This window comes from Cervus canadensis, chromosome 6, assembly GCF_019320065.1.
Source record: "Cervus canadensis isolate Bull #8, Minnesota chromosome 6, ASM1932006v1, whole genome shotgun sequence".
In the NCBI taxonomy this organism is placed as follows: domain Eukaryota; kingdom Metazoa; phylum Chordata; class Mammalia; order Artiodactyla; family Cervidae; genus Cervus; species Cervus canadensis.
The window spans coordinates 10866050-10938138 of NC_057391.1; the positions used below are offsets into that span (position 1 = coordinate 10866050).

The 72089-nt window shown below is 40.6% G+C and overlaps 1 protein-coding gene across 1 annotated transcript; it reads right to left on the reverse strand.

Annotated features, from left to right (window-relative positions):
* Window positions 1-36254: 36254 nt before the first annotated feature.
* On the reverse strand, window positions 36255-49196 carry PTGER2 (prostaglandin E receptor 2). Its single transcript, XM_043470783.1, has 2 exons — window positions 48370-49196; window positions 36255-38909 (listed from the first exon to the last, which is right to left on the reverse strand). Exons 1-2 carry the CDS (start codon window positions 49192-49194, stop codon window positions 38676-38678), a joined length of 1059 nt encoding a protein of 352 aa, XP_043326718.1. The 5' UTR covers window positions 49195-49196; the 3' UTR covers window positions 36255-38675.
* Between the last annotated feature and the right edge of the window lie 22893 nt (window positions 49197-72089).

The window sequence follows — 72089 nt, forward strand, 5'->3', positions numbered from 1 at the left end:
CATTCATGGGCAAGTATCTCTGCAGAATCAATTCCTAAAAGGGAAATTTCTGGGCCAAAGTATATGCAGAGTTTTGCCAAATTGCCTTCCAAGAATCATGCCATTTATCACTCCAACAAAGGTTACGTGAGAATGAGTTTTCTCCCATGCTTGCCAGTACTGTACAGAATCAACATTTATCATCTGATGCTTTAATACATTGGCACCAGCTCACCTGGGCGAGATTCTCTGGTGCCCACTGAGCCTTCTGTGAAATGACTGAGCAGAAGCTACCAGGACTGCCCTGCCTAGGAGTATGTTTGATGGTATTGCATGGATTTGCTTGGCACCTGGGGAACCCTGGGAGATGATGGAGAATACGCCTCAGAGTTATACCAGCCAGGAGCGAAGAAGTTTTTTTATCTTTCAATTTCCCATCTACCAAATGGATTGAGTGCTACTCTCAGGGTCACTAACTCTAACACTTCTGGCTCAGCCTGCAGCCATGCTCCCTGCCCAGGTGGAGAAACACAGGCATTCCCAGTCATCAGCGAGGTGAATGCTGAGAGGATAGGTTGGGGCGCCAACAGTGTTGGCTGGAGATCTCTGTCAAGAAACCACACTTTATGCCTGAAGAAGAAAAATAAAATAATTTGTATATTGCCACAGAGGGTAGAACACAGCACAAAAAGAGATATAAGATATAGAGTTCTTGGAACAGATACAAATAAAATGTTACAGGATTGTGCAAATGAGGGAGGGGAGGAGATGCGAATGACAGATAGAAACTATTCACTGAGGTAGAAGAAAAAGGTGGGGGAGGACTTCCCGGTGGTCCAGTGGTTAAGACTTTGCCTTCCAATGCCAGGGCATGGGTTTGATCCCTGGTAGGAGCTAAGATCCCGTATACTTTGCCGCCAAAAAAACCAAGACATAAAACAGAAGCAATATTGTAACAAATTCAATAAAGACTTTAAAAATTGTCCACATCAAAAAATTCTTTAAAAAAAAGTCTGCAGCAGGCACTGTGCAAACCTCATTAATCTATTGATAATGATGTTGAGCTTAAAGTAAACTTTGAACAATTCCTGATCACCTTGGGGCAAGGACACCGTGAGATAAATAGACTGGGAGAGTGAACAATGAGGAGAACATTTCCACTGGTCCAGATAAAAGGTGATTCTCTTAACCTTACCTGGTGAAAGGTTTTCATTAACCCCTTAGAGAGGAGAAAGTTTATGTATGAACCTCATTGTATTTTTTATGTAGTTTATGTGGTATTTTAAACTAACCCAGTCATTCTCAACTAACCCTTCTATGATTTTCACATAAAGCCCTGCATTAAGTTGTAGGCAGTGTTGTGGTTATCACTTAATTGTATGTTTGCTTAGTAATTTAAATTTTTTTTAAGTCTTTCATTTCAAGAGGCAAACTACTTCCCAAAAGATGGTACAGTCTCAGGAATCAAACTGCTTGCACTTGAACCTAATCTCTATTGGAGTCTCTACTGGAGAGACTAGGTTCAAAGGCTCAGCTGGATGATCTTGAGCAACTTTCTGAACTTCTCTGATCTCTTGTTTCCTCATCTGTAAGATTAGGAACCTACTCCTTAGGAATGTGGTGAAGATGAAATGAGCCAAGTCTACATAAATGCCTGGCATATAATGAGTAGACCATAAATATAAGGTATTTTGTTAGAATATCAGTTCTGGGAAGTCTTAATGATGAAAGTCAAGGTTCAGGTGCTCCAAAAAATACAACTGGTAAAACAGCTCTCCTGGCAGAAGGCTGCTTCATCAAGCCCATCTGTGCCTGAGCTTGTCCGCACTGAGGCAGGGATAGACTGGTGGGTCTGGGTGTCAGTATTTCACGTTGTTCTTCTAGGCCTACGGACACACTCAAAGTCATGTGTGTGGTGGAGAAAGACTCCAAGGCTGTGAGTCTTTATTGACCTAATAAGAGTGGAGGCTTGTCCTGAGGAAAGGGCGCCCAAAGCAGCCCAAAGGCAGTAGACATTTTGAAAACTGACTGAAGAGGTACTTCATTCCTGCAGTAAATAACCAGGCTGCCTTGTCACCTGGGGAGGGGCACTGTCCCATGCGTGCAAAAATTCCCCTGGTGATAATAAAAGGACTGTATCATGAGCATCAAAGCACAGTGCTTCCTGGCAATTTAACAAACTTTCAAAAAGGAATCAAAGCAAAAATAAACAAACAAACCCCAGAGAATTCCCTGGATGATTACCCCCAAGAATTTAATTTTTTGCCATTAATTAGTATCTGGCTTATGATAGAGATCAGAAGAAATGAGAGTTGTTTTCTTTAAGGAATTGTGCAAGCTAAGGAACAGGCCAAACGAGAATGAGAGATAAAAGCCAGGCTGGAGCCCAAGGGTTTCATGCCTCTCCTTTCTTGATAAATAAGCTTAATTAAAGCTTTTGCACTTGAATTCAATTCCTCTTGTGCTAACTTTTGTTCAGAGCATGCTTCTCTCTCTCATTTCATCACTAAGGAGAATAATTCTTAGAGCCAAGAGAAGTTATGGAAGCATCATAATTTAGTTTAAATGTGTTGAAGGTTCATTCTGAGATGACAAATATCAACTTCAGGCTCCATTCCACTGCTGGTAAGAGACGCTTGAATAAGGAATTGGGTAGGAAATTTCCTCAAGGAAGATCATTTAAGACATTAATCTGACAAGTCATTGGGAAAAAGAAAAGTCTCATTCAGAAATGCCATTATTAAACACTGAAAGTCTTGCTTTTGTTTTTCTTTTTGGTTATGTCCCCTTCAGTGGAAATATGGACTCGTCTGCCAGGATGTGTGTGTGTGTGTTCAGTTGCTCAGTTGTGTGACTTTTCCACCCCATGGACCGTAGCCCACCAGGCTCCTCTGTTCATGGGATTTTCCTGGCAAGAATACTGGAGTGAGTTGCCATTTCCTCCTCCAGCGGATCTTCCTGACTCTGGGATTGAACCCGTGTCTCTGGTGCTTCCTGCATTGCAGGCAGATTCTTTATCTCTGAGTCACCAAGGAAGCCCAGGGAAATCTTGGAAGCTGTGGTACATATACACCATGGAATATTACTCAGCCATTAAAAAGAATTCATTTGAATCAGTTCTAATGAGATGGATGAAACTGGAGCCCATTATACAGAGTGAAGTAAGCCAGAAAGATAAAGAACATTACAGCATACTAACACATATATATGGAATTTAGAAAGATGGTAATGATAACCCTATATGCAAATCAGAAAAAGAGACACAGAAGTACAGAACAGACTTTTGGACTCTGTGGGAGAAGGTGAGGGTGGGATGTTTTGAAAGAACAGCATGTATATTATCTATGGTGAAACAGATCACCAGCCCAGGTGGGATGCATGAGACAAGTGCCGGGCCTGGTGCACTGGGAAGACCCGGAGGAATCGGGTGGAGAGGGAGGTGGGAGGGGGGATCGGGATGGGGAATACATGTAAATCCATGGCTGATTCATGTCAGTGTATGACAAAACCCACTGAAATGTTGTGAAATGATTGGCCTTCAACTAATTAAAAAAAAAAATCTTCCTTTTTATCCATATATACTTTATGGAAGATAATTCTGAAGGTCAGATAATGTAAATACCTAGGATGGAGCTGCCCATCAGGATTTAAGGGCAGTGGGTTGGGATGCTTATGGCTGAGTTCTTGTGAAAGGGATTTTATTTGTGGCAAGTCTGTAAAGATCAGGACACCGATTTGTGAAAAAAGACCAGCCTCTTTAAGACGTCTTTACTCTCAATACAAATTTTTTCTTAGGAAGAGCAATGAACTTTTATATGACAGCAATGAGAAGAAAAGGGAGTAAAGAACCCATCTGAAAAAAATGGAAAGTCACCAATTTTCATTTTTGCTATGCTCACTGGGATACTGATTTAATCTGTTTGTAAGACACTATTACTCTTGAACTGTAGTTGTTCTACAGAAAGTGGAAACACAGAACCTATTCTAATTACTGAGAATTTGTTGCTATTTTGTTGTTGCTATTGAATTTTTTTTTCTTTTTCTCTTTCATTTATTTATATTAGTTGGAGGCTAATTACCTTACAATATTGTAGTGGTTTTTGCCATACATTGATATGAATCAGCCATGGATTTACATGTGTTCCCCATCCTGAACCCCGCTACCACCTCCCTCCCCATCCCATCCCTCTGGGTCTTCCCAGTGCACCAGCCCTGAGCACTTGTCTCAGGCATCAAACCTGGACTGGCGATCTGTTTCACAATTGATAGTATACATGTTTCAATGCTATTCTCTCAGATCATCCCACCCTCGCCTTCTCCCACAGAGTCTAAAAGTCTGTTCTATACATCTGTGTCTCTTTTTCTGTCTTGCATATAGGGTCATCATTACCATCTTTCCAAATTCCATATATATGCATTAGTATACTGTATTGGTGTTTTTCTTTCTGGCTTACTTCACTCTGTATAATGGGCTCCAGCTTCATCCACCTCATTAGAACTGATTCAAATGTATTGTTTTTAATGGCTGAGTAATATTCCTTTGTGTATATGTACCATAGCTTCCTTATCCATTCGTCTGCTGATGGGCATCTAGGTTGCTTCCATGTCCTGGCTATTATAAACAGTGCTGCGATGGACATTGGGGTGCACGTGTCTCTTTCAGTTCTGATTTTCTCAGTGTGTATGCCCAGGAGTGGGATTGCCGGGTCATATGGCAGATCTATTTCCAGTTTTTTAAGGACTCTCCACACTGTTCTCCATAATGGCTGTACTAGAATTCTTTTCCCTAGTTTATGTTTCAGATATGAATAAAATTCCATGAATGGAATTTGGTAAACTTCCACACTGAATCATAGACAACATGTAGTCAAATCCCAGTTCTCAATGGGCTTTTAATCTAAAGACATATTTCCTAATGACTCCCCACCACCACCCTCTTTGCTGCTCAAATGTTTAGTCCTACAGCTTCTTTAATCTCAAGTGTTTCATTTGGTGGGGGGCTTTGTCCTCCACATAATCAGGATAGTTCTGTGGAGACCTGGGCAACTTGAGTCACTAAATTCCATGCCTTCCAAGGCCAGTATGTGAAGCAAGCCACACTACTGTGTGCATGCAACGACTGTTGTCCAGTTGGGAGATAACACACAGCTGGGTTTATATTTGGTGAGTTATCTATAAAAGTGGGAGAATCAGTAACCCAGGCTAGAAGGGAGTAGCCAATTTGTTATTCTAATCACTGTGTCTCTATAAATTATTTGCGTCCCTCAGATGGGAAACTAGGCTTAAGTGGAGAACCTGGAGGTGATGAAAATTTAAGGAAAGGAAATACAAGGAAAAGGTCAAAAATCAGTGTTTAAGATCAGTCACTTTAGATTGGTTCTTATGGATGTAATTTCCATGATTTTTTGGCAGACTTGAGAAAAGTGGGGAACTGGAGGAGATGCAAGCCGGGCAAAGTGTCCACAAAGTTCTACCTGTCCATTAGGGCCAGAGGGAGGTTATTTTAGGAGCAGAAATATATACTTTTAAAATGTGCCTATTTTAGGGTTTTGGATTTTCCTTATTTCCTACATTCTCTTTTATTTAGTCAAGTTTTTTTTAATGTCAATGATAAGCCACAATAGCAAAATCAAAAGCAATATGAGTATATGCATTCATAAGTATAAAAGATAATACTATATCTATTTCAACTGGGTCAAGGGGAGTTAAAGATTGAGAATGGGAGCCGGTGTGTCTCTTCTTGAGTCAAAGCTTCAGTGGGAATTAACATACAGGAAACCTAAATGACTTCCTTGGGACTTTTATTTTCTGCTAAAATCTTGGAAGATGTGTGTTTACTCATAAGGGAGGCTGTTTCCATTCACAATTCATATAATACCAAAATTATATCTATAAGCTGCTTACTAGAACTGCTTAATAGAAACAATAGAATATGTAAATAAACTTTCCTTCATGTTATCCAAGAAGAAATACTTTCTAGATTATTGTCTGTATAAATCCAAGTTTTGATGTATTGAGTTTGCTAAAGAAAGGTGATTTTTCATCTGAAAAATCTTAGTCATAGATTTCAACTTGTTTCTATTTTGCTTTTTCCTTTGCCTGGAATAAACTTGACTTGCTTGATTGATTAAAAGAAATTCCGTGTTTGTATAACTACTTGTCAGACAATACAATGGACAGAACCATGTCGCATCATACCATTTTATTTGTAGTATTGCAGGTGAAAGATATCAGTAATAGTATTACTAAGGTACTAAAAATGTTTTCTAGCATGTTTGACTTTTAAAACTAATTTATAACCTAAAATCTGCAGGTTTTATTTAAAGTGAACTACACTATCCCAATCATACCAAATAGCCTAGTTTAATTGTTCCCTTGGGAGAGACCTCCTTCTTTCCTCTTTGTCCTCCACCTCCCAGCCCTAAGCATCCCAAGTCATAACCTACTGTATATTGTTTTGAGTTAAGTGAAAAGTGAAAGTGTTAATCATTCAGTCATGTTATGAGTTAAAGGAGTGATTTATCATGTACATTATGTGTGTGTGCACGCTAAGTCGCTTCAGTAGTCCAACTCGTTGCAACTGTTACTCCTCCAGGCTCCTCTGTCCGTGGGATTCTCGGGCCAGAACACTGGAGCGGGTTGCCATTTCCTCCTTCAGTGGATCTTCCCCACCCAGGCACCTTGCCAATGTCTCCTGAATTGGCAAGAGGGTTCTTCAGCATTCGTACTGCCTGGGAAGCCCATCATGTACATTACTCCTTTTCAAAAAGGATCTGGGGTGATTGCTCTAGAAGCTTCTGACAAAAGCTGAATAATGAATAAAAAGAAATGCTGATGTTTTTAGCAAGGGTAGCAGTGAGTGGAGAAGAGAGAGAAGAATCTGGCCATTAGAGGGTGAGGACAGCGCTTTGGGCTGGGGATACCATATCCAGCATTTGTCTCAGCTCTGGAAGGACAGGAATGGTGTTTGGTTTCCCCTCGCAACGCTTTGAAGTGCCTCCCCCTTGGAACCCACAGTCAGAGGAAAAGTGAGATAAGTACACAAATGACTGTGATTCTAAACAAATCAGTGATCCAGTGGGCTTTAAAAGTTTGAGGCTATTTTAAAAAGAAATACAGTGGTAGTATTGTCAAGTATATAAACTGAATTAAATGCCAAGAAATATCTAATTTTAGTTGCTGGTGATGACTCAAGTTTTTGTGGAAATGTTAGACAGTTTTTGACCTTTAAATCATGATAATATGTTCTAACCAGTTTAAAAGAACTAATTTTAATTGTGAGTGTATGTAAATTTTAGTTTTCTGATGTTTTGGGCTTACGCATAGGAAAACAAAGAACAAAGAGGTTTTGCTTGGAATCAAACCATTGTGGTTGTTTTACTCCCAGGGTGACAGTCTTTAAGGACATATAAAAGCATTGAGGAAAAAAATTTTAAAAGCACCAGTGTTCACATAAGCAGTGGTTAAGTCACTTCATTGAATGTAAAGCTGAGAAATTTCCTGATAATTGATCATCTGTCCAAGTGTTGACAATCTTTCCTGCTTACTGACGCTTATATAAAGCCCAGACAACTGAAGAAAATCAAATCTGATTTTAAAGCAGTAAAAAGAATGACATAGTAAAAGATAAATGTCTGTCTTAAAAACTGGTCATTTCTAGAGGGCAAAAAATATCAGGTTGTTGAGAGTTGAAATGTCTCAGGTCGCTCACTGAACCTCTGTGGGCCTGTATGTTCCTGGAGTGGCAGAGATGTGATTCCATGGCTCAGAGCATCACTGTCTCTCTCACAGACGTTCCAAGACCCAGAGGATGAGAATTCCCAGAGCCGACTGCATGACGGGAGAAAACTCACCGTGGGGGAAGATAAATGTTTTGCAATAAGAGTGAGCAATTGGCTGAAGGGAACAATTACTTTTATCTTTGCTACTGAGCCTTTGGTTTCTGCCAAGTATATTTATGCTTCTTGGCGAAGACTCCATTTTAATTTCTTGGCAAAACAGATGCTCAGACATCTCTTTTTACAATATCTAGTAAAAGATATTGTAAACACTCATTCTGCAGGGCTTAAAAGCTACAGTTGGGGATTGAATAACATCTGCCTCCTTGAATCTTCAGAGAGGAAAGAATTCTTCAGGAAAAGAGAACTTTTCGTAGGGTGTTAATAGAAAAGAGTCTGTTTAGTGAAGATACTTAGTCAGTTTCCTCTTCTGAGTGTTCTCACTGACTCTGAGAGACAGTTTCAATTCTTGATGTCATAAAAAAATAGAACAATACCCACCCCCCAGTCCACCTTTCTATTCCTCATAAATTCTGGGGCAAGACAGGCTCATATTCTCTTACTTCCTGTCTGGTGTGAATGTGACAGTGTAATTTCAGCTCTGGGAAGTCACTGAGAACATTGGAGCAAGTGATTAGTGAAGTTATTATGTGTCACTCAGGGAAAATTTCCTATACAAGTCAGGCCAAAGATCCAAGCGTAAGTGAGCTCCTGGCACATGGTACTAAACAAAACTGACAGAAACAAAACTTGGAGTTCTTGAAACCAATGCATTTCTCCTACGAGAAAGTGCTCTGACAACGACAAGTGTTTTGTGTAGTGATCCAAATTGCCTCCTGGCTGTGACCATGCTTCTTAGGAGAACAGGATGGATGTTTGACGCGGGTTTGTGACCCATCTCTAAAAATTTACTGTTTTGTTCAAAGAGAAAGTATTGGGTAGAAAAAACACCACTGATTTTTTTTTAAAAAAACTTCTAAATGCTAGGTATCTTGTCTATGATAAAATGCAGCCTACCCACAGCCCCCAAGTTACATGTCATATGTTACAAGCAGACATGAAAGGGATATCCCTTAATTCAGGTTGTGATACCATTAGCAAGGATTTAAATGTTCATAGTTTAAGCTCTATTTTGATAAGAAAAAAAATTCTTTACACTCAGTCATACCACTGTGTGTGTATATATATATATATACACACACACATCATCCTTGTCCTATATTAAAAATTATAGAATTGGCAAGGCTGAATGTAAAGAATTTTTTATATGTAAAAAACTGTTTATATATATGGCATATATATATATATATGTATGACCTCCCTGGTAGCTCAGACAGTAAAGAATCTGCCTGCAATGCAAGATACCCAAGTTTGATTCCTGGGTTTTGAAGATACCCTGGAGAAGGGAATGGCAACCCATTCCAGTATCCTTCCCTGGAGAATTACAGTATTCTTGCCTGAAGAATTCCATGGACAGAAAAACCTGGAGGGCTACAGCCCATGGGGTCACAAAGAGCCAGCCACAAATGAGTGACTAACATTTTCACTTTTCACTTTCACACACACACAAACACACATGTATCTCAAATAAACAAATACAACTCTCTTGTGTGATAACCATGTTAGATATTATTAATTATGCATTTCAGTAAACTTTCAGGATTCCTCTCAACAGAGCTTCCAGGCAGCTATCACCCAAAAGACTTCTTATAAGGATGTAAGAATGTGTCACAAAATGGGAGGCAGGAATACTGAAACAACTTGACTTGGTCCAGAGGCAGAAGGCTATTGGAATCTTTTATTTATCTTTCATCTTTGTTACTCCATGAGTATTTGTGATAGGCAGAATAATAATCCCTAAAGATGTCCTAATTCCTGGAACTTATGAAAACGCCACTTTATGTGACAAAAGGAACTTTGCCGATATGATTAAGTTAAAGATCTTGAGACAGAGAGATCGTTCTGGATTCTCCAGGTGAACACAGTTTAATCACAAGGGTCCTTAGAAGAGGGAAGCTGGGGGTCAGAGTCAGAGACGAAGATGTGACATCGAAAGCATAGGTTATAGTGATGCAAACATACGTCAAGGAATGCAGGCAGTCTCCAGAAGATGGAAAAGGCAAGCAAATGAGCTTCCAGGAGGAATGCAGTCCTGCCAACTGGTTTCTGATCTCCAAAATACTAACATAATAAATATGCTTGTTTAAGCCACTAAGCTTATGGTAATTTGTTACAGCATCAACAGGACATTAATACAGTTTTTACTTCATTGAATTCATTGTCTCCTGGCTGAGAGAATGGCTGCTTTTTTTTTTTTTTCTGCTCCTAGTTCATGTGGCAAAACACATGAGCCTCCCCAGAATGCCCAAGCTTACAAGTCCCATACAGATTCTGACTCAACCCTCTTGGCTTCGTGTTCAAATTCCACAAAGAGAATGTAATCAGGGGGCTGGGCAGTTCTCAGAGATGAGGAGCAGGGCAGATGTCTCAAACAGGCACCTACTGCATTGTTCATGCCTTTGTTTAATGACTTCTTAAATTTTAAATTTTATTTTACAAATTCCACGTATCTGGGGTGTTGTAGATGGTGTTTCACGCCTCTCTCTAGCACTTTTCACAGTGCCCCTCTAACCACATCTGACCTTGGCCATGTGCTTTGCTTTGGCCGATGGAACAATAGCAAACAACTGGTCTTGTAAAAGCATTTGCATATTTCTGCTTCTTCTCTTGGAGCCTTATCCCTGTCCTAAGAGCAGCCCCTGGCCAGGCTGCTGGAAGATGAGACACCATGTAACCCAGAACCAAGTCGTCCCAGCTGAGGCCGTCCTAGCCAGCCAGTCTCCAGCCTACCTAGGTGCTGATCACAGGTGCATAAGCGCACCCCCTAGCCCAGCTCAGATTCGCACAATCGCTCAGCCAACCCAGTATAAGTTAGCAACTCACCACCAACAACCACAAACCAGACTCATGAGCAAGAATAGGTGTTACTGACGAATGCCACTGAGGTTTCATGGTTTTTCGTTACACGCCATTATTTCAGTTCAGTTCCGTTTAGTCTCTCAGTCGTGTCCAACTCTTTGCGATCCCATGGACGGCAACACGCCAGGCTTCCCTGTCCATCACCAACTCCCAGAGCTTGAATATTCATTGGAAGGACTGATACTGAAGCTTAAACTCCAATACTTTGGCCACCTGATATGAAGAACAGACTCACTTGAAAAGACCCTGATGCTGGGAAAGATTGAAGGCAGGAGGAGAAGAGGATGACAGAGGATGAGATGGTTGGATGGCATCACTGATTCAATGGACATGAGTTTGGGTAAACTCTGGGAGTTGGTGAAGGATAGGGAGGCCTGGCGTGCTGCGATTCATGGGGTCACAAAGAGTCGGACACGTCTGAGCAACTGAACTGAACTGAACTGAATAGTTTGGCCTCAGGTCAAGCAACAGGAAGGGAACACAGCCCTACCCATCAATAGAAAATTGGATTAAAGATTTACTGAGCATGGCCCCACCCATCAGAACAAGCCCCATTTTCCTCCTCAGTCTCTCCCATCAGGAAGCTTCCATAACCCTCTTATCCTTATCCATCAGAGGGCAGAAAGAATGAAAACCATAATCACAGAAAACTAACCAAACTGACCACATGGACCACAGCCTTGCCTAACTCAATGAAACTCATAAGCCATGCCATGTAGGGCCACCCAAGATGGACAGGTCATGGTGGAGAGTTCTGACAAAACGTGGTCCACTGGAGAAGAGAACGGCAAACCTCTTCAGTATTCTTGTCTTTAAAACCCCATGAACAGTATGAAAAGGCAAAAAGATAGGACACTGAAAGATGAACTCTCTAGGTTGGTAGGTGCCCAATACAGTACTGGAGATCAGTGGAGAAATAACTCCAGAAAGAATGAAGAGATGGAGCCAAAGCAGAAACAACACCCAGTTGTGGATGTGACTGGTGATGGAAGTAAAGTCTGATGCTGTAAAGAACAATATTGCATAGGAACCTGGAATATTAGGTCCATGAATCAAGGCAAACTGGAAGTGGTCAAACAGGAGATGGGAAAAGCAAATAAGGACATTTTAGGAATCAATGAACTAAAATGGACTAGAATGGGTGAATTTAACTCCCATGACCATTATACCTACTACTGTGGGCAAGAATCCCTTAAAAGAAATGGAATAGCCATCATAGTCAACAAAAGAGTCTGAAATGCGGTACTTGGATGCAATCTCAAAAACGACAGAATGATCTCTGTTTGTTTCCAAGACAAATCTTTCAATATCACAAGAATCCAAGTCTATGCCCCGACCAGTAATGCTGAAGAAGCTGAAGTTAAATGGTACTATGAAGACCTACAAGACCTTCTAGAACTAACACCTAAAAAGGTGTCCTTTTCATTATAGGGGACTGGAATGCAAAAGTAGAAAGTCAAGAGATACCTGTAGTAACAGGCAAATTGGGCTGTGGAGTACAAAATAAAGTAGGGCAAAGGCTAACAGAATTTTGCCAAGAGAACGCACTGGTCATAGCAAACACCCTCTTCCAAGAACACAAGAGAAGACTCTATACATGGACATCACCAGATGGTCAATACCGAAATCAGATTATATTCTTTGCAGCCAAAGATGGAGAAGCTCTATATAGTCAGCAAAAACAAGACTGGGAGCTGACTGTGGCTCAGATCATGAACTCCTTTATTGCCAAATTCAGACTTAAATTAAAAAAAGTAGAGAAAACCACTAGACCACCATTATTTGGCATTAGATAATTGATATTTCCTTAATTCACTTGCCTTCAAGGCTGAGTCTAATTATCTTAGACAAAAACTGGCTTTTAACATCCTCAGCCAGAGATCAGAGCTGACGTACCAGAAGAGTAAGAAGGCAGATTAATGATTTCTTTTTTTTGCAGATCACCTATTTATCCAGCCTTCTGGCACTATGCTAAGTGCGCTCACAAAACCTACCTTATTAGAGCCTCATAAACACTCTGAGAGGTGGGTTACCTCAGTGAGAGTTAAGTTAACTTGTTCAAAGTTGCTTCCACACTATTGATACAGCCAAGAATGAAGATTTTTTTTTTCTTCCTATGCATAAGAAAGGCAGATCAGAGCAAATTAATAATAGCTCATATGGTGCTTATTTTGTACCAGCAATTTTCCTAAACATTTAAAATATATTAACTCATTTAATTCTCACAAAAAGCTTATGAGGCAAATGCTACTGTTATCCTTTTATGTTAAAGGTGAGGAAACAAAGAGATGAAGTATGTAACCTAAGGTCACACAGCCAGTAAATGGTAGTTCTACAGTTCAAAGCCAAGCTATCCAATGCCAGAGTTCAGATATTTAACACCTGTGCTGTACTACTCTCAGCAAGTGTCTGCTGAATTTTCACTATGTGCCAGGCATTGTTCAAGGTCATGGGATAGAGTAGTGAATACAGTGTCTGCCTTTGTAAACCATGTAATCTGGCAAAGACAGGCAGAAGACAGAGATTAAAAAAAATGAGTTCCAATTGTGATCAGTGCTAGAAGGTAACAAAGTAGGGTCGAGATTTTCTAGCAGAAGAATGGCTTCGTTAGAATGGGGAACCATTTTTTTTTGCAGAAGTGACATTTGAGATGAGGTCTTACATGAAAAAGGAGCTAGTCATGCAAAGATCTGGAGGAAGAGCACGCTAGGAAAAGGGGATGCTCTTGTGGTAAAGGCATTTGAGAAATAAACATAATGCTAGTGCTGCTGAGATGGAACCAAAATGGGAGAGGGGTAAGATGTGACCTGAGGGGCGGGGTCAGATCATGGGATGCTCTGAGGGCCAAGGTGAAGGAGAACTGTATTCTCAGTGGAAGAGACAAATATTGGAGAGCTTTAAATATGGGAGGGACATGATCTCATTTTTAGTTCTAAGGGTCACTGTGGATGTTACATGAGGAGAGCATGAGTCAGTGCAGGGTGAGTGCTGTTGACAAAAGCAGAAGTAAGGGGATAAGTTAGAAGGGCACTGCATTAGTTATTGAAAGAGATAGGGGGTTGGGACAAGGGTGCCAGAGTGGATGGATTTGGGGTGTGTTAGTGGGGTAGACCTGGCAGGACTTGCTGATGGATTATAGGTAGGCAGTAAGAGAAAATGAGGAATTAAAGCACATTTTGTCTTGAGAAACTCAGTAATGTGGTGCCACTTAATAACATGAGGAAGCCTGGGAAAGCAGCAGAGCTTGTGGAGGGTAGGGTGAGGTGGGGTGGCATAGAGTTCTCTTTTGACCATGTTAAGTCTAAGATGCTGAAGAGACACCCAAGAGGGACTATCGGAGTCAACTGAACTATCATCCTTTCCTTCCTTTGTCTGCCTCTCTTTCTTTTGCTCCATGTAAACCCAGAAACAACTCAGCACATCTCTTAGATCCTTAGATATCATTCAGTCATACAGAAATGCATTCGGGAGCAATGTAAACTCAAGACTTCACTCAGGAGATAGGGGAGGCATTTCATGTCATAAATCCCAAAGCAAACAGCATATACACTAACGACACAATTGTTTCCCAAAGGCATTTCCCAATCCTTAGCCATATCCTCACAGGAATTTTCTCTCTTTGATCTTTATTCTATGCCACACACAAAGTATCTTGGGCTCTTTTTCAAAAGTATTTCTACTATGCACTGACTGTCTTCAGATTGCAAATTCCTCTCTCTGCTATTACACAGAACTGTCTGGCCATCTTGTTTATACCAAAATTTACATATTCAACCCATCACAGTGCTTAGCAAAGGAAGTCTCCCTTAAGTACCGACGTCCAGTTCAGTTCAGTCACTCAGTCATGTCCAATTCTTTGCGACCCCTTGCACGCCAGGCCTCCTTGTCCATCACCAACTCCCAGAGTTTACCCAAACTCATGTCCATTGAGTCGGTGATGCCATCCAACCATCTCACCTCTGTCGACCCCTTATCCTCCTGCCCCCAATCTTTCCCAGCATCAGGGTCTTTTCAAATGAGTCAGCTCTTCACATCAGGTGGCCAAAGTATTGGAGTTTTAGCTTTAACATCAGTCTTTCCAATGAACACCCAGGACTGATCTTCTTTAGGATGGACTGGTTGGATCTCCTTGCAGTCCAAGGAGCTCTCAAGAGTCTTCTCCAACTCCACAGTTCAAAAGCATTAATTCTTAAGAAATCTCCACACTGTTCTCCATAGTGGCTGTACTAGTTTGCATTCCCACCAACAGTATAAGAGGGTTCCCTTTTCTCCACACCCTCTCCAGCATTTATTGCTTGTAGATTAAAAAACTGGAAATAGAACTGCCATATGACCCAGCAATCCCACTCCTGGGCATACACACTGAGGAAACCAGATCTGAAAGAGACACGTGCACCCCAATGTTCATCGCAGCACTGTTTATAATAGCCAGGACATGGAACAACCTAGATGCCCATCAGCAGATGAATGGATAAGGAAGCTGTGGTACATATACACCATGGAATATTACTCAGCCGTTAAAAAGAATTCATTTGAATCAGTTCTAGTGAGATGGATGAAACTGGAGCCCCTTATACAGAGTGAAGTAAGCCAGAAAGATAAAGAACATTACAGCATACTAATGCATATATATGGAATTTAGAAAGATGGTAACGATAACCCTATATGCAAAACAGAAAAAGAGACACAGAAATACAGAACAGACTTTTGAACTCTGTGGGAGAAGGTGAGGGTGGGATGTTTCAAAAGAACAGCATGTATATTATCTATGGTGAAACAGATCACCAGCCCAGGTGGGATGCATGAGACAAGTGCTCGGGCCTGGTGCACTGGGAAGACCCAGAGGAATCGGGTGGAGACGGAGTTGGGAGGGGGGATCGGGATGGGGAATACGTGTAAATCTATGGCTGATTCATATCAATGTATGACAAAACCCAATAAAAAAAAAAACAAACAAAACAAAAGCATTAATTCTTCTGTGCTCAGCTTTATGGTCCAACTCTCACATCCATACATGACCACTGGAAAAACCATAGCCTTGACTAGACAAACCTTTGTTGACAAAGTAATGTCTCTGCTTTTTAATATGCTGTCTAAATTGTTCATAACTTTCCTTCCAAGGAGGAAGCATCTTTTAGTTTCATGGCCACAATCACCATCTGCAGTGATTTTGGAGCCCCCCAAAATAAAGTCAGCCACTGTTTCCACTGTTTCCCCATCTATTTGCCATGAAGTGATGAGACTGGATGCCATGATCTTAGTTTTCTACCCTAAAGATTAGAAGTTTTAGGGTTTAAATGAAAGTAAGAGTTTCCTATTTGTAAGTATGTGTAGGTATACACATAAAAATGAATATCCTGGTCCTTGTTCTTCAATATAAAGAATTGTCCTTTAGACATAGATGAATTACTTAGGAGTAATTTATCACAACAGGTTTTAGTGTGAAATGTTTTTTTTTTTTCCTTCTAGAACCACAATTGTATTTGTGACTCCTCATATGTTCTCTTGATTGAAAATTATTTGAATCCTAGTATTTTTAGTTCTTTTTTGTTATTGTTTTCTTATTCCATCTTTTAAGACCAGAGGGTAGAATATGCTTCTTGTGTCCTGGTTACATAAAGCAAGCACGATCCATGTGGTCATCTGATATCTACACTATTCTCTGCAGATATCAGCTAGGTGCCAGGCACTGGGCTAAATAGGTAGCACCAAGTCCCTGTCACCAAGAAGTTTACATTCTCACAGTGAAGGTTAGAAAAATTTGGATGGTGAGAATGAAGGAAAAAGATTATAAATTTTATCTTGTCCCCTCCTTCAGGGGTAAGTGCACTCCCCTTATTTCAGAAAGGCTGCTGTGCAAATGACAGTCACCAATACAATCAAATAGAAATTCTATTTTAATGTCACATTTACTGACACACAATATTTATAAATTTGCAGTGATTCTTTGGAGCAGAGTTCACTACTTTATCTCCTGTGGTAAGGTTCAAAAAGCCCAAGAACACTAAGTCAGGGCTTCTGCCAACTAGTTTTGCCTTAGGAAGAAGTGTTTATTAGTTCCAAAAAGTAGCATGTAAATCAAGCATTCCTGCGTGCTGAGCAGGCCAGCAATCTGGACACAACGCAGCAATAAACTGATCTCAGCTGTGGGGCCACTGAACTTCTAAGCCCTTTTGTCAAGAAGTTGTTGTTTCTGTATAGCTATCTGAATGGCAACTCAGAATATAAAGCCCGGAAAATCAACAGCTGATCCTCTGTTAAATAAGTGGTGGTAACATTTTCCAGTTGTTATCCTTCAGAAAACCTGAGCTGGTGTCAGGAAATAGCCTCAAAAGTAAATGGGTTGGAGATCACTCTTAATTCCAGTTGTAATCATGATGGCTAAAGTAATCTAAAAAACTACATCTGGTCAAACCGATGGCATTACATCCCATATCAGATTTAAGTCAATAAGCAAATAGATGAAATTGGTGTCTATGAAAAATACTGAGAGAGCCAGGAATGGGTGACAGTCTTGTTCTGGATTTGTTGCTTGGCTGCCTTCTCTGGGAGAACAATAGGAAGTGCCCTGAGTCAATAGCAGCACACATTGTCCTGGGCAAATGGACAAGTGTCCATCCAGGGGTGTGGCACTGTCCAGGGAGCTCTGATCTCTGACCAGGAAGTGTCATTGAAGTTGTCATTATGAGGTCTCTCCTGCAAAGAAACACAACCTGGCTATTTGCACTGCTTAGAGCATCTCTCTGTCTCTCTCTCACACACACAAACACACAGACAAACTTATTTGGTCAATTTTCTCACCAAAGGAAAATTTACACATCTGTGTACTTAGTCTTTGCAAAGCAGCTTCTTACTCTATTTCTCCACATTAAAAGTTATTAGTTATTTTATTCTGAAAAGTTTCAGGCTCACAGAAAGCATAGAAAGCAATATAACAAAGACATTGGTGCCCACTATTCAGAAATAACACATATTAACCATGTATTTTATTTGCTTCAGATTTTTTAAGACATTAAAAATTAGAGACAATGTCCCTTTGTATCATCCTACTTCCCTGCTTCCACCTCCAGAGATAAACACCATCAGAAAGTCCCTGAAAGTTGTCTTTTTTCACTCAACATTGTTTTTGAGAACTATTCATAGGGAAGCATTTAGATCCAGTTTATCTGTTCATTATAATAGAGGAGGAGCTATTCTACAATTTATCCACTTATTTAAACCTTTTTCCTTCCCACCTCCTTTTGGCAATAACAAGACTGCTACTGTGAGCATATATGTACACATCTGCTTGTACCAAAACAATGTTCTCAATGGTGTATTTCTATAAGTGGAATTGCTGGTTGGTACATACCATGTATAGATTTTTACCTTTATCAGCTATTGCCAAATTGGCCTCCAAAGTTGCTCCAATGTACACTACTAGTCATGTGTTAGAGATTCCATTTCTTTACATCATCACTAATACCAAGTATTGTCAGACTTCTAAAGCATTAAAGTATTACTTGATAGGGTGCAAAATATGTTTTCATTTGCATTTTTCTGACTACTGACGAAAGTGAAAGTCTAACTCTTTGCAATCGCATCGATTATACAGTCTATGTAATTCTCCAGGCCAGAATACTGGAGTGGGTAGCTGTTCCCTTCTCCAGGGGGTTTTCCCAACCCAGGGATCAAACCCGGGTCTCTCACATTGCAGGCAGATTCTTTACCAGCTGAGTCATCAGGGAAGCCCAAGAATACTGGAGTGGGTAGTCTACGACTTCTCCAATGAATCTTCCCAACTCAGGAATTGAACCAGGGTCTCCTGCATTGCAGGTGGATTCTTTACCAGCTGAGCTACCAGGGAAGCCAATTACTGATGAGCCAACATTTTTTCATATTTTTTTTGGCCATTCTGTCTTCTATAAATTGCTGGACTGTGTCCTTGCTCATTTTTCCATTGTGTTACTTGTATTTTCTTGTAGAGCTAAACAAGTTCTCTTTAATATTCTTGATATTATGATTTGGGCTACATGAGTGGTAAAGGTAAAGGTCTTTTAGATTTTGTGGTTTGTCTTTTGACATTATTTATGGAGCCTTTAACTGTGTAGGAATGACTCATTCATAAAACTAAGATTATAACATTTGGTCCCATCACTTCATGGCAAATAGAAGGTGAAAAAATGGAAGCAGTGGCAGATTTTATTTTTTTGGACTCAAAAATCACTGCAGATAGTGACTGCAGCCATCAAATTAAAAGACACTTGCTTCTTGGAAAGAAAGCTATGACAAACCTAGACAGCATATTAAAAAGCAGAGACATCACTTTGCTGACAAAAGTACATATAGTCAAAGCTACAGTTTTTCCAGTAGTCATGTATGGGTGTGAGAATTGGGCCACAAAGAAGGCTGAGTGCCAAAGAATTGTTGCTTTTAAATTGTGGTGCTGGAGAAGACATTTGAGAGTCCCTTGGACTGCAAGGAGATCAAACCAGTCAGTCCTAAAGGAAGTCAACCCTGAGTATTCACTGGAAGAACTGATGTTGAAGCTGAAACTCCAATGCTTTGGCCACCTGATGTGAAGAGCTGACTCATTGGAAAAGACTCTGATGCTGGGAAAGACTGAAGGCAAAAGAAGAAGAGCGTGAGCTGTTTAGATAGCATCACTGACTCAACAGACATGAATTTGAGCAAACTATGGGAGAGAGTGGAGGACAGAGGAGCCTGGTGCACTACAGTCCATGGGGTCACAAAGAGACAGACACGACTTAGCAACTGAACGACAACAGTTACATTTTAATGACTTCAGTTCAGTTCAGCTCAGTTCAGTAGCTCAGTCATGTCCGACTCTTTGCGACCCCATAAACCACAGCAGGCCAGGACTCCCTGTCCATCACCAACTCCTGGAGTTTACCCAAACCCATGTCCATTGAGTCGGTGATGCCATCCAACCATCTCACCCTCTGTCGTCCCCTTCTCCTCCTGCCCTCAATCTTTCCCAGCATCAGGGTTTTTTCAAATGAGTCAGCTCTTCACATCAGGTGGCCGAAGTATCGGAGTTTCAGCTTCAACATCAGTCCTTCCAATGAACACCCAGGACTGATCTTCTTTAGGATGGACTGGTTGGATCTCCTTGCAGTCCAAGGGACTCTCAAGAGTCTTCTCCAACACCACAATTCAAAAGCATCAATTCTTCTGCACTCAGATTTCTTTATAGTCCAACTCTCACATCCATACATGACTACTGGAAAAACCATAGCCTTGACTAGACAGACCTTTGTTGACAAAGTAATGTCTCTGCTTTTTAATATGCTGTCTAGGTTGGTCATAACTTTCCTTCCAAGGAGTAAGCATCTTTTAATTTCATGGCTGCAATCATCATCTGCAGTGATTTTGGAGCCCCCTAAAATAAAGTCAGCCACTGTTTCGACTGTTTCCACTGTTTCCCCATCTATTTGCTATGAAGTGATGGGACCAGATGCCATGATCTTAGTTTTCTGAAATTTGAGCTTTAAGCCAACTTTTTCACTCTCCTCTTTCACTTTCATCAAGAGGCTCTTCAGTTCTTCTTCACTTTCTGCCATAAGGGTGGTGTCATCTGCATATCTGAGGTTATTGGTATTTCTCCCAGCAATCTTGATTCCAGCTTGTGCTTCATCCAGCCCAGTGTTTCTCATGATGTACTCTGCATATAAGTTAAATAAGCAGGGTGACAATATACAGCCTTGATATACTCCTTTTCCTATTTGGAACCAGTCTGTTGTTCCATGTTCAGTTCTAACTGTTGCTTCCTGACCTGCATACAGGTATCTCAATAGGCAGGTCAGGTGGTCTGGTGTTCCCATCTCTTTCAGAATTTTCCACAGTTTATTGTGATCCACATAGTCAAAGGCTTTGGCATAGTCAATAAAGCAGAAATAGATGTTTTTCTGGAACTCTCTTGCTTTTTCCATGATCCAGTGGATGTTGGCAATTTGATCTCTGGTTCCTCTGCATTTTCTAAATCAGCTTGAACATCTGGAAGTTCATGATTCACTTACTGTTGAAGCCAGGCTTGGAGAATTTTGAGCATTACTTTGCAAGCGTGTGAGATGAGTGCAATTGTGTGACAGTTTGAACATTCTTTGAAATTGCCTTTCTTTGGGATTGAAATGAAAACTGACCTTTTCCAGTCCTGTGGCCACTGCTGAGTTTTCCAAATTTGCTGGCATATTGAGTGCAGCACTTTCACAGCATCATCTTTAGGATTTGAAATAGTTCAACTGGAATTCCATCACCTCCACTAGCTTTGTTCATTATGATGCTTCCTAAGGGAGGCCTGGCGTGCTGCGATTCATGGGGTCGCAAAGAGTCAGACACGACTGAGCAACTGAACTGAAGGCCCACTTGACTTCATGTTCCAGAATGTCTGGTTCTAGGTGAATGATCATACCATCATGATTATCTGGGTTGTGAAGATCTTTTGTGTATAGTTCTTCTGTGTATTCTTGGCACCTCTTCTTAATATCTTCTGCTTCTGTTAGGTCCATACAATTTCTGTCCTTTATTGAGCCCATCTTTGCATGAAATGTTCCCTTGGTATCTCTAAAATTCTTGAAGAGATCTCTAGTCTTTCCCATTCTGTTGTTTTCCTCTATTTCTTTGCATTGAGGAAGGCTTTCTTATCTCTCCTTGCTATTCTTTGGAACTCTGCATTCAAATGGGTATATCTTTCCTTTTCTCCTTTGCTTTTCATTTCTCTTCTTCTCACAGCTATGTGTAAGGCCTCCTCAGACAGCCATTTTACTTTTTTGCATTTCTTTTTCTTGGGGATGGTCTTGATCCCTGTCTCCTGTACAATGTCACGAACCTCCATCCATCGTTCATCAGGCACTCTGTCTATCAGATCTAGTCCCTTAAATCTATTTCTCACTTCCACTGTGTAATCACAAGGGATTTGATTTAGGTCATATCCGAATGGTCTAGTGGTTTTCCCCACTTCCTTCACTTTAAGTCTGAATTTGGCAATGAGGAGTTCATGATCTGAGCCACAGTCAGCTCCCGGTCTTGTTTTTGCTGACTGTATAGAGTTTCTCTATTTTGGCTGCAAAGAATATAATCAATCTGATTTTGGTGTTGACTATCTGGTGATGTTCATGTGTACAATTTATCATTTGTGGGTTTTTTATTGTGGTAAAATACACATAGCATAACATTCACCATTAGTGACATTTAGTACATTAACAAGTATGAACAATCGTCATCATTATCTAGTTCCAGTATATTTTTTATGATTATAAAAGAGACCCCATACTCATTAAGCAGTGACTCCCTATTCTCCTCTGATCCAGGCCCTGGGAACCACTAATCTGCTTTCTGTATTTATGAATTTGCCCATTCTGTATATTCCATGTGACTGGAACTATATACTATGTGCCCTTTTGTGACTGGCATCTTTCACTTAGCAAGTTTTCAAGGTTTATCCATGTTACGACAAGTATTAGTACTCCACTCCTTTTTATGGCTGAATAATATTTATTTGTATGGGTATACCACGTTATGCTTATTCATTCATCAGATTAACATTTGAACTGTTTCTACATTTTGGCTATTGTGAACACTGCCCTACAATTACCTGTTTGAGTGACTGTTTTCAAATTTTGGGGTTTATTCCTAGGAGTGGAATTGCTGGGTCATATGGAAATTCTTTGTGTATCTTTTTGTGGGACTCCTGAAATGTCTTCCTCAACAGCTACACCAATTTACAATCCTACCAGCAATGTATGAGGGATCTAATTTCTCCATATCCTCACCAACACTTGCTATTTTCCTTTTTTTTTCTATTTTCCATTTTAAAAAATTATTTTGATTGCCATTCTAGGGAGTGTCAGTGGTATCTCATTATGGTTTTGACTTGTATTTCCTTAATGGCTAATCATGTTGAGCATCTTATTCTTGTTGGCCATTTTAAAGCTGCTTTGGAGAAATGTCTATCTGAGTCCTTTGCATATTTAAAGATGAGTTGTCATAGTTCTTTATATATGCTGGAAGATCAGATTTCTACTTTGTTGCATTTTAAATCTTAAGTAGTGTAACAGTGTTGCAAAGATTAAAATAATAAGAGGAGTCTCCCCTCAAGGGTCCATATCCCAATCCTTAGAACACTTTCATGGCAAAAGGGACATTGCAGAGCTGATTCAGTTAACAATCTTGCAATGAAAAGATAATCATATATTATCTAGGTGGACCCAATGTAATCACAAGGGTGCTTTAAGAGGAAGGTAGGAGGGTCAGAGGCAGAGAAGAAGATATGACGGGGGAAGGGTGGATCAGAGCAGAGTGACATGGCCAGGAGCCAAGGAATACTGGCAGCTTCTAGAAACTGGAAAAGGCAAGAGGTGGACTCTTGCCTAGAGCCTCCAGAGGGAACACAGCCCCACTGACATCTAGATCTTAACCTTTTAAGTCTCATGAACTTCTGATCTCCAGAACAGTAAGCAACAAATGTGTAATGTTTTGAGACTACGTTTGTGGTAATTTGTTACAGCAATGATAGAAAACAAATACGCTTGGCTATTCTGGCTCTCTACTCTTCGACATGAATATTAGAATGATTTTATTGTTCTACACACCCACAAATACCACAAAAAAGTACTGATTGGATTTGCATGAAATTTATAGATAAATTTGGTGGGACTTGATATCTGTACTTTATTGAGTCTTCCCACTCATAATATATCTTTACATTTAGTCAGTCTTTTATGTCTTTCAATTAAGTATGATAATTATCTCCATAAAAGTCTTTCACATCTTTTAATAGGTTTATTCTGAGTTTTGTTGTTCATTTTAAAAAATTATATATAATTTAATTTAATATTATATATTTAATTTTTTAAACTATTTTCTCTTTGTCATTGTTTGTATATAGGAACACTATAGGCTTTTCCAGACTAATCATTTTTCCCCCCAGGAAAATTGCTGAACTTTAAAATAATTATTCAAATAATTTGCCTAAAATGCCTGTTGGATTTCCCATATAGGCAATCGTTACCTACAAACAATGTGTCTTCCTTTTTAATTCTCATATTTCTTGTTTCTGTTTCTAGTCTAACTACATTTGTCAGGCTTCCAAGCCAATAGAATAGGGTAGTGATAGTACTTCATTCTTGTTCTAGTCAACTAGCTTTGTAATTATATATATTTTTTCCTCTATTTTGAATAATGAAACAGCATGTACTGTTCTGGTGATAGCCTGTCCAAACCATGGAGATTAGCAACCTCTCTTACACTATCAGTTCTACAAAGATCTCTCTGGAACAAGCCTCCATCTGTGTACCACTTGTTTTCCTCTGTTCAAAAGACAGCCCTCTTGGGAAAGTTGATTGGCTCACCCTTACATACTCTGATTATGGTATGAAGTTAAAAATATTCCCAAAGGAAGTTAGAAGCCAAATAAATCCTAATCATAGTATTATTATTATTTTAAAGGATCTCTTTTATCAGTGTATGAAATCTAGAGTAGATATCCAGAATACCTTTTGTGAGGGGTTTCCCCAGTGGCTCCAAGGTGAAGAATCCACCTGCTATGCAGGAGACATGGCAGGAGTCGCCAGTTTGATGCCTGGGTTGGGAAAATCTCCTGGAGAAGGAAATGGCAAGCAATTCCAGTATCCTTGCCTGGAAAATCCTGTGGACAGAGGAGCCTGGCAGGCAACAGTCCATGAGGTCATAAAAGAGTCAAACATGACTTAGGGACTAAACAACAATACCTTTTATGGGGCTCCTACCATCTTCTCAGTGATGTGAATGACCTGCAGAAGACCTGCGTGCTCTGGAGCAGCACCTGAGCTTGGCCCAGGGTTTGAACAAACTGAAAAAGGAAGTCCAGCCCCTTGTTGGAGGCACAGTGGGTCCAGCCACTGCTTTTCCATGCCAGCAAAGTGAACCAGCAAATCCTCAGCCACTGTGTGACCTGTAATGGTCTCTGACCTAACAGCAACATTCCGAGCTTAAACATGGCTGCTACATCACTTCCGCCTTTCATATTTGGCAAAAATTTTTCTTGTGACCAGCCTGAAAACAGAGTCGTGAGGAGAAGGGAACTGTGGGAAACAGTTCTAGCTTAACTACATTGATAATAAAAAGTCACCACAATATGGTCTTGCTAAGCTAAGCTAAGTCACTAGATAATCGAAAAGTATCTTAGATATACCACATCATCTGGGCCAAATTTTAAAATTTTTAATGAAAGTCTATTAAGGTTTCATTTGAAAAATATTTCTTGTGTTCCAACGTTGAACATTATCCGTTATATTTTCCAGAATCTTAAAATCCTTTTTGGAAATACAACGGATAAAAAAAAATAAACAGTATTCCTATGAGTATGTTTGATTTCCACAGAACTTTCCAAAGAAAAGTCTAAAAAAGAATCCTCCTAACCAACATTTGCATTTCCAGAGAAGAAACCTCTCAGTGAACACTTTTTATTTACTGATGTTTGGAAACAAGATATACAGTCATAATGATCTCTTCATGAAGAAAATGGAAGTTACTTTCTTATGTATGCAGTTCCTAATTTCTCTCTCTCTCTTTTTTTTTAGCCAAAGTTAAATGTCCATGTTGGTCCTGATTCTTAGTTAAGAATTCTTCTCTCAAAACAGTGAGTACAAAACAAAACTCTTAGATAAAGATTTAAAGTGGAAGCCTACTAAAAACTTTTTGTATATGATATCTGGCTTAGTTCATTATTTATGTCACTATGCTGAGATTGAATTCATAAGAAATTCAAACTGTAGCTTCTAGTTTTAACCCCTGGGGTATTATTGTTCTTTGGCATAAGGAATGCAAATGTCTATCAGATATCAGTTTTGTTTTATGTTTTGCCTTGAGAAAACTTCATATAAAATAATTTGGCAATGCAGGAGACCCCAGTTCAATTCGTGGGTCGGGAAGATCCACTGGAAAATGGATAGGCTGCCCACTCCAGTATTCTTGCCTGGGAAATCCCATGGACTGAGGAGCCTGGCAGGCTATAGTCCAATGGAGTTGCAAAAGAGTCAGACATGACTTAGCAACTAAACAACAACAACAAAACTACAACAAATGGATAAGAAAACTGTGGTACATATACACAAAGGAATATTACTCAGCCATTTAAAATAATACACTTGAATCCGTTCTAATGAGGTGGATGAAACTGGAGCCTATTATACAGAGTGAAGTAAGCCAGAAAGAAAAACACCAATACAGTATACTAATGCATATATATGGAATTTAGAAAGATGGTAATGATGACCCTGTATGCGAGACAGCAAAAGAGACACAGATGTATAGAACACTCTTTTGGACTCTGGGAAAGGGTGAGGTGGGATGATTTAGGAGAATGGCATTGAAACATGTAAATTATCATATGGGAAACGTATTGCCAGTCCAGGTTGGATGCATGAGGCAGGGTGCTTGGGGCTGGTGCACTGGGGTGACCCAGAGGGATGGGATGGGGAGGGAGGTGTGAGAGGGGTTCAAGATGGGGAACACATGTACACCCACGGCTGATTCATGTCAATGTGTGGCAAAACCACTACAATATTGCAAAGTAATTAGCCTCCAATTAAAATAAATAAATTTATATTTAAAAAACACTACAGTTGATATGGAATGGGATGGGTTCCTTTTAGTAAATTAAAAGAAAATATTACAGGCATGCCTTCAGAGGTATATTATAGTTTTAGAGAAAAAGCATAGGATGGGTTAGTTTTAGTTATTACTGGGTTAGTTTAATTATTACTGGCTGGGTTAGTTATTGACCATTATATTGAATTAGTTTGATTTTCATTAGTGTCATGATAGAAAGAAGAGGTCAAGAATCCCTTCCTCAGAGACTTCAGGACAGGAAGACAGAAGCATTGCTGATGGAGGGGAAAGGTCAGCCAAGGCAGGGAGAAGAGAAGCTGGAAGTACCTCAGCCCTGAGACAGGAGTCAGAGTTTGTATGAGATAAGAGGAGGTAAGCAGTAGACCCTGTCCATCCTCATTCATCCATTAAGGAGCTTAGATCTCACCTTCAGGATGACAGGAAGCCAATAATGTAAGGGAACTGGTGACTTCGGAATGAATTGGTTCTGGACTGTAGTCACAGATTGGACTCCTAGGTCCTACAAGTACGTTGTAGAGTAGGGTTCTGTACATGGAAATGTATTTCATGAGAAGAGAAATACCAATCATGAAAATAAACAGAAAAGAAATAATACAAAAGATACGCTTTTACAAATGTGTAGAAGAACTATGTGGTGAAGGTTACTTTTAGGGGTTTTGGGCTTTGTTTGGTCTCTTTGCATGAATTGTGCTAAAGTTGTCTTCTTTTCTTTGAAGATCTCTTTGTAGCAAACATGGGAATATTTTATTTTTCCAAAGACCTTTGGCCTCAATTAAAAATTAGGGCCTTTGTGCCTAAACTGCTAGCTGACAGATTCATTCATTCACTGAAGAAGTATTTATTGAACCCCCTGCTATGTGAGATATTGTTTTAATGGTAAAAAAGACAAAAATTTTTCCATAATGGAGTTTTTTCCCTACTTGAATAGAAAGAAAATAAACACACACACACACATAAACACACACAGTAATGCTAGTTAATGAGAAGGGTGAAAAGACTTGTAAAGAAAAATGAATAGACTGTGGGGAGGAGGAAGAGTGAGAGAAATACATTGGAAAGTTATTTTATATAAGTCAAGAAAGACTGTGCTGTGAAAGTGACATTCAAACAGAAACCTGAATGAAACGAGACTGTCTGGGGAAAAACCTGCACCAATGCCTCCAAATCTGAGTCTTATGGAAACAGGTGGGGCCAGTGCCCAAGCCTCTACTTCTTTGGTGATTCTCTGCTGTGAACACAGATGTAGTTCCAATCAGCTACATCACCTCTGACTTCACTGGACTCTTCAGGATCCCCAGTGAACCTCAACCTTGTTGGTAACATCTGTCAAAATCTTGAGTGGGGACAAATAGGATGACACTGGGTTGGTGTTGGTATTGGTGGCGCTGGTGGTCTGCGCATGTGCACGCCTCTTAAGATCAGAAAGCTTTGAACAGCAGAGGGTTGGAACTCAATATGCTATAAATACGGGATCTTAATAAAATGATCATTTAAAAAGTCAATAATGATAATAATCACCACCATTTTTTAAAGCATGTACCATGTGTTAGATGTTATCTTAAGCATTTTATTTGATTCTTTCAGAACTTTTGTGAGATAGCAAGTACCTCATGATAGAGTGAGAAAAGAGACTTAGAAAGTCTCTTAGTAATGTGCTCAAGGTTACACTGTAAGAGGCAAAGGCGGGGTTTGAAATGTGGTCTGTCTAAAGTCAAAGCCCAAACTTTATACCAACCATTGTGTAATTCAGTCTCCACGGGCAACATGCCGGCAGCAGTGTGGGGGGTGGGCAGGCAAGGATGTGAGTGCTACGCAGAAGGAGACAGCACTTCTGACTAATTTTCTGACAACCTCTTCCTTCACCTGGGTATCCTGCTACATAGTCCAAGAGTAAACACAGTCCTTCTATACTTTTGAATGGAGATTTGCTATTGACAGGACAAGTGAGCAGACAGATTTCCCATGAGGAGAAGGTCTTGTGGAAATTCATCCTTAAGAATAATTAATTTCCATTTGTGCAATTCCAAACCTTGTTGCATTTGTGCAGGTTGAATCGAGAAATAAGAAGTATGGAGGGCTATCCTATATATAAGCATAAACTTGTGATCCTAAGGAAGCTGGGAAAACCCACAAAGTCAGATAATCACAGTATGAGGCTGGACTTCTGATGGATGAACCATGTCTTCTTTGGGGCAGAATCATTTTCTCTTATGACACTTAAATTGTCATTAGGTGATGCTGAAATAACTGCATTTTCCTTCCAAATAACTCATATAAATTTAAATAACAGTTCATAACTGCAGATGCATTTGGTTTCTTTTTTCCTAATGGGAACAGGATGATAGGTATATGCATTCTTTACACCAAACCATTAGCATCATATTAGTGTTTAGTCTGACTTGTTGGTGCGCAGGTTGAAAAGGTTAAGATAACAGCTCTTGGAAAGAGCAGCTTTATGGACCATGTCATTCTTCAGCCTGTAAGATAGCTGTCATTAACATTCAGTATCATTAGTCTTAGTTTTGGTTTTCATTTCATTGATAATTACTCACAGCTCAACAATAGAATATGTGAGGAAAAATGAATCAGAGTGATAGAAATTAGATCCGGATTTTAGTTTGCTTTGTTAGTGTCTCTCTGTATACAACACATATGACATTTTTTTTTCTTTTCTTCCTCTTGCAGGGAATGCGGCTGCTGTTTTAATTTTTTAAATGTTGAAACAATTGTAAGCTCACAGAAACACTGAAAGTATAGTACACATGACCTTTTTCCTCTGAGTTATCTGAGATTGGGTTTTGGAGCTGATGCAGAGTAAATTTTTAAAATAGAAGAAGGCCCTGAAATCTGTAAGATGCAATTACAAATATATGGGACTTTTGGCTTCTATAAGATACTGTAACATTAGGCCTCAAAACAAAATAGACAACAATCTCTGCCTCCTGGAACTCACATTTTAGTGCAAAAACACAGCCCATGAACGTTATAAATATGTTAACTTTAGGTATGTTTGAGGTCACTTACACGGAAAAGTGATCGAGGAGGGTAAAGGGAATGGGGAGTATAAAGCGGGGTGGGAGAGATTTTCGGAAGGGGGTCAGTAAAGGCCTCCCTGGGTTAGCATTTTGAAGGTGAGGAGGAGAAGCGAGCCACGGCTCTCTGGGGGAAGAGCGTCTATTCCAGAAGGAGACAACAGCCAGGGCAATGAGCCTGAAATGGGAGCCTCCGGCATGCGCAAGGCACAGTACATGAGCTGCTTGCCTGGAGTTAGGACAGGGCAGAGAGGTGGGAGAGGGGCCTCGGGAGGAGGGGGGTGTATCCTACAGAGAGAAGAGCTCATTGATCAGATATCTGCATCCCAATCCCAGCATCACCGCTCTTAATTAACCTTTCAGGCTGTTGGGTTAAAAAACAGTTATCAGGTTTTTTCCTCATGTTATTTGTGTCTTAATCCAAAATTCCTATTACAAAGTGTTTTTTTAAGTGTCTTCTTTTTTTGTGGATCATTTTTAAAGTCTCTATTGACTTTGTTACAATACTGCTTCTGTTTTATGTTTTGGTTTTTTGGCCATGGAGCGTGTGGCATCATAGCCCCCAGAGAGGGGACTGAACCTGCATCCCCTACATTGGAAGGCCAAGTCTGAACCACTGGACAACCAGGGAGGTCTCCTATAAAGCATTTTAAACAGTAATATTTTAACAGGCTCAAGTAGATAAACTAAAGGCAAGATATTATTTTTAAAAGGCTTTAATACTGATAACACAAGATAATTGTTTCCTCACTTTCTTAGCAGCCACTGTGGTTCCCTATAACTTAATCGAGAACACAGAAGAAATTTGTAGAAGGAAGACAGAAATCTGATTCTCCCCACCTTCCTTAGTTTTCCAAACTGGTGTTTCACAGGAAGATGTGCACATCTGCGTGTTTCCTGTCAGAAATGGGCCTCTGACTCCCCAGTCACCATAATAGGTAGTAAATAGAATGAGGTTCTCTAGTTTACAGTTAAGCTCTCCTCTTATCATCACGCCTACTCACACCAAGAGGATTCATTTTTACAGGTCAAAGAGTAGTACACCACAGTACTCAGCCCGGCGTGTTTTGGTTATTGTGTCTTTCATTTTACAAGTAACATGAGGACATTTATTTTTAAAAGCATAAAAATTTAATGTTGGGTTTTCAAAATCTAGGGCTTTTTGGCTTGTTCCTCGGAGCCCTTTACAATGTGGACATGTTGAGGTTTTTAAGAGCTGAAAGATAATCTCAACTATGTCTTTAAAGGTTTAATTGTGCAGCTTTTGAATTTTTAAATGTTTAATTCATCATGACATATCAGGCACTGAGATGAAGGTGAGGACTGAATCTTAGAACTGAGATGAGTATTGACCAGTTAATTCTACCAAAGATAGCTTTTGAGAACTAAAAGTATGAATTCCATTTTCAAGGGAAAAAGTATTCTTTGGGCAGCACTGGCAGTTTTAGTTCTACATCAAGGGCCACATTGTTAACACAAAAGACCAAGCTCAACTGGTAAGTTCAAAGCTCTCCATCCCTAGTCTACAGAGCCAACCCAAGAACCATAGGCCAGTGACCAATGAGAAACCAAGGATTCTGTGGTTTCAGGCAGCAAGATCGGTGCCATAATCACAATCATAGGGGTATCTAACAAGGATGTCCTTAGTAAGCAGCTCACTTCCCTCCTGCATACCCACTTTTCCTCTCTGGAAAGTAGAAAACCAGTCCTTCTTTCGTTTGTTGAAGGATATAAAGGTATGACCCAGTTGCTCACAAAGCTTTGTAATCTAGTTTGCATTAATGGAAAGATGATGTCCAGATCGAGCCAGCAGCTGACGTATCAGCGCTCCATGCTGGTAAGGCTGGTTTAGAATTATTTCTTGGTGTTTGGTTCTGACCCAACACATTAAGAGGGACATTGGTAACTTGGATGTTAGGAGAAGGGCACCAAAATGGTGAGTTATCATGTAAGGGAGAGTTGAAGAAAGCAGGAATGTTTGGCCTAGAGAAGACTTGGGCGCCGGTTTCAGGAACGTGAAAGGTCAGCTGTGGTCCAGGGCTGGATTTGGGGATCTTGAGAACGTGATGTGTAAGTGAAATCTGCTCAGTTTCAGTTTTGGGACTGAGTTGTGTCTCCCAGCACTCAACATACCCTGTTTGAATAATGTTTCAGGTGCTGTCCCCTCTCGCTCCCTTCCTTGGCTGCATTGAGGGGACGGGGGCCATATTTTCTGTCCCGCTGTCTTTCTGTCTCTCTTGGTCTCTTTTATGCTCACACATTCCTCTACATTGTCCATGTGTACCAGTTGTTATTGCATTTTCTGAAATATAAACTCGTCCTGCATACGTATTATCATCTTCATTCTTGACAGCAGCCCAGAGTTAATAAACAGATACCATGACTGGCCAAGAATGAGCAATCCAGGTCAGATGTGTGTGAAGAGGTCAGAGGGGACATTCAACCAAGCATCTGAGAAAATGCTAATCCCTAACCTTATTGCACTGCGCTGAATGTCCTGGTTGCACTTACTCATTTAATCCTCAAGATAATCACAATAATTACAGAGATGGATATCTTAATTCATCTTCCCCAGTGGCTCAGTGGTAAAAAGTATCCTCCTGCAATGCAGGAGATGCACAGAGAACTAGGGTTTGATCCCCTGGTCGGGAAGAGCCCCTGGAGAAGGAAATGACAATTCACTCCAGTATTCTTGCCAGGGAAAATCCCATGGACTGGCAGACTACAGTTCATGGGATCAAAAAAGAGTCAGATACGACTTTGCAACTAAAAAACAACAATAATTTTATTATCTTTATTTAATAGATGAGGAAACTGAGAATCAGAGAGGTTGATTACTTGTCTGAGAAAACCACCAGTAGTCTGATACATGTTTAATATGCCCCAGATAAATCTAAAGTTTGCTGAAAGGGGAAGGTTTGAATGTGTGCATCAAAGATGACAGGACCCAGTGGAAGGGGGAAAGGGAACAGTCTGCTAGGAAAAGCAAGCTCCAGAAGGGGATGGAGGGAGGAGAGTAAAGACAGAATAAAGACAAATCCTGTGATAACAGAAAGGGCAACCTGGACAGATGGCCTTGGGAGCCATGCTTTGTCCAGTTTTTTTCCATTTTGTTGAAATTTGCTTTTTTTGAAATATTTTTACCAGCATTTTAAACTATGCAGACTTGCTGCATTGTTATATATACTCTTTCTCTACAACAGCTGTGTAGACACATCTCAGCTTACGGTCGGTTTGGGGATATGGCCAACCTTCAGCACTAACTGCTGGTATTTTTCTAGATTTTTCTCACCCCCCCCCCCACCTCTGGTCTTTCTTAAGAGTAAGCTTAAGTTCCTTTCCAGACCAGTATCTGTGACTATTACCCTTTGTTCTGCTTAGGAAGAGCAGCTGTACTGCTGTGGGTGGGGAAAGCAGAACAGTGCTTCAGTCTGATCTCCTTTCTCTCCTCCTGCAGGGTTGGATACATGTAAACGCTGAGCCTCAGGGGAGCAGGGCCTAGGACAAGTATTTTGGTGGGGGAATCTACAGTGTTTTACCCCTCTCCATACACTTGGGGCTGATGCCTCTTCCCCAAGCTCACTGGAGGATATCTATTTGGAGTAGAAGGCAGGAAGAAAGGCTGCCCATGTTGTGGTTTCAGTTTTTGTGTTGGTGTAATTTTATTTTATTTTTTAGTAATTTTTATTGGAGTAGAGTTGCTTTACGGTATCGTGTTGGTTTCTGCTGTAGAGCAAAGAGAATCAGCTATGCATGCACATTTATCCTGGCTTTTTTTTAAAGACATTTATTTATTTAGCTGGGCCAGGTCTCAGTTGCAGCACAGGCGGTCTTTTCGTTGCAGAGTGTGAACTCTCAGTTGCGGCATGTGGGATCTGTTTCTCTGACCAGGGACTGAACCCGGGCCCCCTGCACTGGGAGCGCAGTCTTAGTCCCCGCACCACCAGGGAAGTTCCCAAATAGTCCCTCTTTTTTGGATTTCTTTCCCATTTTGGTTACCAGAGAACTGTTGGTGTAATTTTTTTTTTCATTTATTTTTATTAGTTGGAGGACAATCATTTCACAACATTGCAGTGGGTTTTGTCATACATTGACATGAATCAGCCATGGAGTTACATGTATTCCCCATCCCGATCCCCCCTCCCAACTCCCTCTCCACCCGATTCCTCTGGGTCTTCCCAGTGCACCAGGCCCGAGCACTTGTCTCATGCATCCAACCTGGGCTGGTGATCTGTTTCACTATAGATAATGTTCATGCTGTTCTCTCAAAACATCCCACCCTCGCCTTCTCCCAGAGTCCAAAAGTCTGTTCTGTACATCTGTGTCTCTTTTTCTGATTTGCATATAGGGTTATCATTACCATCTTTCTAAATTCCATATATATGTGTTAGTATGCTGTAATGTTCTTTATCTTTCTGGCTTACTTCACTCTGTATAATGGGCTCCAGTTTCATCCATCTCATTAGAACTGATTCAAATGAATTCTTTTTAATGGCTGAGTAATATTCCATGGCGTATATGTACCACAGCTTCCTTATCCATTCGTCTGCTGATGGGCATCTAGGTTGCTTCCATGTCCTGGCTATTATAAACAGTGCTGCGATGAACACTGGGGTGCACGTGTCTCTTTCAGGTCTGGTTTCCTCAGTGTGTATGCCCAGAAGTGGGATTGCTGGGTCATATGGCAGTTCTATTTCCAGTTTTTTAAGAAATCTCCACGCTGTTTTCCATAGCGGCTGTACTAGTTTGCATTCCCACCAACAGTGTAAGAGGGTTCCCTTTTCTCCACACCCTCTCCAGCATTTATTGCTTGTAGACTTTTGGATAGCAGCCATCCTGACTGGCGAGTAATGGTACCTCATTGAGGTTTTGATTTGCATTTCTCTGATAATGAGTGATGTTGAGCATCTCTTCATGTGTTTGTTGGTGTAATTTTTTAAAGAATGTATTTTTAATCTCCTTATGCTGGATATTCTCCCTCTGCCCCGGAGCCTACTCTCCACCTGCACTGTGGTCTTCACGATTTTTACTCTCTGGGTTACACTTGGGTTTGGCTAGTGGGAGGAACAGGCAGAAGAGCAGGAAGATCTTCCAGGAAGGTGGTCCCCTTGCTCCTTCCCTCCCTCCCTCCCTCCAGGTGGTTCAGCAGAGCTGTGCTTCCCTGCTTAAGGACAGCTTCTGTTGGGTGGGACACAAGGTTCACGACTCCTCCCTGTCCCTTCAGCCCTGGGAGTGGTAACAGCTTCCAAGGGCTTCTCCACCATCTTTGTTGATTCCTTTAACCCTGCCCTTCCCTCTGTAAATATTTCCTTCAGTCAATAGTCCTCAGTTACTCTTTTGAATGTGCCAGCTGTTTCTGCTGGAATGATTATTTGATCTGTTTGACTTGGCATAGTTAAAAGAAAAATGAAACACTCGGATCACAGAGTTAAACCACCCAAATCAACTTTTAATAGTACATACATTTTAAGGAAATACAAAAATATAATTCAAGAAAATTTACTTACAAATAAAAATCACAAAAGTTACCAGAAAAAAAGTAACTTTCTGAAATAAAAATTAATGCCCAATACATGGCCTTGTTCCATGTATACACTAGACTTTAGCTAGTGTGAACTGCTTCTGTGAATTGCTAAAATGACATTTATTTCCATAGTGTGTATTTCAGGTGATCAAATGCTTTGTAAATTTAAAAAGAAAGTCAATGATAATGCTGTTAGTATAATGACTATAGGTATGTTTTAAATGTGCAATCAAAGAGGAAGGAGTCGTGTCTGCTCATGGCCATCCTAAGCAGGCATGGCAAGCCAACGCATAATAAATTTCTGCGAAGACTGTTTCTCTGTGAATGATTCAAGTAGGGGCTCTTCTCAAATTCAGAAAACCATTATTTTTGGCTTAAAATATTAGATTTGACTAAGGGAAGTAATGGAGAAGGAAATGGCAACCCACTCCAGTATTCTTGCCTGGAGAATCACATGGACAGAGGAGCCTGGCAGGCTACAGTCCATGGGGTCCCAAAGAGTCAGACACGACTTAGCAACTAAACCTCTACTTAAAAGTGAACTAATGGTCTTCCCCTGCCTTTCAAAGTCATCAAATTCTGAACTTGAAGATGTTAATTTTTTCTTGGTTCAAAGCAGAGCTGACATTACAGTAGCATGAGGGCGATCTGTCTCTGAAAGTGTACTGCTGAGAGCCGGCCAGGGCACCAAGAGCTGAACTGAATCACACTGAGAATGTAGTGAGGAGGCTCGGATTTGCCCTCCACCTGCCCAGGGCTTGTAATCTCTGCCAGTATGGCGGGTAGAGGTTGCTGCTGTTTCTGGCTCTGGGTTGTCATGGGTCCAGACCACTCTGAGAGTCAGGTCTTTCTATAGTTTCTGAGAAAACACGGGCCTTATTAGGATCTTAGGAAACTCAAGGCCACAATTTAGTACCAGAATTTCCCAGTTTTCTCTTGGAAAAGATGATCCAAGGCCACAGTGAATCGTGCGTGCGTGCGTGCGTGCCAAGTTATTTCAGACGTGTACGACTCTTTGTGACCCTATGGACTGTAGCTGGCGATGCTCCTCTGTCCATGGGATTCTCCAGGCAAGAATACTGAAGTGGGTTGCCATGTCCTCCTCCAGGGGATCTTCCTGATCCAGGGGATCGAATCCCCATCTCCTGCATTGGCAAGCAGGTTCTTTATCACCAGGGCCACCTGGGAAGCCCCACAGAGAGGCACCCAGCAACAATTCAGCTCATCCCGTTTCTGGACACCTAAAGTTAGGTCGAGTTGCTTCCCTGTATCGTGTTAGTTTCTGCCATACAGCAAAGGGAATCAGCTTTGCATGAACATTTATCCTGTTTTTTTTTTAAAGACAGTTATTTATTTATTTATTTAGTGGGTCCAGGTCTCAGTTGTGGCATTCTGAGTTGAATATCCACTATAGTTTTTCTCTCTTTTCATTCCACTGACTGTCGGGGACAAAGAATAAAATCTAGGTCTTCCTTTATTATAATTCAGTTTTCTGATATACCAGACCAACTTCTGTTTTTTATTTAACTTGAAAATGAGTCAGCGAACTTAAAGAGGTACGTCTGATATGATGTGATTTTTAAAAAGGATATATTTACATGTCCAATATAAATAATTTTTCTATTACCTTGAAATTTCCAATAATAGTAAGTAATTTACTATTACATAGGATTTTAACTTTCAATTCCTTCTATGTAAGTAAATAAAATTTCAGGATTTACTCATTTAACACAGTGCAAGGAACAGGAATATACTAGGAAACAAAGCTCTGGAAATCTATTAGTTCTTAAAGGCTTAAACTCATATTTTGGGACCACGGAGTGAATAATTTTGTTTCCACTAGTGATATTATGTCCAAGTTTGTGCTTTTTTGTCTTTTTAAATTTCTCAGGCATTATTCGAAAATTTGGGGGGATGATGAGGTATGGTGAATGATTGTAGGTAACATTTTTATTTGGAGGAAGAAAAGTCATCTGATAAAAGAAATCAATCTTCCAGATCCAGAGTAACTTTAGCATTTTATGTTCAGGAATTACCCATGAGCCTAATTAGTCTTATTTAGAACAATTTCTTATCTTGGTGGACAGGGAAGCTTTATTTACACGTCCAGATTTTAGCTAAGTTAAACTTAGCCTGGTTTGTTTAAATTAGTACAAAAGCAAACCATTCATTTATTCTTTTTAAAATAAGGGATAATTTGATATAGATTCTGTCCTAATACACTGATTTCTAAATTGGTTTGGAATCACTCTTAAGTGATCATCTAGTCTGATAACTACTTATAGGAAATAGTTTTGTGTAAGCAATTCAATGAGACTTTGAAAAAACTAATATTCTTTTTTGGTTTTTATTACAGCTATGTTGTAATAACACTCACTGCAAAAAATAAAATAAAATAAATAAAGTGTCCACTATATTGAAGATCATGCTATAAGGGGAAAAATTTCCCTTTAATATCAAGTATTATATTGAATATTTTAAACTCTAATTTGCAATGCAACCACACTTTAAAAATCTGCTAAATTAAATTAAAAAACTCCACTTTTATCTAATTTTTAAAATTAGTATATCCACACAAACTATAAATTGCTATTTGGGGGGAATTCATCACATACTACTCCATTTTCAAATTTTTTGTTTTATAGCTTATTTTTGTAACATTTCAGATGAGTTTATACTATAACTAAGATATGATTAAACAGTGCAAATTCACTGAAATATTTTGATGCTGAGTTTATACAATGCCAAACATTTAGATTTAGAAATATATTAAGATATGACTCACTGTATGATTTCCTATACAGCATGAGTCAAGCCATGTTTCCCAGATAAACATACAGACAGATGAATTTTGCTACAACACAATCATCCTATAAAGTATGTTAATCACAGCCTCAACATCAGCATTAAAAGAGTTCAGTGTAACTGAAGAACTGACCAGATTTTTCAGTTTTTAATTCTAATATTTGCCTAAGGCATAGGCGCATACACCCTTCCCTGGAAATAAAAAGTAGAATATTCATGAGAATTACTTCTCTTACTAGTCTACTATTTATCACTGAGAGAAAAATTGCTAAAGTCCTTTTAGTTACCATTAGCTCGACAGATGTTATAAAATATATAACCTGACACTCTGACACACATCTTTTCATGGATGGTGAAAAAGCTGACATTAACCAACTGAGCCTACTCTTCTATGAGTAATACTATCGTGACAAGAGCATGCTCCCACATATACAAACATACAGTACAAAGTACTTATGATTTTCAAACTCATTGTCCAAAGAAAGGGCTTGATAAGCAATCACAAGACACCAGGCTTGGTTGCTTGCCCATATCCACTTCCTAGAGAATACATAAGTTTTATCTGGCTAGACTGTACATTGTTATGTTTACAATGGTACTAGCCTAGAAGATTAAAATAGAAAACACAGTAACTATTTAGGGTTTTAAACAAATTACAAAACTACATGCTTTCTCATTCAACAAGAAAGCTTAAATCAAAAGACACGGGATCATAAATACAGTTGGTTGTTCCTCCAAAGACCATAAGCATGCTTCTTGAGGGCAGGTTTTATAGATCCTTCTGACACCTTCCAAGAAATGCCTGGTCAGCACATCTGTAGCCCAAAGCACTCCTGAAATATTTGTTTACTCTGTTTCATTAGGGTAACGTCATTGTGTTTATAAACTAACTTTTTTCCATTTCTCTAAGGAACCATTTCAAAATGATCTTCCAGATGGTGGTTAACTAGCACTTCTTAACTACCATCCTCAAAGGTCAATCTGTTTACTGGCATTTGACTGTGTAGAACAGGAAGTTTGTGTTGCTTCTTGTGTTCTTAATGAATCCCGACAGCAGAGGACTGAACGCATTAGTCTCAGAACAGGAGGTCTCAGGATGGCAAAGACCCAAGGGTCAATTATTGAGTTAACTGATAAAAATCTAAGAGCTAGGAGGTCCCACTTTTCTTTCCGGGAAGAGTTTTCATTCATATATGCAAAAATCTGTAAGAAGCAAAAGAGGGGGAAAGATGTCAGTTTTATATTGTAGCAGTAGACAGGCTTCGACCATGTGCAGTTTCTTAAGGCTGAAAAGCAAAATGTGTTTTGTGTGTGGTTGTGGTGCTGAGAGGGAAGTTGCAAAATCTCACCCCTCTCACACAAGTTTATGCCTTAGGGACACTCTGAAATAGAAGTATTGTCTCCTTTTGATAGATGGGGAAGTGAGGGAATAACAATGTGTGGCACTTACTTTCAAATGCTGAATTATGACAATTCAGTGAGAGAGGGCACACAACAGAGCTTATGTTCTGGCCACTGGGCTGCCTGGGTTTGAATTCTGGCACCAAAAATAGCTCTGGGACCATAGGTAAGAAAACTAACCTCTTTGTGTCTCCCTTTCTACATCTTTAAAATGAATGACGATGATAACAATACCTATTCTTGGGATTGTTGGGAAGATGACAGGAAGTCATCCGTGTCAGCTACTGCAAACAGTGCCCCCTTAAAACGCGCCCCACAACGATAGTCCTTATTATCTTCATTTTACCAGCGAGGACAGCATAGGGCAGAGACAGTAAGGGATTTGCCCAAGTTCCCAGGGCTGGTTAGTGGACAACTCAGGACACAAAGGTTGACAAAGGTCTGTAGAGTCAAAGCTATGGTTTTTCCAGTAGTCATGTATGGATGTGAGAGTTGGACCATAAAGAAGGCTGAGTGCCGAAGAATTGATGCTTTTGAACTGTGGTGTTGAAGAAGACTCTTGAGAGTCCCTTGGACTGCAAGGAGATCAAGCCAGTCAATCCTAAAGGAAATCAACCCTGAATATCCATTGAAAGGACTGATGCTGAAGCTCCAATAATTTGGCCATCTGATGTGAAGAGCCAGCTCATTAGAAAAGACCCCGATGCTGGGAAAGATTAAGGGCAGGAGGAGAAGGGGGTGACAGAGGATGAGATGATTGGATGGCATCATCGACTCGATGGACATGAGTTTAAGCAAACACAGGGAGATGGTGAAGGACAGGGGAGCCTGGTGTGCTGCAGTCCATGGGGTCACAAAGAGTCAGACATGGCTGAGGGACTGTATAGCAACAGGACACAAATTCCAAGTCCCTTGATACCTGAGCAGTGCTCACTGTTTGCTACATCCAGGTCGCCTATGTAGGCCGAAGGTCTTCAGAAGAGTCTTAAACACTGGACAGCTGACACATCATTACACGTTGGCCAATGTTCTCAAAGTGGTATACCAGCTCTCATCTGATTCCTTAGGTATTTAGGGAACAAACAACTTTCTGATCCAATTTCAGAGAATGGAACAGCACATCCCTGATAAAGATCAAAGACTTCCACATAGCTTACAGAAAAGAGTGAAACATGTAAATCACACCCAGTCGTTTGAAGCCAGTTCATTATAGAGCTCCAGGGCCTCTCCTACCAACTGCAGCGGGTGAGTTAGAGAGCTATTCCTTCTTTCCTCCACTCTCCCTCACCAAAAGAAGGAAGAGTTTCTTTCCTATTCCCCTAGTACTTAACTCTGCAGGCATCTGGCAACTGCGTATACAAAGCAAATTGCAGGGAGGGGAAGAGTAGTCATCTTCAGTTTGCTTATGTTAGGACAATATCGGGAAGGTTTGGCAGCCGTAGGTGTTTATGCCAGAGAATCTTGGCTGAAGGGAATGGAGAAGAGAGTTGGCAGATGAGCAAAGGAAAAAAAAACAAAAACCTGAAGGTAGATGTCCCTGAATATAGAGAGAAGAAAAAAGTTAGGTGGAGATATGCAAGGGAGCAATACTTCTCTTGTCAGCTAAATTATTTTAGATGAGAAATTTACAGTACTTATATGGTATATTTAAAGAGCAATTTAAATATTGCTCTTTAAATTGTAACTCTTAAAATTGTGAATCTAATTATGACACAGAATTATCTATAAGTCCTTGAATCCAGTTATAATTCAGTATATATATATATATATATATATAGAGAGAGAGAGAGAGAGAGGGCTTCCCTGGTGGCTCAGATGGTAAAGAATCTGCCTACAATGCAGGAGACCTGGATTTGATGCCTGAGTCAGGGAGATCCCCCGGAGAAGGAAATGGCAACCTATTCCTGTGTCCTTGCCTGAAGAGTTCCGTGGACAGAGAAGCCTGGTGGGCTACAGTCTATGGGGTTGCAAAGAGTAGGACACAACTGAACAACTTTCACTCACTCAAAGAGCCATTTTGGAGTTTTGGAATTCAGGATGATATTGTACATAAACCTGATAGATTAAAATATACTAGTCACTACACACACATACAACTGAGTGTTCTGTCATAGAAAAAGTTTGTAGCTGGGTTTATGACCTAATCTCACCCAAAAACTATAACACTGGACTGTCTAGCGGGCCACGTAGAGCAGGCTCAGCATTCCAGTGTCAAAGGCCACATGTGAAGATGAGTCAGGTTTTCAGTGGCAGGATCTGACCATAGTTCCTGGTCTCTTTAGAGTGTGACTGACCAATGAGAAGTGAAAAATGGTTTCAGAGGATGAAGCAATTCTGTACTTTGTTTCCTTTTCATCCACTATACTGAGTAATTTTTAGAAATGCTTAAAATTTGCATTTTAGGAGGTGGCCAATATGTGCATGCTTAGTCGTTTCAGTCGTGTCTGACTCTTTTCAACCCCATGGACTGTAGCCCGCCAGGCTCCTCTGTCCATGGAATTTTCCAGGCAAGAATACTGGAGCAGACTGCTATTTCCTCCTCCAGGAGATCTGCCAAGCCCAGAGATCAAACCTGCATCTCCCACATTGCAGGTAGTTTCTTTTACCCACTGAGCCACCTCTATACCCATTAAACACTAACTCCTCATTCCCCTCTCCCTTCAGCCAATCCTGGAATTTAATTAAAGGCTGACACAATGGATATAGGTCAATTAATTAATGATGTTTCAGTTATGTTCTGGAATTCAGTTTCAGAGGCTGGTAGACTGTATACATGTTTTTGCACATGCTACTAATAAATTTGCTATGAGAAAAACATCAAGGACAAATGTAAACCAGTCAAGTGAGTTTTAATTCCTTAGGACAGACTCTCTACAGGGCTTTGCTAAGAATAGAGAGCTTGTTGTGATACCCACAAAGCGGCACCAATGAAAGCTAGTGTCCTTTAGATTTGTCTTCCATTGATCCCCGCAGCCTCCATGTAAAACTTCGCCTTGGCACTGACCTGGCACTGTTTGTTTCAGCTACTTTCCTACCTTTAATGCAACTACATAGTATATTGAGAATTTTAGAGCAAATGAGAACCTTATTTGTCTGCTCATTGAAATCACCTGAGGATCATTAAAAATACTCTGATGGAAAAAAATAATAAAGAAATAAAAATACTCTGATGGCTTGCTCCCTCCCTCTGATTTTATTAGTCTGGGCTATAACCTGGGTGTCAGGGCTTTTAATGTCCCCCAGGAGATACTAGGGCTTCCGCAGTTGCTCACTGGTAAAGAATTTGCCTGTCAGTGCAGGAGACATAAGAGATACGGGATCAATCCCTGGGTCAGGAAGATCCCCTGGAGTAGGAAATGGCAACCCACTCCAGTCTTCTTGCCTGGAAAACCCCATGAACAGATGAATCTGGAGAGCTACAGTCCACAGGATGGCAACGAAGAAAACACAACTGAGCATGAACACATACACAGGTGATACTAATGTGCAAAGTTGAGACCCACTGCTTTAGACCCTTACCCAATACCTGAAATAGTTTGAAATTATTCATTTGTCACACTTAACAACAAAAGACCTACTGAGGCCTGGACAATTAAACATGACTTGGAGTTTCCAGAGTTCAGTTCCTGATTATTAACATACAATGATTTCTTTTGAAAACTGATTCTTATGGGGAAAGTAGCTAATATTTACTAAATACTTTTGTGTCAGGTCTGGTGCTAAACAATTTGTGTCTTGTTATATTTAATCCTTCTACAAATCTGTAAAAGTGTTATTAGTCCCATTTTTGCAAGGAGGAGATCAAGGCTTAGAAGATTTGTTACATTTACCCAAATCACACCGTGGGTGAGCAGGGAAGCCTTGCAGCCACAGAAGCAGGGCCAGACTTTCTTCTTAGCCACTACACACTCTAGCACCATCTGCATAAATACCCTATGATGTGAAGTGTCACATGAAATTCACCACTGACTGATTATGGGTTTGTAGGAGATTTCTTTCCAAATGTGTCACAAAGATTTATGGGTATTACTGCTCCTGTTTACAGATTTAAAAACCATGGCTATCTAAGAAGCTCTTGGCTTTCTTTGGGGCTTTTCTTTCCTCCACGCTTTCCACAGCCAAATGGAAGGCAGTGACAATCACCTTGACCAAGAGTGTAGACATAGCACATCACTTCTCTTTAGGGAAATGGCCTCTAGTTCTTGCTGTCTACATTTTTAAAACTCAGTGTAATCCTATCAGTATTCATAACTACCATTTCATATCATATGGAGAAGGAAAAGGTGTCAAGTGAAAATACTCATGTAGAAAAACTTTCTCTTAAAAGGTAAGGTGTGTTAAAATTCTTTAACAATCCCCAAACAGGAGAATGGATAATGTATATGTATGGCTGCATCATTTCACTATACACCTGAAACTATCACAAGATTTTAATCATCTCCAGTATCAAGTAAAAAGTTTTTAAAAAATCCCCAGATACATCACTGATGATGTTTGAATGATAAAGGGCCTTCTAGTATTGCATGCATATTAACTCAAAATATCACCAGGCAAAGTTCATAGAGATTTCTGAATTTCTCTTTCATTACTACTAGAATTGTGATATTGTGCAAGTATGTAATCAACAAATTTCAAATCAGCTTTACAACCCACTTCATGTTAAATTTTACATAAACAGTACCAGGAATGAATGAGGGAAATTCCAGTACTGTTTACTTGCATTTGTTCTGTATGTGAAAGATCAGATTTCCACTAATCAGATTTATCTAAAAATTACAGCCCTAAAGAATTCTAAAGATGAAGAAATTTTTAGAATGAGTCAATGGTTCACTCTTGAAATTTTAGAACTGAGTAAAATGCATAAGCACTTTATCCTAATGGCATGAGGAAAATAGTTTAAAATGACCAGAGGCTATTAACAGTTATTAGTAAAGTAGTGAGAAAGTGGCTAAATATGGGTTGGAAATTAAGAGACAAACAGTATCTGAGTCAAGAATGGACGTCTGATGTGTTTCCTGTGTCCTGTCTCATTTAAGGAAGAAATAAAGTTTCTATCTATCTCTGTGAAATGATAACAACATCTGATTAATATGAGGAATTTATTAATTTATACAATATTCCTTTAATGCAAAAACGGTATGGAATATGTTATTGGTCCTATGCATGATTTTATATTGGATAGCCAAAATAAAGCTTTTTTAAAAGATCAATTAAGAAATGTTTAAATGTTTAACAACAAAACTTTATGTGAGGAGTAATCAGATTATTTCTTAATTTAGACCAGTATTTACACTAGCGAATCTTCTAAAATCTCAGACTCAGCCTTTTAATGAACAGGTCTGTGCAGAAGCAAAAAGAAACTGCACCCTCGGTCCCAGCTCAGGCCCCTTGATCTGCTACAGAGAAAAAGGTCTTTGCCACTGTATTTTTATAGCTAAAAGTTGAAATTAAGAGATAAAGTGGTGCAGATATTTATAACATCTCACAACTCTCTTATAAATCTTGGGTTAATCTTCTCATGAGCTTCCCTGATGGCTTAGTGGGCAAAAAATCCGTCTGCAACCCAGAAGACACAGGAGATGCAGGTTTGATCCCAAGGTTGGGAAGATCCCCTGGAGGAGGAAATGGCAACCCACTCCAGTATTCTTGCCTGAAAAATCTCATGGACAGAGTAGCCTGGCAGGCTGTAATCCAAAAGGCTGCAGAATCAGACATGAGTGATTAACTAATCACAAGCACACGATCTTCTCATATGTTACCCCTGAATAAGTATTTTCTCTCTGATGGTATTGTGGTTAAAAGCATAGGCTATGTGTTTAAACTGCCTGCTTTTGAATCCTGGCTTCAGTATTCACTAGCTTGGGACCCAGGGTAAGTTATTTGCCTCATTTGTAGAATGGGAATAAAAATGTCACCTATATGACAGATTGTTGTGAAGATAATGCGTTAATATATGTAAAAATTAGCACTCAAAAATGTTAGCAATTTTGATGGTGGTAATAATGACCTGAACTTCATTACAGTGTACTGAGCATTTTACATTCTGAATTTCACTTCCCAAGCTTCGGAAGTCCTAGGCTGGCATTCTTAAAGGAAGTAGTAATCGTAACTTGCCCATACTTTGGGACAATGGTTGACATTAGCAGTTTGGGTTTCCTCAATTTCCTACCCCTCTTTCCTCATTCCTGGGGTGCTGAGCAGGCTGGAGTCCCACTGGGTACACAGCTGTGAGGTCTCCTTGTTGGGCCAATGGTGTGGCCCACTTTTTGTGTGTTGTGTTAGTCGCCCAGTTATGTCCGACTCTTTGTGGCCCCATGGATTGTAGCCCACCCGGGAAGACCTGTGGCCCACTTTGAGGGCCACAGAAGGAAGTTCTATTATCCCAAGGAAGAAAGAGGCAGAGAGAGGGCAGATTGCTCTCATTTTCTGGAACACAGGAAATTAGTTAGAATAGTTCATTAATAATTATTTTACATTGATTATATTTTTCATTGATGCTATTTGGATATGTTGGGTTAAATAAAATATTTTAGTTAATAATTAATTTCATTTTTTTTTTTTTTAACTTTTTGTTGTGTGGTTACTAGAAAATTGGAGAAACGCTGGACTGGATGAAGCACAAGCTGGAATCAAGATTGCCGGGAGAAAGATCAATAACCTCAGATATGCAGATGACACCACCCTTATGGCAGAAAGCGAAGAAGAACTAAAGAGCCACTTGATGAAAGTGAAAGAGGAGAGTGAAACAGTTGGTTTAAAACTCAACAGTCATAAAAATAAAATCATGACATCTGGTTCCATCATTTCATGGCAAATAGATGGGAAAATAATGGAAACTGTGACAGACTATTTTTGGGGGCTCCAAAATCACTGCAGATGGTGACTGCAGCCATGAACTTAAAAGACATTTGCTCCTTGGAAGAAAACCTATGACCAACCCAGACAGCATATTAAAAAACAGAGACATTACTTTGCCAACAAAGGTCTGTCTAGTCAAAGCTATGGTTTTTCCAGTAGTCATGTATGGATGTGAGAGTTAGACTATAAAGAAAGCTGAGCACCGAAGAATTGATGCTTTTGAACTGTGGTTGGAGAAGACTCTTGAAAGTCCCTTGGACTGCAAGGAGATCCAACCAGTCCATCCTAAAGGAGATCAGTCCTGAATATTCACTGGAAGGACTGATGCTGAAGCCAAAACTCCAATACTTCGGCCACATGATGCAAAGAGCTGACTCATTGGAAAAGACCCTGATGCTGGGAAAGATCGAAGGTGGGAGGAGAAGGGGACAACAGAGGATGAGATGGTCAAATGGCATCACCGACTCGATGGACATGAGATTGAGTAAACTCTGGGAGTTGCTGGTGGACAAGGAGGCCTGGTGTGCTGCAGTCCATGGGGTCGCAAAGAGTCAGACACGACTGAGAGGCTAAACTGAACTGAACTGAGAAAATTGGAAATTCTGTGGCTGGCATTTGTGGTTCACAGGGTATTTCTATTGGGCTGTGCATGCTCTCTTAGAAGAACAGGAGAATTTCTGGAGGCAACCAGAGGCCTTTGCCTTGTCCACCAGAGCCCTGGTTAGGATGTGTGGAAATGATTCCTGCCTTGGGTAGGAGATTGGTGTAGGCCATTTCTTTTCCTATTATTAATTAATAAATTTTTTATTGTGGCAAAAAAGCATATAACATAAAATTCACTCTCAACAGTTTCTAAGTGTATAATAAAATATTGCCACCCACATGCACATTGTTGTGCAAAAGATTCCCCAGACCTCTCATCCCAATCCTACATGACTGAAACTCTACATCCACCAAACAACTCCTCCTACCCCTCCCCCAGCCCCTGGCGTGCACTGTTCCATTTTCTGTTTCTATGAGTTTGACTACTTCAGGTACCTTCTATAAGTGGCATCATACAGTATTTGTCCTTCTGTGACTGGGTGTAGGCCGTTTCTGAGCACAATTTTCATGTGCATCCAGTAGAATAAAAAGACATGGGGGAAAGCACCCCCCAGAGACCCATGCCAAGCATTCTGAAATAGAATGTAAAGCACCATTCCACAGCCGTGACTTTAGAATTGTCAGCTAAGCCTTCCAAGAAATAAATTAATTCTGGACAGTGTAGCATTTCGTAACATTTAAAGTGCTATATAGATGAAAGTTACAAGTACCAATAATCTATGGATAAAATAAAATTAGTTAATGGTCTATATAAATGTCCTTATTAAGAGATTACTTGATACTTCCCATTTAAGGTACAGTTCAAATATTTGTTTTGTGACAGACATCATCTCTTTCTTTTTACCAAGACTGTGGCAGGTAAGAGTCAACTGTTTATTCCCTGTAGGAGCAATCGTGTGCTTCTGAAGATTAGGAAGTGGAGATGCTAAAACTCAGAGTTCTCCTTTCTCTGTAAGAGGTTAGCACTTGCTCAGATACATCCCAGGCTCTGCTACCCATGTTACATTTTAGGAGGTTCAAATACAGCATCATGGAACCAACTGCTGGTATTGCCTCCAATCAGGACAGCACCCAGCCCAGAACCTAGGCAAGGGGTTCCTCCAAGCAACCAGTCTTTCCTCTACTTATCATCAGGAACATATTGTGAATTTTAATGGCAACCAAGAGTTATACTTCCAATATACAGGTAACTTGGGAAGCCTGTAAACTAGGTTTTGTTGAACAAGACAATGAACGCTCTGGATTTCTGCAATGTGGACCCTTCTCACCTGGGACCATTCTTAATGGCCACAGGAATGCTACTGGTTGGGCATCACATTTTGCATTGAGAGAAAAACAGAAGGCAGAGCCTGGAGAACTGGCACCAGCTGATTGGGGTGGGGCGGAGGACAGGACTCCAGGCGAACTACAGCTCAGGGAAGTCAGATTGTAACTGACAACTGTCCAAAGGTGGAAGGGACTGCTTCTTCCTCAGACAGGAAGCCATTCTAGCCTTGTAGACGGGAACTGGCTCTAGGATGGGGTCTGGGCTGGCTTAGTGGAGGGCCAAGACTCCGTTTCAGGGGTGCTGTGTCGCTGTATGAGAAACACTAGCATAGAGATGCCCATTTGCTGGGATTAGGGAAGCAGGAAGTGAAGTAAAGGTGAGACTTGAGAGGGGAAGGCGATAGACTTTTACAAATTAGGTCATATTTTTACAAGTTGTGGGAATCTGTGTGGTGGTGGAAAGGGTGGGAGTAAGAGGAGAGAGTGCAAGAAGGCTGCACGGGGCTCGGCTGTAGAAACCAAGAGAGTGACTTACTGTGAAAGGCAAGGAGCAGACGGCGAAAGTGATGGTCATGATAGCCAGGAGAATAAGATGGTCCGTCTCCTCCGCCATGGATACCCTTTCTGCCCTCCTGTGGCTGCTGCCCAAGGAGGGTCCGCAGCGGCTTCTCCTGCCCCGGCGGTGCATGTGGATGAGGTTGACGATGACACTAAAGTTGCAGGCGAGCACGGCGATGATGAGCAACAGCAGCAGAGTGGCGTAAAGCCGCAGGTACGTGGTCTGCTTGTGTCCGATGAAGCACCACGTCCCTGGGCTGTACTGGGCATACTTCCAATGTTCCAGCAGCGGCAGGGAGCAAAACAGCAGGGAGACTATGTAGATCGTGGGCAGCACAGCCAGGCCACTGCGGCGAGTGACCCGGCGCTGGTAGAAGTAGGGGTGTCCGATGGCTAGGTAGCGCTCCAGAGCCATGGCGAAGAGCATGAGCATCGTGGCCAGGCTGAAGAAGGTCATGGAGAAGGCAAAGTAGGTGCACACGCGCCTGTCTGGCCCCAGGGCCACCAGCGTCCGGTTCTGCGCATACGAAGCCAGCACCACGGGGCTGATGAGGCAGGTCCCAAGCAGGTCGGTGAGCACCAGCTCTGTCACCAGCACGTGGAACAGCGAGATGGAGTTCCCGCGGCCCGCGCTGCGCCCCGAGTCGCCCCGCCAGCGGCGCACCAGGAGCGCCAGCGCAATGAGGTTCCCCAGCACCCCGGCCGTGAACATCACGGAGCTGATGGCCGGGCTTTCGCCCGGGGGGAGCCACCGTGGCTCTTCGCGGTTCTCGGACTGGGAGACGTTGTAAGTATTGCCCATGGTGGGGTGCCGGGAGGAGAGAGGCGTCCTCCTCTGCCGCCGGCGCGCACCTGGCAGGAGGTGTCTGAGAGACCGAGTGCTACGAGACTCTGAGCGAAGGGGAGGGACCCAAATCCAGAGCCCCCTGCCGGTCCCCGGCGCTCACCGAGGGCGGGCTCGGCCCGGGGCTCCTGCGGCTCCGGGAGAGGCCGCGCGGCTGCCGCATCCTACGGTGCTCCAGGCTCCTCCGGGGACCCGCCTCCGCGTCTCCCGGGGTGGCGGCCGTCCAGGGGCGAGAGCCGGCGGGCTGCCGGGAGGTGGACGCGTCACACGACGAGCCTCTCCGGGCGCGCGGGGGCGGGGACCGGCCGGGCGAGGGGCGTGGGTGGCCGGTGCGAGCAGCGGCCCTGGTCCCTAGCTCAGGCGGCTGCCTGATGCCCAGAGGCTGGCTGACCACCGCTGGGACGCCTTTAGCCCCGGCCGAGGGCTTGGAGGGAGTGCGGGGCGCAGTGTGGGGTACTGTGTCCGCACAGCATTCACCGAAGGCAACGCGACTCAGCAAGCAAGAGAGAAGCTGGGAGGACCCAGTACCGTGAGACGTGGAAAAGAGGGGAGCAACAGACACTAAAGACGGCCTGCAGTAAGACCAATGTGTTTGTCTGTTGTTTGTTTTTAACATTCTCAGGAAGACACATCAGGAAGGCGGGGCCAAAATTAGGAGGAAGTGAGAAGCAAGCCCGCGCATTCAAGTAACCAAGCCATGCATGCCACGCCAAGCTGTCTGTTGCACCGTCGCTTTGATTCGGTTCCCAGCATTTCTCCTTTTTCTATGTCAACACGGTAACGGATAACCACTTGTTTAAGCAACCAATTATTTTTAATTTCTTTGTAATTGTGTAGAATTGTGTCTGTGGGTACAGCTTGAAACCACTGCCCATTGTTCTCTACCCAAGCTCAGCTGCGAAAGAGAAATGTTGTTCAGCCATACATTGCCCCCCCCCCCGCCCCCCGCCCATGTTTAGTTAACCATTCAGGAGCCCTACGGAAAGACCCATTCCTGGTAACGTTTATTGGTTGGTGACAGTTTCAGAGACTGGAGCTGACAAATATGGTTTGGTAGTTTCTTACTGCCTCCTGTCATATGTGCAGTCATGAAAAAGAGCTGATGTTTTAAAACAAACATCAGTTTGACAGCCAACATGTGCTGTGGTTAGTCGCTCAGTCCTGCCCAACTCTTTGCCACCCCATGGACTGTAGCCCGCCAGGCTCCTCTGTCCGTGGGGATTCTCCAGGCAGGAATACTGGAGTGGGTTGCCGTGTCCTCCTCCTGGGGAATCTTCCCAACCCAGGTCTCCTGCATTGCAGACGGATTCTTTACCTTCTGAGCCACCAGGGAAGCCCGCATGGGTCAATTACATTCTATAAGGAGGGTCATAGGCACTTGGGGAAGGGAGGAGGCCTGGGAAGAGGATGGATCTGCCTAGGGAACTGGTGGGATGGACAGGGCTGGGAAGTCATCATGTGGGAGTAAAGGAAAGATTGCTTGTTGAAGATCACCCACCCCTTCCTGCAGCCAGCTTGTTCTCTATGACTATTTTAGTTCACTTTGATGATTCTGGCTTGGGGGATGGGGGCTCTTAACAGTGGATTGGATTGGGGATGGGAATCCCAACAGAGCAAGCTCACAGGGGTATGTTTTTCTCATATAATGTGAGTAGTGGTGGGCTGGTGTGGCTCCAGGTCTCTTTTCTCCAGGGCTGTGATTCCTAGCATGCTGATTTTCTGTCTCCATGCTCTTCCCCAGTGGTCAGCAGGGTTCAACAAGAGAAACAGAACCACATCATCATAGAAGTTTTATTGGACAGGGCTGCCTTAGACCTTGCACGGTGGGGGGAGAAGGTAGAGGAGTCTATGCAAGGCCATTTGCTGTCTCTGGTTCTAGGGTTGAGAATGCAGATCAGCCAGGGACAGCCAGGATAGAAAGTTGGGTGTGATCTGGAGCAAGAACAGACTTAGAACTGGAAGGGACAAAGTGGAATTCATGAACAGCTGTAGTCTTCAAAGGCAGACTGGATCTGAGTATGTGTCTCACTACTCAAAACTTTGATCATGGAGAGGTGCCTTTCATGGAACTGTGCAGGCACTTGGCTTACGACCTGGTGAAGCCGAAGATCTCGTAGGGGCTGAGGTCTGGGTGCTGCCTCGTGCCAGCGAGGAGAGCCAACCGATCAGCTATAATGTGCTAGAGTTACCACCATGCCTGGAGCTCTGCGCTGTCCTTCAGAGCGTGAAAACCGTGGCCGCTGCTTCAGTGTTGTCTTCCAGAGCTCATGCAACACTAAAACCGTGGAGGATTCTAGAAAACAGATCCTGTTTAGCTGAGTTGCCACAATACAAAGTCACCACACTGCCCCATTGGTCCAAGGCATTAAGTCCGTTGCATATCCTTCAGCCCAGAAATAATGTTATAGAAATAATGTACTACCTCCAGTAGACAGAATCTCAAAGTACACAATGATGTTATAGAGAAATGTATACAGATATACAGAGAAAGCAGAAATAGTGTTCATCCTTGCAAGAATCCAAATGTCCTACCATGGAGAACTGGTCTAATAGATTTTGATACACCTATGCAACACAATAAAAAATCATTAGAAAGGATGATGTGTATCTGTTTTTACTGATAATGTGGAGTTAAAAGCATGTAAATCATTCCATTCATATAAAATTTTATGCATAATTATTTGCGCAGACCAGCATCTAGAAGGATATTCAGCAAAATATTAATGGTAATTTCTCTGGGTAGTACTTTTTTCTTTATGCCTTTCTGTCTTGGTGAATTTTTCTATGTATTACCTTTATATCAGGAAATGCAAGGAAGCTGCTTTTTATTTAGAAAAAAATTAATTATTGGAGGACTCTTTACTACTTGGTGGAAGGCAGGGGGTTAAATGCTAATGTTTTCAATTCTCTTCCCATTCTGTTCCTTAATGAATGGGAAGGTCTTATCAGTTTCTTGAAACTGATCAAGAAGATTGTCCTTCTTATTTGAAAATTGGAAATCATCACACATTAGGCAGCATTTCTAATGACATGGTGCCCTGCCCCACTGAAGTGACTGCTTTGACAATAAACTCTTGGTGTCTGTTAGCTAGTATCATTGCCAGCTCAGTTCTGATGCTACCGTTACCAGGAAGTCATAAACATGGCAGCAAAAAGTCAACTAAAGGGTCAAAAAAAAAAAGTCAAGTGAATAGAAACTAACTTCAAGACTCTTTTACAACATTAAGGGAAATTATGAGGGGGCAGGTGGAGAATCTTAATAGGGAAATGGAAACTATAAAAAAAAGAACAAAATGGAAATTCTAGAACTAAAACTTACAGCAGCTTGAGGTTGACAGATTAAAGGGTGAAACCTGAAGACTTAATCAAACCTTCCTTTTCTGTCATCAAGAATTTTGTGCTCCTGGGAAATATCCTCACTTTTTCCGTACCACATAAGACTTAGAGAACACTCATTTCCTGCTGCCTGCCCTTCACTTCTTTACCCAAGAAGTGAAGCATGGGTTTCCTGTGTTCTCAGATCCCTCAAATCTCTGAGAGGTACAGAGCAACCTTATCTAGGAAACCCTGTGTTAACATCTAAGCTTCCCCGGTTCTCCTAAACTTCACCTTCCCTCATTCATGTCCCATGAAACTACTAGGGGAGAAGTGGTGAAACTCTGCTCTTCCTTATCGCCTCTGATCTGGGTCTTGACTTTTAAAAGTCATAAGCTAAGAATTGACGCCTGTGTTCTGCTAAGACTGTCCTTTCTCTGAGGCAGTCAGCATAGAACTCCCTAGCTACTGCTAAAACTAGAGGATGGTTTGAAGTATCAGGAAGTACTGGGCAAAAAAAAAAAAAAAACGAGCATAAGTTAATATGCCAAATTAATGCCTGGCTATATTTACATTCATGTAGGACTGTGTGTGTAACCAGGGCTTGGTGGGACTTATTACATCCTCACAGGATTGAGAAACAACTTGATAAGTCTTTGCAAACCAGAGTCAATAAAAAGTGCTTTACAAATGGATGTGAGAATACAACAGTTCTCTTGTCCTCAGACAGGAAATATGAGAAAGGTAAATCCATAACTGTTTATTAGCACAAGGGGTTAGAATAAATGAGTCACTCCAATAATGTTAGGAAATCAAATTACCTGTGATTCTAATTTCCTTTTTAAGATTGATAGAGGACAAAAAATCTAATATAATCATGAACACTTTCTTTTACGAGAAAGCTTTGTGTCTAAGAACAGAACCAACTGTAAGGTAGAAAAGCACATTTGACACAAAAGTAAGGCTATGATTATTCAACTTGTTTGTATAAAGTATCAACTCATTATAGTAATTTTGGAAAAATAGAAGAAAAAAGTCCCCCGTGAGTGAATCCATCAAAAATGGCCACTCTTAACATTCTGATGTGTGTTTCTTTCAATTTTTCTGCTACGTACATCTTTTTCCCCCTACTTGTGATATTATATGTAAATTTTTCTATACTTATTCTTAAAAAACTTAAAAGTATAATGATACTGAGCATAAACCCAGAGAAAACCATAATTCAAAAAGACACATGCACCTCAGTTTTCATTGCAGTGCTATTTACAGTAGCCAGGACATGGAAAAAAACCTAAATGTTCATCAGCAGAGAAATGGGTAAAGAAGATGTGGTACATATGTACAATGGAATATTACTCAGCCATAAAAAGGAATGAAATTGGGTCATTTGTGGAGACGTGGAGGGACCTAGAGACTGTCAAACAGAGTAAAGTAAGTCAGAAAGAGAAAAGCAAATATTGTATATAGATGCACACATGTGGAATCTGAACAAACTGGTATAGATGATCTTATTTACAAAGCAGAAATAGAGATAGGGAGGTGGAGAACAAATGTATGGATACCAAGGGGAAAAGGGAAGTGGGATGAATTGAGAGATTGGGGTTGGCATATACACAGTCTTGGTACTCTGTATAAAAGAGATCAGTAAGGAAGACCTGCTGCACACCACAGGGAACTCCACCCCGTGCTCTGTGGCGACTTAAATGGGAAGGAAATCCAAAAAGAGGGGCTGTGTGTACACATGTAGCTGATCCACTTTGCTCTACAGTAGAAACGAATACAATGTTGGAAAGCAACTATACTCCAATACATTTTTTAAAGTATAATGAATACCTTATACTGAAATACATATTCAGTTCAGTTCAGTCGCTCAGTCATGTCCAACTCTTTGCAACCCCATGGACTGCAGCTCACCAGGCTTCCCTGTCCATCACCAGCTCCCAGAACTTACTCAAACTCATGTCCATCGAGTTGGTGATTCCATCCAACCATCTCATCCTCTGTTGTTCCCTTCTCCTCCTGCCTTCAGTCTTTCCCAGCATCAGGGTCTTTTCCAATGAGTCAGCTCTTTGCATCAGGTGGCCAAAGTATTGGAGTTTCAGCTTCAGCATCAGTCTTTCCAGTGAATATTCAGGACTGATTTCCTTTAGCATTGACTGGTTTGATCTCCTTGCTGTCCAAGGAACTCTGAAGAGTCTTCTCCAACACCACAGTTCAAAAGCATCAATTCTTTGGCACTCAGCCACCAGGGAGGCCCAAAGGCTTATTATATTCCCTAAACTGTTAAAGGCTTAGCACACATTACCTCATTACTTTTTCTATCAATTCTATAGGAAAGGTCAGAGATATCCTCCTCTTACAGCTGACCAAACTGAAAGGATACATGCTTGAAGTTCTATGTATAAGGAAGTTCCTTTCATTATTATTTGTATGTTTTTCTTAGGAACTAGCCTAAATGTCAAGGAAAAGAGACATATAAATATATTAGGTGTATCTATTCAATGGAATATTTTGCAACTAAAACAAACTAATACCTTGCAAATCCCCGCTACTCCTGCCCCTGAGTTTCTCCTTTTTTATTCTCTCCAGTATCGTATCAAATCCAGGAGAAGTAGGAGGGAGAAGAGTATTGACTTAAGAAAGACAGCAGATAAAAATGTGGTTAATTTTATCAGGTGGGCATATATAGATATATAGACATATCCTACAGTTTGATTTGCTATTATTAAATATTTTTGTCACATAGGGTGTGTTTTGTTATGATGACATCTGTGTGTCAAAGGGGAATGCCACAGGCCATGGCTGAGGTCTGTGGTTTTTCGTCTCCCTAGCCCTACTGCCTTGAACACACCATGTGATTTTGTTACTTTTTGTCATTTGCTTGTTGACTATCTCCCTCGGAAAGAATTTCAGTTCCTAGAAGGAAAGGATCTTGGTCGCTTTAATTCAGTGATGTATCATCCCAGGAACTAGAACTGTGCCTGACATAGAGTCGTGAAAGTGAAAGTCGCTCAGTCGTGTCCGACTCTGCGACCCATGTACTATATAATCCATGGAATTCTCCAGGCCAGAATACTGGAGTGGTTGCCTTTCCTTTCTCCAAGGGGTCTTCCCAACCCAGGAATCGAACCGGGGTCTCCTGCATTGCAGGCGGATTCTTACCAACTGAGCTATCAATAAGTGCTTGATAAATATGTGTTGAATGAACAAAGAGTGGAGCAATGGGCTGAGCCGGTGCTCCTGAGGGTTTAACCTGATGGGTGCAGAGACGTGGTCACTGACTTTTGCAGAAGGTACTCCATTGGTGACCCTGCTTAGAGCTCTTTTGGTGAAGTGGCAGGGACAAAACCTGATTACAGAGGAGCTGGAGGAGAGAACGAGGAGAGAACTGATGATGAGAAAACACAGGAATGAAGACCACAATATGGAGGAGTTTTGGAGAACTATGAGCGGGTGCTGAAATTCAGTGGTAACTGGAGGGATCATGGAGTCCCCCTTATAAACTGGGCATTAGTGGATAGATGGAAATTGTCCTGTACAGAAGGAGAAAAGGATGATTCAGAAGCAAAAATCAGTAATTGCCAGTGCAAACACCTTGAGTATTTTGACAAGTTTTGGGGGGGGGGGTGTCATAAAGGAGGTCAGGTGCATTTCCTCCTGGATGAGTCAGTGTATGTGGGCACAGATGCAGGTATGTTGGCAGAATGGATGGAGAGGATAAGGAGGTTGTCCAATAGAAAAGGAAGAAGGGATGTGGGCAATTTCAAATAGAAACAGTGCATAATCACTTCCAGGAGTTGGAAAGTACGTTAACTGGGAAATTGTGGCCTTTTAGATCCCAATTAAGATAATCTGCCATGGAGCTTGGCATTTATAAAGGCAGGCATGTTCAGTAAAAACTACATTTTATTGTGCTTCACATATACTGCGGTTTTTGTTTTTTGAGTTTTTTTTTACAAATCAAAGTTTTATGGCAACCCTGAATCAAGCAAGTCTACTGACACTGTTTTTCCCACAGCATTTGATCTGTACCACATTTTGGTAATGCTCATAGTATTTCAAGCTTTTTCATTGTTATTTTATTTGTTATGGTGATCTGTGATCACTGATCTTTGCTGTTACTACTGTCATTGTTTGGAGTTGGTCCGAACTGCTCCCATAAAAGACAGTGAACTAAGTGGATCAAATGTGTATGTTTGGACTGCTCAACTGACAGGACAAGGACAACTCAAGGACAGTCAACTGACCTTATCTCTCTCCTTCTCCTCAGGCCTCCCATTCTGAGACACAGCATTATTGATGTTAGGCCAGTTAATAGCAATGGCCTGTCATGGCCTGTAAGTGTTCAAGTGAAAGGAAGAGCTGTAATTCTTTTAGTTTAAACAAAGCTTAGTGAGGAAGACATGTCAAAAGCTGAGATAGGCTAAAGCTAGGTCTCTTGAGCCAAACAGCCAAGTTGTGAAGGAAAAGGAAAACTTCCTAAGGAAGTTAAAAGTGCTACTTCAGTGAATACATGAACAATAAAAAGCCAAACAGTGTTATTTGCTGATATGGAGACATTTTACTGACTAAAATAGAAAATCAAAGCAGCCGCAACATTCTGTTAACCCAAAGCCTAGTCCAGAAAAAGGCCCTAATTCTCTTCCATTCTGTGAAGGCTGAGAGGGGTGAGGAAACTGCAGAAGAAAAGTCTGAAGCTAACAGAGGTTGGTTCAGGAGATTTAAGGAAAGAAGCATCTCTATAACATAAAAGTACAAGGTAAAGTAGATCTAGCTAAGATCTGATAGAAGATCTAGCTAAGATCATTAATGAAGGTGGCTACACTAAACAGTGATTTTCAGTGTAGACAAAATAGCCTTCTATTGAAGGAAGATGCCATCCAGGACGTTCACAGCTGGAGAGAAGTCAATGCCTGGTTTCAAAGCTTCAAAGGGCAGGCAGAATTTTTAGGGGTTCATGCCACTGGTGACTTTAGGCTGAAGTCAGTGCTCATTTATCATTCCAGATATACTAGGGATTTTTCTTAAGAATTTCCATAAGAATTCTTAAGAATCCATAGTAATTGTACTCTGCCTGTGCTCTATAAATGGAGCAATAAATCATAGAAGCAGCACATCTGTTTGCCACTTGGTTTATTTTAGGAACATTCGTGATTCATGGGAAGAGGTCAAAATATCAACCTCAACAGAAGTTTGGAAGAAATTGATTCCAACCCTCATGGATGATTTTGAGGAAAGCTTCGTGGAGGAAGTGACTACAGATGTGGGGAAATAGCAAGAGAACTAGAATTGGAAGTGGAGCCTGAAGATGTGGCTGAACTGCTGCAATCTCGTGATAATAACCAGCAAGGATCTACTATATAGCACGGGGAACACTGCTCAATACTTTGTAACAGACTAAATGGGAAGAGAATTTGAAAAAGAACAGATGCATGTACATGTACGCTGAATCACCCCGCTGTACATCCGAAACTAACACTATATTGTTAATCAATTATGTGCTGCTGTGCTTAGCCGGTCAGTCATGTCTGACTCTTTGTGACCCCCAGGATCCTCTGCCCATGGGGTTCTCCAGGCAAGAATACTGGAGTGGGTTGCCATGCCCTTCTCCAGGGAATCGTCCCAATCCAGGGATTGAACCCAAGTCTCTTGCATTTCAGGTAGATTTTTACTCTCTGAGCTACCACTATACCCAATATAAAATAAAAAGGTTAAAAAAAAAACAAAACACCTGAATGGATGAGGAGTTGTTGCTTATGAATGAGCAAAGAAAGTGGTTTCTTGAGATGTAATCTGCTCCTGGTAAAGATGCTGTGAAGATAGTTGAAATGATAACAAAGGATGTAGAATATTGCCTAACTTTAGTTAATAAAGCTGCAGCAGAATCTGAGAGAATTGATTCCAGTTTTGAAAGAAATTCTACTGTGAATAAAACGCTATCAGCCCTGTATACTACAGAGAAGCCATTTGTGAAAAGAAGAGTCCATCAGTGTGGCAAACTTCACTGTTGTCTTATTTTTAAAAATGCCGCAGCCAACCCAACCTCAGCAACCACCACCATGATCAGTCATCAGCCATCAACGTCAGGTGGAGATCCCCCAGCAGCAAAAACAGTATGACTTGCTGAAGGCTCAGGTGATGGCTAGCACTTTTTGGTTTTTTTTTTAGCAATAAAGTAGTTTTAAATAAAGGTATGTACACTTTTTAAGACATAATACTATTTCACATTTAATAGAGTATAAAATAGTATAGACATAACTTTTATCTGCACTGGGAAATAAAATAAACTATGTGACTAGCTTGAATGACTGTAGGTTAGGAGTCTTCTGACAGGTGTACCAGCCTCCAGCCCTGTTCACCTCTGTTCAGTCATTTATATTACGGCCTGAGTGATCATTCCAAAAAGGAGACGTGATCATGATGCTCCCCTGTTTATAACTAGTCAGTGTTTCCCTACTGCCTTCAGATTAAAGTCTAGATTCTTCCACTTGGCATAGAAGACCCATCATGCCCTGGCTCCTGCCTACACTCCATGAAGACAATGACAATGGGAGAGATAAAAAGAATAAAAGTTTAAAAACTGGAAAAAAGCGAACAACAAACTACTGACTTGGTAGGCCAGGGATAAATACTTTTTGTGGTCATGAATTGTTAAGTTGAAAATTAAAAGCAAGAAGTTGATTATATTAGACAAAAACACACAGAAATATGTATAATAAAGATTTCACCTAAATTGATGATAGAGAAGAACATTAGCAAAAAGAATATTAAGCATAAACTGAGGAGTGGGATGGTACCCAGAGGCGGGAACATATTCTGTAAATCTAAGTTCAAAAAATAGGGAACCCAGCCACTGCCCAAAGTTGCAACAATTTGAACAAAAAAGAAGGAAAATATTTAGTAGATTTGAATCAAACTGCATTATAAAAATTCATGTGTCTATATAAAGATCAAGATAGAGAGAAAGAACTCATAAGTCACCATTGAGATGGCTTGTAAATTGACTTTTTACTTTGACAATTGGTAGCTAAAGAGAAAGAAGTAAGCATTTATAAACTCGTTCCTATAAGAAATAGATCAAATGGGGCTATTTGGCTATATAGCCAATAAGGGAAAGTGCTTGAGTTTCCCTGATGGCTCAGACTATAAAGAATCCGCCTGCAGTGTGGGCGACCTGGGTTCGATACCTGGGTTGGGAAGATCCCCTGGAGGAGAGCATGGCAACCCACTCCAGTATTCTTGCCTGGAGAATCCCAGGGACAGCGAAGCCTGGCGGGCTATAGTCCATGGGGTCGCAAAGAGTTGGACACGACTGGGTGACTAAGTTGCTTGCAATTCTAAGACCCTTGACTACAGCGAGCTAGATGGGCTTGGAGAGAATGTATTTCAAGTACTTCTGCTCCCTCTAGAGGAGAAATGTAAATAAATCAGGTCTGTCAGATTTTGTTAAGAGTTTTGAAGTTAAATTTTAGTGTCATTTAAAAGAGAGAACTCATTTGGAAGTAGTGAGGGAAATCTAGCTTTAATTAATTATAATTTTTAAATTTAAAATCAATAATTTTCCATAATCATATCACTTTAATATGATTCCTGTTTCTAATCTGAAATATGTCCTTCCAGTTTAGTCTGCTGTACAGTATTACACGGGGCTTCCCAGGTGGCGCTAGTGGTAAGGAACCCACCTGCCAATACAGGAGAAATAAGAGGCGCAGGTTCGACCCTGGGTTGGGAAGATCCCTTGGAAGAGGGCATGGCAACCCACTCCAGTATTCTTGTCTGGAGAACTCAGAGGACAGAGGATCCTGGGGAGCTACGGTCCGTGGGTCACAAAGAGTCAGACACCAATAATAGAAATATTAACCCTTGGAGATTTTTCCCCAGGACTGTCTGCTCTTTTATTTTAACTTTTTGGGTTTTTTTTTTTTTCCTTTGGACATGGAGAGCAGCATATAAATTTTAACTGTAAACACTTTACAAAGCCAAACACATATCTTGACTTTTAATTAGGTCACATGATGGCCATTGGAGATAATAAAAAGGTAAGACATGCTTGGTTTTCTCTAAACACTATTTAGGGCTTAGATTAGTGTGTTCCAAATTGTTAAACAGTTACTCCTACATTCTATATTGATTAATCTTTCTCTTCCTCATTGATTTGAAATGCATTCTTTGTTATGTATATAGTAAAATCTATATTTTGACTTTTTATTAATTTAGCATTTTCTTTGTCATACTTCACATTGTTTTAATTACCATATCTTTATATGATTAAAACAGAATAGGATTGATCCTCTCACAGCTAATTTTTGTTCAGTACTTTCTTCCCTTTTTATTCTCCAAGTGAACTTTAGGATCATTTTGTCAATGTGGGCAAAAATTACTGTTCTTTTAAAGAAGTAACTCAGAGCAGTAGACATTTTGATTAAACCTATAAATTAGTTATTTTCATATTCAGTCTTTCTAATTAGGAATATAACTAGGAAAATTAACTGGTCACTTTTCCAAGTCTTACTTTATATTTTTAATATAATATGCACTTTTTTCTTCATAACATCATTATGTACCTTGTTAAGACTATCCCCAGGCAATATGCATGTTTTGTTAGTTATTGCAAACAAGACCTTTATTTGGCTTGTTTTTGTAGAGCTTCTGGTACATAAAAATGTTATTGATTTATATTGCTTTTATATTAAGCCATACTTGTAAACTTTTATTCTTTCTTTTATATTTTATGTATATACAATATCAGTTTAGAATGATGCTTCTCTTTCATCTTAGAAAATTCGTGTGTAGAAAAGAGCTAACAAAATAGGCCTGAGCCTCCTATCATTACACAGACCTGCTTGCATAGTTCGCCCTTGGCTGGTTTCTGGAAACTTGGACTTTGGGAGGGTTGCCATCCTTCTCTAAGTGATAAGGGTGGTATAACATTTTTAGACTGTGCAAAAATATGGCTTCCTGAGGAGACCAGGAAAGCCATTTTGCACCTGGCAGAATCAAAGTATAGATTATTTTACTTCAGAGCTTCTTCAGTATATTTTGGGAAATTATGGATCGTCATGTTCCCATGCATGCATTACCTGAAGAGATCCAAAAGATCTTGTCTTTAAGATATCTAGGCTTGATGTTTTAAAGCAGAGACATGGGAGAGAACAAGATGGCGGAGGAATAGGTGGACGTGGAGTACATCTTTCTCTACGGATACATCAGGAATACACCTTCAGACACAGAAGTGCATGCAGAACACCAGCTGAGAGTGGACAGGAGGACCTGACCAGCGGAAAAGAATATACAGAACCACGCAAAACTCAGTAGGAGAAAGCAACTAGGGGGGAAAACAGGAGTGTTAGTAGGACTGGACCTGCCCTGGGCGGGTGGGGGAACTGAAGCAAGGGTCCAGTCCCCACACGAGGCAATTGTCTGAGTCAAAGGAGAAACATTTAAGGCTGAGAGTGAAACAGCTGATCTGTGGCAGCCTAAATGGGATGAGAATCAGACAGTCCTTGATGCAGCCATACATACACCGGGTGGGAATGTGGGTCTCCTGGAAGAGGCAGTGGCTGGGAGTTGGAGTTTAGGAATTGTGGAGCAATCCCTGGGCAAGGGCTGCTGTTGACTGCAGTGAGACAGATCAAGGGGATGTGAGGGAGGAGATCTTGGGAAATGCCAGTGGAGGAAAACCAGACAGCCGTGGAAGCAAGATGATACTGCTGAGTCACACATAAGGGGTGGAGCCATCACCATAGCCTCTCTCTCCCCACATGCCAGCATCAACAGCTGAACAATAGAGAGGCTGGCCCATCAAACGCCTGACCACTGAACTACAGAGTAGGACCCCGCCCAGGGTGCCCCTTTAAGTGCCTGACACTTTACTGGCCGATCTACAGAGTAGGACCCCCAGTCATGGGGGCCCTGACTGAGCAACTGAGAAGGACCCCAGACAAGGGAGCCCTGTAAGTGCCTAAATGGGTAGAGCTATGAAGAAAGACTGGCCAAAGAGGTTTTCTGATCACCAGCTACCAGAGGCTCGAAAAAAGACTCTGACCGGGCCATAACTCCTGCAGCGGAGGCAGTCCGTATCCCTGCATGTTTGGCGCCGCCAGGGTCCCCGCAAGCCAAGCAGCTCTGCCACCTTCCAGCTCAACCCTCACAGGGGCAAAGCTGCCACAGGCAAAAAAAAAAAAAACTGACGTCTATGAGCACAGAGTCACTGCAGGCCTTGTCTGACTCTTTGCGACCCGGTAGACTGTGGCCTGCCAGGCTTCTCTGTCAGAGAGGGGGTTCCCCAGGCAAGAATACTGGAGCGTACTGGCCAATATTGGCTGCCATACCTTCTAGAGCACTATATTTGCTACTACCCCAGCTGCCAACCCCCCTGAGTACCTGGTGCTGCCAGAACCCCTGCGACCCAAGCAGCTGCACCACCTCGACACCTGGCCCTCACAGGGGCAAACCCAAATCCTCCAGGGCAGACTCAGGAGCAAACCCCAGTGGACGACCCACATGTAGAGGTGGAAATAAAACCACCACTGAAGTCCAGGGGCAGTATGGCTAAGGAAGAAGACCCAAAACCTTCCCACCAGCTGTGCAAGCTGCAGATTAAATCCACACGATCAACTAAGCAGACTCTGTGTCTATGGAAAATATAAAAGGCCATTGAGAGCTCCCAGAAAGGAAAATGCACTAGCTCTGATAGCTGTGGACATTGGCGGCAAGAACACACAGGAGTAGGACCAGATTAGAATCTGAGCTGCCCTCACAGCGGGTCCAGAGATCAGCACAGTGTTGGAGGGCATCCTAGGGAGGTGAGGGGGACTGTGATTCCCAGTGTGGGAAAAGACTCTGGCAGCAGTGACTCAAGAAAAACATTTACTATTCTTATTTTTTGACTTGTTCTGTAGATTCTTCTGGATTTTTTTCTTTTTCTTCCCCCCTCTTTGTAGTTGTCGATTTTACTGGCACTAAGAAATCCAGTTAAGCTTTTGAGCTTTATTTTTTTTTCCGCTCGGTCACATTTTTTCATTGTTGTCAGAAACCTCTGCCCCTACATTGAGCTTTTGCGGTTCTGTGGTGTTTTCCTCTTTTTCCTTTTTCCTTTTCTAAATTTTAATTTTTTAAGCCTATTGTTATTTTTTTCTACATTTCTTCCTTTGTTTGCTTTTTCTACTGTTCTTTTCCCTTTGCAGTTAATCTTTAATGTATATAAATCTTCATTTACCTTTATTTAACTTTGCATATCTATTCTTTCTTTCTTTTCTTTCTCTCCTTTCCTCTCAACATATTTGTTAGTTTCATTTTCATTGCTTTATTCCCCAGTTGGCACCTTGCTTTAGTTTTGTTTTTCAGTTTGTGCTTTAATTAGTTCTGTTCTGGTAGATATAATTTTTGGTTTCCTTTGTTCACCAGGTCAATCCATTGTACTTTATTTTTGTTGGACTGTTTTGATTTTGCCTATGGGTGTGTATGTATATATGTATATTCAGTCACACTTTCTATTGTTGTTACAAACCTCTACCTCTACATTGGGCTTTTGAAGTTCTGTGGAGTTTTCCTTTTTTCCCCCCTTTTTTCTTCTTCTTCCGGTTTTTTCTTTTTTCTCTTTTTTATAACTTTAATTTTTAATTTTTTAAACATATTATATTTTTCCTACATTTATTGCTTTGTTTGCCTTTCCTACTCTTCTTTTCCCCTTGCAATTAATCTTTAACATATATAAATCTTCTTCATCTACCTCTATTTAACTTTGCATATCTATTCTTCCTTTCCTCTCAACATATTTGTTAGTTTTGTTTTCATTACTTTATTCCTCACTTGGCAACTTGTTTTAATTTTGTTTTCCAGTTTGTGCTTAAGTTAGTTTTGTTCTTAACTGGTAAATATAATTTTTTATTTCCTTTGTTCACTGGCTCAATCTACTGTACTTTATTTTTGTTGAACTGTTTTCACTTTGCTCATGGGTGTATATGTATACATGTATATTCCATTATTTTCATTATTATTTGCCTGATTTTGTAACTGTCATTTGTCTGCTGTTCATCTTTGGTTTCTCATTTTTGGATATTTGTTTTACTCTCCCTTAATGCCATAGCAAACCACTTGTGGAATCTTCATTCCTGACCAGAGATCAAACCCTGAGCCTTTGGAGTGGGAGCACTGACTCCAAGACCCTAGACTACCAGAGAACTCACCCTACGAAGTATCAAACGGTATCACACAAAGGAAACACTTGAATACAAGACCTGGCATAACCCAGCCACCAGTAGCACCCTGTGCAGGACATCCCATATAAACAGCAAACAAAACAAAAATACAAACCCAATCATCAGCAGACAGGAGTACCACCTTACTCAGCCTCGCCCATCAGAGGAAAAACAAACAAACAAACAAACAAAAACTCATCACAAGTCTCACTCTATATGAAGCTTACACAAACCACTGGACCAACCCTAGGAGGGCAGAAACCAAAAGGAAGAAAGAATTCAACCTTCTTCAAGGAAAGAATTCAATTTTCCTTGAAGCCTGGGAAAAGGAAACCTCAAAAACAATAACTTAAAAAAAAAAAAAAAGACAGAGAAAAAGTGCACAAATGAAGAAACAAACTAGAAACACAGAAGTCCAAATAAATGAAGAGGAAACAGGAAAATTACCTGAAAGAGAATTCAGAATAATGATAGTAAAGATGATCAAAAACCTTGAAAACAAAATGGAGGAAATGCAAGAATCAATTAACAAAGACCTAGAAGAATTAAAGAATAAGCATACACAGACAAAACAACACAATTACTGAAATTAAAATACTCTAGAAGGAATCAATAGCAGACTATCTGAAGCAGAAGAACGAATTAGTGAGCTGGAAGATAAAATGTTGAAAGTAACTTCTGAAGAGCAGAATAAAGTAAAAAGAATGAAAAGAGCTGAGGGCAGTCTCAGAGACCTCTGAGACTTTGATATTTGACCATATCAAATGCACCAACATTTGAATTATAGAGGTCCCAGAAGAAGAAGAGAAAAAGAAAGGGTATGAGAAAATTTTTGAAGAGATTATAGTTGAAAATTTCCCCAACATGGAAAAGGAAAAAGCCAATCAAGTCCAAGAGGCACAAAGAGTCCCATACAGGATAAACCCAAGGAGAAACATGCCAAGACACATACTAATCAAACTAACAAAGACTGAACAGAAAGAAAGAATATTAAAAGCAGCAAGGGAGAAGCAACAAGTAACATACAAGAGAAACCCAGTACACTTAACAGCTGATCTTTCAGCAGAAACTCTTTCAGGCCAGAAGGGAATGGCAGGATATATTTCAGGTACTGAAAGGGAAAATCTACAACCAAGATTACTGTAACTGGCAAGGATCTCATTCAGAATTGATGGAGAAATCAAAAGCTTTTCAGACAAGCAAAAGTTAAGAGAATTCAGTACCACCAAACCAGCTTTACAAGAAATGTTAAAGGGACTTATATAGTCAAGAAATACAAGAGAAGAAAAAAGATCTACAAAATCAACCCCAAACAATTAGAAAATGGCAATAGGAACGTATATATCAATAATTACTTTAAATGAAATGGATTAAAGGCTCCAACAAAAAGACATAGGCTGACTGAATGGATACAAAAACAAGACCCATATATATGCTGTCTACCAAGAAACCCACTTCAGACCTCAAGACACATATAGACTGAAAGTGAGAGGATGGAAAAATATATTCCATGCAAATGGGAAGCAAAAGAAAACTGGAGTAGCAATCCTCATATCAGACAAAATAGACCTTAAAATAAAGATTACAAGAGATAAGGAAGGACACTACATAATGATCAAGGGATCAATCCAAGAGGAAGACATAACAATTGTAAATATCTATGCACTCAACTTAGGAGCACCTCAATAAATAAGACAAACACTAACAAACATAAAAGGAGAAGTTGACAGTAACACAATAATATTAGGAGACTTTAACACCCCACTCACACCAATGGACAGATCATCAAAACAGAAAATTAATAAGGAAACACAAGTCTTAAATGATACATTAGATGAGATGGATCTCATTGATATCTTCAGGACATTCCATCCAAATGCAGAAGAATACATCTTCTTCTCAAGTACACATGGAACATTCTCCAGGATAGACCACATCTTGGTTCACAAATCAAGCCTCAGTAAATTTAAGAAATTTAAATCATGTCAAGCATCTTCTCTGACCACAATGCTATGAAACTAGATATCAATTACAAGAAAAAAAAAACTGTAAGAAACATAAAAAAATGGAGATTAAACAACACATTTCTAAATAACCAAGAGGTTACTTAAGGAATCAAAAGGGAAATCAAAAAATTTCTAGAAACAAATGACAATGAAAACATGACAACTCAAAACCTATGGGATACAGCGAAAGCAGTTCTAAGAGGGAAGTTTATCGCAATACAACCCCATCTCAAGAAACAAGAAAAACATCAAATAAACAACCTGACTTTTCACCTAAACCAACTGGAAAAAGAACAAAAAACCCCAAAAATTAGTATAAGGAAAGAAATCATAAAGATCCAAACAGAAATAAATGAAAAAGAAATGAAAGAAACAATAGTAAAGATTAATAAAACTAAAAACTGGTCCTTTGAGAAGATAAACAAAATTGACAAACCCTTAGCCAGACTCATCAAGAAAAAAAGAAGAATCAAATCAACAAAGTTAGAAATTAAAAAGGAGAGGTTACAACAGACAATGCAGAAATACAAAGGATTATGAAACAATTATGAACAACTATATGGCAATAAAATAGATAACCTGAAAGAAATGGACAGATTCTTAGAAAAGTTCAATCTTCCAAGACTGAACCAGGAAGAAATAGAAATTATGAACAACCCAACTACAAGCACTGAAATTGAAGCTGTGATAAAAAATCTCCCAAAAAACAAAAGCCCAGGACCAGATGGCTTCACAGAATTCTATCAAACATTTAGAGAAGAGCTAATGCTTATCCTTCTAAAACTCTTTCCAAAACTTGCAGAGGAAGGAACACTTCCAAATTCATTCTACAAGGCCACCATCACCCTGATACCAAAACCAGACAAAGACAACACACAAAAAAAGAAAACTACAGGCCAATATTACTGATGAACATAGATGCAAACATCCTCAACAAAATTTTAGTGAACAGAATTCAGCAACACATCAAAAAGCTCATACACCATAATCAAGTTGGGTTTATTCCAGGGATGCAAGGATTCTTCAGTAGGTGGAAATCAATCAATGTGATACACCATATTAACAAATTGAAAGATTAAAACCCTATGACCATATCAATAGATACAGAAAAAGCCTTTGACAAAATTCAGCACCCATTTATGATTAAAACTCTTCAAAAGATGGGCATAGAAGGAACCTACCTCAACATAGTAAAGGCCATATATGATAAGCCTACAGCAAACATTATTCTCAATGGTGAAAAACTGAAAGCATTCCCCCTAAGATCAGGAACAAGAAAAGAGTGTCCACTTTCACCATTATTATTCAACATAGTTCTGGAAGTCCTAGTACAGCAATCAGGGAAGAAAAAGAAATAAAAGGAATCCAGATCAGAAAAGAAGTAAAGCTCTCACTGCAGATGACATGATACTGTACATAGAAAACCCTAAAGATAGTATCAGAAAGTTACTAGAGCTAATCAGTGAATTTATCAAAGTTGCAGGATACAAAATCTACACACAGAAATCACTTGCATTTCTATATACTAACAATGAAAAATCAGAAAGAGAAATTAAGGAATCAATCCCATTCACCATTGCAACAAAAAGAATTAAATATCTAGGAATAAACTTACCTAAGGAGACAAAAGAACTGTACACAGAGAATTATAAGACACTAATGAAAGAAATCAAAGGCAACATAAACAGATGGAGAAATAGTCCATGTTCCTGGGTAGGAAGAATCAATATTGTGAAAATGACTATACTACCAAATGCAATCTACAGATTCAATGCAATCCCTATCAAATTACCAATGGCATTTTTCACAGAACTAGAACAAAAAATTTCACAATTCATGTGGAAACACAAAAGACCCTGAATAGCCAAAGCAGTCTTGAGAAAGAAGAATGGAGCTGGAAGAATCAACCTTCCTGACTTCAGGTTATACTACAAAGCTACAGTCATCAAGACTGTATGGTACTGGCACAAAAACAGAAATATAGACCAATGGAACAAGATAGAAAGCCCAGAAATAAACCCATGCACCTATGGGTACCTTATATTTGACAAAGGAGGCAAGAATACACAATAGGGCAAAGACAGCCTCTTCAATAAATGGTGCTGGGAAAACTGGACAGCTACATATGAAAGAATGAAATTAGAACACTTCCTAACACCACACACAAAGATAAACTCAAAATGAATTACAGACCTAAATGTAAGACCAGAAACCATAAAACTCTTAGAGGAAAACACAGGCAAAACACTTGATGACATAAATCAAAGCAAGATCTTCTATGACCCACCTCCTAGAGTAACGGAAATAAAAACAAAAGTAAACAAGTGGGACCCAATTAAACTTAAAAGCTTTTGCGCAGCAAAGGAAACTATAAGCAAGGTGAAAAGACAACCCTCAGAATGGGAGAAAATAATAGCAAGTGAAACAACTGACAAAGGATTAATTTCCAAAATATACAAGCAGCTCATACAACTCAATGCCAGAAAAACAAACAACCTAATCAAAAAGTGGGGAAAAGACCTAAACAGACATTTCTCCAAAGAAGACATGCAGATGGCTAACAAACACATGAAAAGATGCTAAACATAGCTCATTATTAGAGAAATGCAAATCAAAACTACAATGAAATATCACCTCGCACCAGTCAGAATGGCCCTCATCAAAAAGTCTACAAACAATAAATGCTGGAAAGGGTGTGGAGAAAAGGGAACATTCGTACTGTTGGTGGGAATGTAAATTGTTGATACAGCCACTATGGAAGATGGTATGGAGATTCCTTTAAAAACTAGGAATAAAACCACCCAGCTATCCCACTCCTAGGCACATACCCTGAGGAAACCAAAATTGAAAGAGACACGTGTATCCCGTTGTTCACTGCACCACTATTTACAATAGCTAGAACATGGAAGCAACCTAGATGTCCATCAACAGATGAATGGATAAAGAAGTTGTTGTATATATACAAATGGAATATTACTCAACCATTAAAAGGAACGCATTTGAGTCAGTTCTAATGAGGTGGATGAACCTAGAACTTATTATACAGAGTAAAGTGAGTCAGAAAGAGAAAGATAAATACTGTATTCTAACACATATATACAGAATCTAGAAAAATGGTACTGAATAATTTATTTACAGGGCAACAATGGAGAAACAGACATAGAGAATAGACTTATGGACATGGGGAGAGGGGAGGAGAGGGTGAGATGTATGGAAAGAGTAACATGGAAGCTTACATCACCATATGTAAAATAAATAGCCAACGGGAATTTGCTGTATGGCTCAGGAAACTTGAACAGGGACTCTGTATCAACCCAGAGGGTTGAGATGGGGAGGGAGATGGGAGGGAGTTTCAAAAGGGAGGAGACATATGTATGTATGTATATGTATAAAGTGAAGTTGCTCAGTTGTGTCTGACTCTTTGCAACGCCATGGACTGTAGCCTACTAGGCTCCTCCGTCCATGGGATTTTCCAGGCAAGAGTACTGGAGTGGGTTGCCATTTCCTTCTCCAGGGGATCTTCCCGACCCAGGGATCAAACCCGGATCTCCCACATTGTAGGCAAAAGCTTTTACCGTCTGAGCCACCAGGGAAGTCCCATGTATATGTATACCTATGGCTGATTCATATCAAACTTTTCTGTTGAGATTTGACAGAAAACAGCAAAATTCTGTAACGCAATTATCCTTCAATTAAAAAAATAAATAAATTTTTAAAATATATGACTTCCTGTTTTCCTTCTACAACTCGGAAATTTTGTTATGTGCCAAGCAGATGCTGCTTATGTGACCAACTCCAACAAAAACTTTGGGCACTGCATCTCAAATAAGCATCCATGTGGACCACTTTCACAGGGGCCCTAAAACTCATTGCTGGAGGAATTAGGCACATCTGTGTGACTCCACCAGCAAGGACTCTAGGAAGCACCTGCTGTTTTCTGCACTTTGCCCCATGTGCTTATTCCCAATGCTGACTGTGCTTTGTAGCCTCCCGCTCTAATAAACCATAGCCACAAGTACAACTATGTGTGAATCTTGTGAGTTCTTCTAGAGAATCCTCAAAACTGGTAATGATTTGTGTCTCTTCTGTGCGGTACTTTTTATCAAGTCTAGGTATCATCTGCTGTGAATGACTCAGATGGAGAGAGGTTTGGACCCCCTGCATGTGCGCGTGCTAAGTCACTTCAGTCACGTCCGACTCTTTGCAACCCCAGGGACTGTAGCCCATCAGGTTTCTCTGTCCATGGGATTCTCCAGGCAAGAATACTGGAGTAGGTTGCCATGTCCTCCTCCAGGAGATCTTCACAACCCAGGGATCGAACTGGAGTCTTACATCTCCTGCATTGGCGGGCGGGTTTTTTACCACTAGCGCCACCTGGGAGGCCCCTTTGGGCCCTCTAACTGATCTGATTTCTTCTCCTGTACCCTCCCTCCCTGGGACTCTGGAAAGTGGATTATGAAAACTACTGGTGCCTAGTATCTTTCTACAACTGCAAATATTTATCAGTGTCATATCTCTGTTATCTTTAATTTCATTCCATGCTATTTTCCCAGTTAGCAAATTTGTCTCTCCTACCTCTCCTCCTTCCCCATATAATCAGCTTTTGGCTCACTTATATTTTTTATCGTCCTTTCATTTTTTTGTCTCTATCATTTTAAATCCCACTTTTCTGAGGAATTGTGTTCTTTTTATTAAATTGTAAATAATGTAATTTCTTTTCATAATAAAAATACTTGCTGTTATAGCTTTCCCTCTAAAATACAGGCTCCTATATTCTTTTTTACATTCATTGGTTTGCTTTAATTATTACCAAAACAATTTTAGTTATTTCATTTAAGAGATTCCTTCCCTGTTCTCATGGTTGTTTGATAGTCTGAAAACTTAAAAGAAGTCATATTTTGAGTAATGTAGCAGACTAGATTGTTTAGACTAACTCTCCAGATGAAAGCAACTAAAAAATGTTGTTCAAAGGTTTCAAGTCTGAAAAGCATAAAAAACTAAGATAGTAGGGATTTATCAGGCCAAAATCTGAATGAAAAGGGAATTTGGAGGGAAAGTAGAACACTGGTGTTGCTTTTGCCTCTGAAGACATCTGCCAATTAAGGAAACTTGGTTGTTGTTTAAGTTCTCTGATGGCCCATGAGTTTAGAAATTAGAGGCTTAGTTGTGCAAAAATGGAGAGCATAAGAGGAAACCTTCCCCACTAAGTCTAGATCCCAAAGGGTTATTTCCTTAGGTTAAGAATGAACCAGAGGAAAACCTGCTCTCACTATCTAATCCTCATCCCCAAGAGACACGGGGAAAACAAAGTCCTTTGATGCTGAACTGTTCA

What these genes read in the sequence shown, in the direction of transcription:
- PTGER2 (XM_043470783.1), bottom strand. Translation starts at nt 49,194, where the DNA reads ATGGGCAATACTTACAACGTCTCCCAGTCCGAGAACCGCGAAGAGCCA. An exon ending in TCTGCTCCTTGCCTTTCACA is followed by an intron (nt 38,910 to 48,369) that starts GTAAGTCACTCT and finishes TGCTTCTTACAG; the next exon opens with ATTTTTGCATATATGAATGA.